This window comes from Berghia stephanieae, chromosome 14, assembly GCF_034508935.2.
Source record: "Berghia stephanieae isolate SIO BIC M18660-M18661 chromosome 14, UCSD_Bste_1.3, whole genome shotgun sequence".
Lineage (NCBI taxonomy): Eukaryota > Metazoa > Mollusca > Gastropoda > Nudibranchia > Aeolidiidae > Berghia > Berghia stephanieae.
In genome coordinates this window covers 26,445,873-26,510,229 of record NC_088373.1, presented here as the reverse complement: position 1 = coordinate 26,510,229, position 64,357 = coordinate 26,445,873, and the positions used below count along the sequence as shown (strand labels likewise).

At 35.4% G+C, this 64,357-nt stretch overlaps 4 protein-coding genes across 5 annotated transcripts in view; 1 reads left to right on the top strand and 3 right to left on the bottom strand.

Moving 5' to 3' along the window:
* Positions 1-4,445: 4,445 nt before the first annotated feature.
* Positions 4,446-14,487, bottom strand: LOC144959657 (uncharacterized). Its single transcript, XM_078892324.1, has 3 exons — positions 14,341-14,487; positions 9,259-9,664; positions 4,446-5,115 (listed from the first exon to the last, which is right to left on the bottom strand). Exons 2-3 carry the CDS (start codon positions 9,640-9,642, stop codon positions 4,834-4,836), a joined length of 666 nt encoding a protein of 221 aa, XP_078748450.1. The 5' UTR covers positions 9,643-9,664; positions 14,341-14,487; the 3' UTR covers positions 4,446-4,833.
* A 7,252-nt stretch (positions 14,488-21,739) lies between these two features.
* LOC144959825 (dnaJ homolog subfamily C member 9-like) lies at positions 21,740-39,414 on the bottom strand. The gene is made up of 5 exons (XM_078892604.1): positions 39,210-39,414; positions 34,054-34,206; positions 32,301-32,417; positions 30,047-30,258; positions 21,740-22,640 (listed from the first exon to the last, which is right to left on the bottom strand). Exons 1-5 carry the CDS (start codon positions 39,301-39,303, stop codon positions 22,434-22,436), a joined length of 783 nt encoding a protein of 260 aa, XP_078748730.1. The 5' UTR covers positions 39,304-39,414; the 3' UTR covers positions 21,740-22,433.
* A 4,709-nt stretch (positions 39,415-44,123) lies between these two features.
* LOC144960119 (leucine-rich repeat-containing protein 58-like) lies at positions 44,124-51,445 on the top strand. Its single transcript, XM_078893095.1, has 4 exons — positions 44,124-44,970; positions 45,561-45,816; positions 46,815-46,962; positions 48,325-51,445. Exons 1-4 carry the CDS (start codon positions 44,483-44,485, stop codon positions 48,510-48,512), a joined length of 1,080 nt encoding a protein of 359 aa, XP_078749221.1. The 5' UTR covers positions 44,124-44,482; the 3' UTR covers positions 48,513-51,445.
* Positions 51,446-62,142: 10,697 nt separating this feature from the next.
* The window catches only part of LOC144960117 (ubiquitin carboxyl-terminal hydrolase 25-like), a 57,140-nt gene continuing 54,925 nt past the window's right edge, over positions 62,143-64,357 (bottom strand). Inside the window, exon 25 of one of the 2 annotated variants that reach the window (XM_078893091.1) lies at positions 62,143-64,179. In XM_078893091.1, coding sequence (XP_078749217.1) covers positions 63,808-64,179 — 372 coding nt within the window. In that variant the 3' untranslated portion in view covers positions 62,143-63,807. The remainder of the gene's footprint in view (positions 64,180-64,357) is intronic. The other variant, XM_078893093.1, reaches the window with a different exon arrangement.

Sequence of the window (64,357 nt, the reverse complement as noted above, 5' to 3'; positions counted from 1 at the left end):
AGGAGGAGGAGGAGGAGGAGGAGGAGAAGAAGAAGAAAAAAGACGAAGAAAAGTATTTTGTTTCTTAATTTTTGAAGTTATCATATTTGTTTGTGTAAATTACATTTTACAACCTCCGTCCACTGGCAGCTTGGAATTCATTTCGATAGTAGGTGTCGACAACTTCAGCCCATAAAAAAAATTAATGAGCTACAGGCCAATCGGTGATTGTTGTCGGGCGCTGATTTTCCAGATTTTTTGCAAATCCATAAAGAACATACCACAATCTAAGGCAAGTCGGATGCTGGGGTTTCTGAAAAGGAACATAAACCAATGACCACGAATCATTAAAGCCCAGGGGTACATATCGCTTATCAGGCCAATAATAGAATATGCCAGCGCTCTGTGGGACACCCACACAAAAAAAAGACATAGGGAATGAGATTAGCGGAAGAGTAGCGTCCCTTGGTTGGACGTCACCTTACAGAGAGAACGTCAAAATGGTTTTGCGCATGCGTCTCTCTTTCGCACAACCAACATGACGTTCTCTCTCTAATAACTTTTCCGCTCGTGGCTTCCAATCAAGGGACGCTACTCTTCCGCTAATCTTATTCCCTAAGGACAAGATTGAAATAATACAAAGAGCAGCTGTAAGACTTGCAACCGGATGCCAATCCAGAGACCTGGGTTGTGTCACGTCCTCCATCCAGTCACTTGAATGGAAACCATTGAAACACCGGCACGGTATCCCGTATTGTTACCTTACAAAAAACCATCAACGACCAAAACTTACCAACCATTATCCCAAACTATATAAAATGCAAATGAAATAGGTACGCTACACGTAGATGCAATACATACACAATCTCACAATACATACAACCATTTACAAGAACAGACACATACAAACACAACTTTTTCCCACGAACTATAAATGACTAGAATATTCTGCCACCGGACATAACGGACTTTGAATGTTTGGAAACTTTCAAAACAGTTTTGAATGCACTACACTAGCTCGTCAAAGTAATTTGTGACTGTTCGCCGTTTTAATTGGACCGTACTGTAACTGAAACTGAACATTTACAGCGAGGGCCCGTGAGGCCCTTTTCAAATACAACCCATTGAAGGTTGAAGATTGAGGAGTCTAGATTTACAGCTGGCCACTAGAGCACCAATGTCTTATCCTCAATTAGTTGACGTTGTACATATGTGACCCATCGTCTCAAAACCGTATTATGTCGGAACGAACCAGATGCTTAACAGCCGAATATTAAATGTTAAACTGGTCAAACATATAAATTGTTGGCATTAGCCACCTTAAAATATGGTACTCATTCTCCTCAATAAAACATACAAGTTCAACACAAGTCTGATATTCCTGGCTATAAATTCAATTTTCAACATCTTAACCAACCCGGCTTAATACCGTTTTGAGGCGAAGGGTCACATATGATGTCTTCTAGCTTTGAGTCCAGCAGTTGCAAGTCTTCCTATCATTGTCCATCGTAATGTCGTTTTCCACAGCAATGTCAGAGGCATGACAGAGGAGTTGGTTGTGTATCGAGCCAATGTATGGCTATGTGATCTTGTGGTATGACACTCTCTTTGGGCACTCTCTTTGGGATTGGAAGGTCCTGGATTCGAGCCTCGCTCGGCGCATAGTTGAGTCCTTGGAAAAGGCTCTTTACTCACATTCTCTCATCGTACTCAGGTGTAAAATGAGCACCTGGCCATTAACAGCGTTGTCTCTGTCCGAAAAAATTATAATATCGTCTTACAGGCGTCATGTCTTGTCCGAAATGTAAAATGTTGCTGTTGGACAGGGACCCATTGCAAAGCGCTTTGAGCACGCTTAGTGGATATTGCGCTATATAAAAAGCTCCTTTTTTCTTTTTTAAAGTCAGAAAAGCTACCACGATTTCCAATGATTGTTCGGACAAGTCTCTCTTTAGAGTTCACCAAAGAGTTTATGTCATTTTGTTGTGATGCATTCCACTCTTTTTAACAACTAGTAAAAACCCCGCAATTTCGCGGGGAAAGAACTATTTTCATTCGATATTGCTTGATTAACTTGGTTACGATTAGATGCACACTTTAATCGATGTGCTTGTCGTCGCTGCCATGCTTTATTCGGCATGATTTTAGTTTATCGGTCAGTAGATATCAATATCAATAAGTCACAAGTCTTTACCACGCTTGACTTGGGAGGCCTTCCGAAAGCGCCTACAAAGGGAAACAACTTAAATAATATTCCCTCAACTAACCCCAAGAAAAAGTAAAACCTAGACTACCTTTAACTAACCCTAATAGGAAAATAAACATCCTAGCATTGTGACTAACCCTAATAGAAAAAAAAAACCCTCGGACTGCTTTGCAGTACCTTTCAATACTTGACAAATTAAAATGGCGGCCGAGAATCAAAACAATGGTCAAATTAGGAAATTTTAGACTTTCACAAATCTATCAAGGTTTGTTCTAGAGTTTTTGAAATGCTTCTATATGATGAAAAATTGAATAAATAAACGCCTGACAAAAGATCTACGGTGAAAATACAAATTGAAAGAATACTGGGGATGTAGGAGCTTTCGGAATGTATCCCCTTTACCTAACGTATGTGAGGTCAAATGAAAATCTGAATCAGATGCGAAAAATATCAAGTTTGTTCGGGCTAGAAGCTAGACAGATACAGTTGACAGTTTGCCGACAACGTTTAATAAATATTTCCCAGGGCGATAATTATCACATCGATGGCATAAAAACGACCGTAATATCAGCAGTAATAGTAGTTGACGTTGTTAATCGGTGAAACTTGTTTAAAATTTGTGTAAATCCGAATACCTTCATGTGATAAAGTGAATAATATCACTAGGAATGCCACGATTTGCTGAAAAATGCCAACACACACACACACACACACACACACACACATACACACATGTATACACCACACACAACACACACAAAAACACACACACACACACACAAACATACACGCAATTAGAACATACTACTACATAACAATACTGATCACCGCAAAATCAAAAACACAACGGAAGTAATAATAATACTTGATGTCATAAAAACGCAAACTGACAACTTTTTACAGTGACGAAATTGGTTGATTTTGAGAGTGTTTTAGTGTCGTCGGTACGTATTTTATTATATCTGTGTGACTCAACGAACTTTCAAACTGATTTTAAATAATAAAAGGAAATCAAGTTATCTGTTTATCTATCTGTAAAAAATACATTTCTAATTTTCAAATCTTTCAGTAGAGTTGTGCGCCGTATCATTTTTTTTTTATTGACTCAAATAAGTACAATGTTCACAATGCTATATTTTTTAAAGAAAGGATGTTCTAAAACTCGTGGTGGATTTTGATTGCGCCATATAAAAAAAGCTCAAAGGCTCAATGTCCAGTCATGATTGGGCTTTATTACTATGAGTTGACCAGTCCGCCATTGATCCATCATAAGCCATTTCGTTGTTGAACTTTGCGATAATAGAATAGGAGACAGGTCTAACATTGAAAAGTTGTACAACCTCAGCTTCTGGGCGTTTAGCATTTTAAAAAATGGCCAGGTAGCTAGGCTCTCTCATTGACGCTCAGTTTTGGCGTGTTTTCAAGAGTAAATGCATTGAAATTAAAGTAATTACAAAATGACTTCACAAAGATAATAATAGTGTTTCTTTGTTTGTTTGTTTTTTTGTTTGTTTTTTTTTTGGGGGGGGGGGGTGGGTTGGGTTGTTTTGTTTTTTGTTTTTTTTTTGTTTTTTTTTTTTTGTGTTAGAACACCGGATAACTTTTGAACAATTACAGACAACATCGCACTGTTCATCAGACTGTTCAGTCATCGCACGGTGGTGCGAAAGGGTCCCGTGTCGAGAATTTAAGAACTTCCTTTTCTATAATATTCTCCAAAATATTCTTATATAATTCCTTCTTTGCGTCATTTCCGAAGTAAAAATATCAAGTTTTATTCCAAAAATATTCGCCACCAACACTGTAATTGACAGATTGCAAAATAACTAAGCATGCATGTGGTTTAATAAATGCTCTTGCATGTACCATAAATAATAATGTGAAATTGAATGTAAGCTTCAATTTAATTACAAAAACAGATCAAATGAACGTTTCGGGTTTCCCCTTTATCAACAAAACAGGATGAATGAAACACCACAGATTTCGTGGTGTTTCAATCATCCTGTTTTGTTAATAAAGGGGAAACCCTAAACGTTCATTTGATCTGTTATTGTAATTAAATTGAAGCTTACCTTCAATTTCGCATTATTATTTATTTCTTCGAGCTTCGAGCAGCAACATTTACATTGCATGTTATATAAAATTCTCGACTATAACATAATATAATAAAACAATAATAATTAAGCGTGTAAACAAGTTAAGTTTTTTTTGTTGTTTTTTTTTTTTTTGCACATTTGTAATATAAATCACAAAGATATAGTTATTTCAAATGCTTTTTATTGGGTATTAACTGCAGGGTTATACATTTCACTTTGTAGTTTACAAAAAATATTATTTCAACAACATAAAAGAACAAAATAGAAGAAACGAAATATTGTGTTAAGAAATCAAAATAGTATATTTATAAGTTTCATCTCCCTATAGGGAATGAGATTAGCGGAAGAGTAGCGTCCCCTGATTGGACGTCACCAATCACGTCACGGAAGCCAAGATAAGAGGCACATGCGCACAACCAACATGACGTTCTCTCTCTAATAACTTTTCCTCCGGTGACGTCACAGTCTATGGGTGACGTCCAATCAAGGGACACTACTCTTCCGCTAATCTCATTCCCTATTCTGTATAGTATTTCTTGCCAAAGTCTCCATCTACTTCCTGAATAGTTTCAGATATTCCACAGCCCTCTTCACGACAGAGTGGGTGGCTTCAGCTCGGTCAAAGCAAGTAGGCATCTGATCGATCAGCAATTCACGGAGTACTATCATAAAAATGTCGTTGACAAATGGAACAACCGTTGCGTCACAAATTTCCTCCACTTTCTCGTCTATGCAATCCATGGCGCCATCAAGTAGAGGACACATCACGGATTCAGGGCTTTGGCCGTTCATCATTGCCTGGAATACAGCACTCTGCGCGTCAGCCATCATTCTCTGTTCAACAATAATGAATAAAGAAATAAAGAAAGAAAGAAAGAAATATATATATATATATATATATATATATATATATATATATATATATATATATATATATATATATATATATATATATATATATATATGTAACTAAGGGCACTCAATGTTGTTGTTTTTTTGCCGATACAATTGTTTCTATGTCCTCCATTTCGTCAGTCGGCAATTATCCGTACAAATATATATATATATATATATATATATATATATATATATATATATATATATATATATATATATATATATATATATATATATATATATATATATATATATATATATATATATATATATATATATATATAATGTAAATTTTCACTCACATTTTGTGCCGAGACGACTCGTTTCTGTGTTTTTCCTTGTATCATCTCACATTCATCAGTCGGCAAATCCTATTCTGTCCTGTCGTAGGAAAACTCAAACTAAGTTTGTGTTTCTGTGTAGTGGTGATTAGTTTTGATGTGTTGTGATGTGCTCTTGTTTATATTATGGTGTGGTGTGTGTGTGTGTATGTGTGTTTGTTGTGTGATAGGTGTGTGTGAATGTGTTGGTGGTGTGTGGAATGTGGTGGGGGAGGGGGGGAAGGGGGGAAGGGGGAGGGGGTGGATAATGGGGTCGGGAGGGGGGGGGGGAAGGGGGGGGGGAGGAAAGGGGGGGGGGGGTTATTTGGCCTTTTGCGTTTTGAGCTTGAATTTGTTAGAGTGTCTGCACATTGTCATCAGTTCAGATCTTTTGTTTAAGGTGCTATTGTTTCTGTGGTTGTGTAGTAAAATCTCCAGTTTCTCTGTCAGGCATAAATTGCATTTTCTAGCACCGCATCTGTAGGGGCTGCTTTGCTTGACGACCTCCCAGGTTATTGTTGGTGTTTTTTGTGTGTTTATTTGTTCCCAATAGTGCATTGCTAATTTGGTGCTTTTTGCTTTGCTTTCATGTGTTATGGAGGCTTTGTGGTTGTTGTATCGTGTTTTGAATGGGGGTTCTGTGCTGCCGATGTATTGTGCTGCGGTGTTGTCAGTGGTTATGGTGGCTTTGTAGACTATGGCGCTTTTTTTGGCAGTTTCCTTTAAGGGGGCAATTGTCTTTCTTTCTGCAGTTACAGTTGTCTTTATTTGTATTGGTGTTGTATGCTTGAGATCAAAAGAAAGTATACACATTTTAAATCGACGTTACTTTTGTATCCGTAGACGTAGGCTGATGAGTTGTTTATCATTAGCATTTCTGTGTACCGATAGTCGATGTTTTTGTTTTTGACCTGAAATTCGCTCACCATTAGCCCCTAACTGTGGACAGGAAGTGTGTAGATTAATTATATTTTTTTTTGTCATCCGTGTCTTCTTGAACTATTTTCAAGGCAGGAAAACACAATACAAAATACCATCCATTAATCTACGCGATGCCACGACTTTGTTTCGAAGCTGGACAGTCTGTGACCAATGTTGCAAAGGTGTTTATTAATATCACAAGAAGAACTGCATAGTGGATCGATTTGAAATGACACAAACGGTAAGGGACCGAAAGCGAACTGACAGGCCACGAGTAACAACAAAAGGTGAGGACCGTTTTATACGCAACCTACATCTACGGGATTGTTTTAGGACGGCGACTGAAACTGAGTTCCCAGGTACACGAATTAGTCGACACACTGTTCGTTGCAGACTTAGAGAGCATGACATTATCGCAAACGCCCGTTGATGCGACAACTTCTTAGAGCACATCACCGGTTGGCCCGTCTTCAGTTGGCCCGTACTCATATGCGCTGGACAATGCATGCGTGGTCATTTGTTCTCTTCTCAGATGAATCACGCTTTATGGTTGGAAGAGACGACGGTAGTTCACGTTGTTACCGAAGATCACACGAGTGATTTCACGAGTCATGTGTCGTGGAATCCCCAAACAGAGGATATGGACAAGTGATGGTGTGGGCTGGAATAAGCAGAGACTATAGGACACCTCTAGTCCAAGTAAATGTATCCCTAACCGGTGCAAGGTACATCTAGCACATTTTACAACCCCATGTTATTCCATTTTTTCATAAACATCCTAATTTTTCTTTCCATCACGACTATGCACCATCCCACCGAGCTATTGTAACAAGGGATTTTATAGCAGCAAATAATGTGAACGTTATCGGCCTGCAATATCCCCCAATCTAAATCCGATATATCATATATAGAACATAATGGCTGCCAAGTCCGTTCATTAGACCCGCCAAATGAACAACAAATGTTTCACGCCATAAGAACAGCTTGAGATAACATTCCTCAACACCAGCTGGCCACATTGACCAATTCCATGCGTAGGAAACGCAATGCTGTGATTGGAGCGAACGAGGGACATACTCGTTACGGATTGAATTAGATTCACCTTCACTTCAAATGAAATGAACGCAAGTAGTTTTATTAAGATGTCATTGTTTGTCAAAATTATAGTGTATTTTTGACTTGTTACTTCCCCTTTTGAAGATCATGTTTTAAAAAGTCTATGTTGCCTACAAGATCAACCATAAACGTTACAAATTCTAACAAAATGAAAGATAAATAATAGTACTATGATTACACATAGGTATTAAATAAACCAGAACAATTTTTCATACCAATTCTGTAGGTAAAACAAGTGTATGCTTTCTTTTGATCACTAGTATATCTAAACTTATATATATATATATATATATATATATATATATATATATATATATATATATATATATATATATATATACATATATATTATAAATTATGAAAACAAAAACCATGAAATGATAGTGCTTAACTTTTTGATAAAAGGAGATATTTACAATTTATATATATATATATATGTTCGCATAGATTTATTACTACCGGGAATGAAGTACAGAGATGGGAATTTTGACAAATCAAAGCGCGGGATTTGTGACACATCCTCAAACCCGCTCAGACAATATTATATATCTGTTTGTTTACAAACAATATAAATGATGGCATCGCCAGTTGTGTGATTAGTTCTCACTAGATTCGTTAGATCACACTATAAACGTTGAATAATACACACAGTTGATAAATTTATTTATTTTTTAATTCCCTTTATTCATCTCCAAGGGGAAATTTGTCTCTTGTGTCTATTCCAAGGGAAGACTGGAATAACCCAGGCGTCAGCCACAGTGCAGCGCCGCAAATTGAGCTAGGGCGAGGTGACTTGCTCAAGGCCACACAGCAAAGCGACGGGTGATAGAACTCGGTACCTTTCGGGTATGAAGCAAAGACCTTACCGCTGAGCCACGCTGCCCCATTCGTTACGATGCAATCAACAATTTCATCATTCTAATTTCTTTCGGACATCACACAATGGGCACGATCTATATTACATTTCCATGTGCTCGAGGTCATTGGTCACATTGCAAAGTGTGCTCAACATGACCCACATAGTGAAAAGTGTTCACAGATTAAGAATAACCGACGTTACAATTGGTCATTTTGCTCAGCATGACTCATGGGTACAACTTTCATAAACAAAGCAGCGTGATTAGATAAATGGAGAAAACTCCAATCGTTGTACAGCAACAAATCATGTGATCGATGACTAGGTTGGACGAAAACATGATTATAGATCGCTCCCATTTAAATAATAGTTGTTGCTATAGTTCTAAATGCTTGGCACTGTGTTGTAGAACTCATTTGGTCGAACAATATTATTTATAGAATGGACGTGTCGCTTTTCTGTTTGGGTAAGAAAATTATATTTTTTATATTGGGTGGGTGCGACGATTCGATAATTGGCTTCAACAGTCATGACGTCACGTAATGACGCATAGTAACTTAGTAACTGGCTCTAAACTATCGGAACAATGGCGGACGCCTTTATGAAATACTTCTCCGACGAGCATAAAAGTGTAAACAGAGGAGAAAAACATTATAAACTTGATCATGTTTTTATACATTCTGATCGCATGACATATTATGAAAAGTTCTAGCCAGCACGAAGAATAAAAAGTACCAATATTCTTTGTTTAGAACCACGCTGCTCGCCGTTGCTGGGCGACGTGACATCAGACTATTGATACCAATTCTGAAAATGGTGGTAAGGAGAAGGGTTAACATAGGCACTTAATTTATACGTTTTTCTGACCTGTGTACATTCCGTAGCTTCAGATTGAAACCGTAGCTGAAAAGAACCGTCATTCACACACGGGGTCTCGGCAATCTGAGTCATAAAGGCTCTCCTGTCCTCCTGACAGATATATTCCAGCACGCTATGCAGTGCCCTTTCCATAGCGGGGTTACCAACGATCACCCCCAGACAGCTTCCAAGGCAGTTGAGAGCCACTGGGACTGCCTGACAAGCTCTATCGATGTCCACGTTCTGCTGAAAGCCAGCCGTTGCATTTTGCAACTGGGTTGCACACATTTGTGCCACGAAATGACACATTTGGCCACGCAATACTGGGTTGGCCTGTGCGCCGGCCAACATGGCCACCATCAGGATGACTGAAGCTTTGAAAGGAACTCCCATCGTTGTGAATTGTGGCTGACTTCTGTTATAAAAGAATTGTGACATTAATTTTTTTTAAAACAACAAAAAACAAACCCAGAGCATTTATATAGAGCAATATCCACTAAACGTGCTCAAAGCGCTTTACAAGGAATCCCTGGCCAACAGCAATATAATCTTAACATGTAGAACGGAACATGACGCCTGTTATGCGATATTATTCATTTTTTTCGCTGTTAACGGCCAGGTAATCATTTTACACCTGAGTACGGTGAGAGAATGTGAGTAAAGAGCCTTTTCCAAGGACTCAACTATGCACCGAGCCAGTTGGACCCCAGGACATTCCGGTCCGAAAGCGAGTGTCATATCACTAGACCACATAGCCGCACAAATAATATAATATAAACGTATTGGTTTGTTGAATGGAATAGACATGTAACATTGGAAACAATGGATTGACGTATTGGTTTGTTGAATGGAATAGACATGTAACATTGGAAACAATGGATTGACGTATTGGTTTGTTGAATGGAATAGACGACATGTAACATTGGAAACAATGGATTGACGTATTGGTTTGTTGAATGGAATAGACGACATGTAACATTGGAAACAATGGATTGACGTATTGGTTTGTTGAATGGAATAGACGACATGTAACATTGGAAACAATGGATTGACGTATTGGTTTGTTGAATGGAATAGACATGTAACATTGGAAACAATGGATTGACGTATTGGTTTGTTGAATGGAATAGACATGTAACATTGGAAACAATGGATTGACGTCAAGACATGGGTTCGAATATCTTTGGAAGTGTGAACTCAGTCATATAGAGGACTGGATACATACATTGTGTAACTGACACTGGCTTCAGAGTGATAGCTTTTAATTTTTTGGCCGAAATAAAAAAAGAGCTTTTATATCGCGCAAATGTGCTCAAAGCGCTTTACAATGGGTCCCTGACCAACAACAACACGTAATATGTAGAACGAAATACTTATGACGCCTGTTACGCGATATTACAAAAAATTTTTCTGACAGAGACAACGCTGTCAACGATCAAGTACTCATTTTACACCTGAGTAAAGAGCCTTTTTCCAAGGACTCAACTATGCGCCGAGCTATGCGAGGCTCGAACCCAGGACCTTCCGATCCGAAAACGAGTGTCATACCACTAGACCACATTATAGCCGCACGAAGTCATATAAATCTGCATCTAGAATCCCGCAACTAAAGTAGTTACGCCCCCTTATGATTCAATGTGCAATGATGTCATTATCTGGAGGACTGATTACACTCTTCCTGGTAGATCGTTTTCATTCGGAGGATAGGAGGAAGATGTAAGGAAGATGTGGCTATGTCGTCTAGTGGTATGACACTCCATTCGGACCGGAAGGTCCTGGGTTCGAACCTCGCTCAGCGCATAGTTGAGTACTTGGAAAAGGCTCTTTACTCACATTCTCTCACCGTACTCAGGTGTAAAATGAGTAGGTACCTGGCCGTCAACAACGTTGTCTCTGTTCGAAAATAATTGTAATATCGCCTAACGGGCGTCATGTCCCGTCCTAAATGTTAAATGTTGCTGTTGGCCAGGGACGCATTGTAAAGCGCTTTGAGCATGTTTAGTGGATATTGCGCTATATTTTTTTTTTAAAAAGCTAATTCGTCATAATCAAACGCCAATCGGCACAGTTTGACACAAGCAACAACAACAACAACAACAACAACAACAACAACAACAACAACAAAAACACCAACAACAACGACAACAACAACAACAGCAACGACAACAACAACAACAGCAACAACAACAACAACAACAACAACAAAAACACCAACATCAACAACAACAACAGCAACAACAACAACAACAACATCAACAACAATAACAACAACAATAACAACAACAACAACAACAACAACACCAACAACAACAACAACAAAATGAAAAAAAGAAAAAGAGAGAACGAATACATTTTAAAAATACAATGCACAGTATACAGACATCGCCGCCAACGATATCAAATGTTACAAAATCAGTATTCATCTTTTAAATATACACACACAAGTTCGGACCCAATTTATCAAATTAATATATAAAGTGTTGCTATTGTATCTTGGTTATATATTTTTACATTTTTGTGCATTTGCATAGATTATATATGTAGGGTATACATTGTCGCCATAGATTCTCAACTTTGTGTTTGTACATTTTTATGTATGCCACGTCTGTAAACGAATTTCCAATTTTTTGGATGAATGAAGTATATATCATTATTATTATTATTATTATTATTATTATTATTATTATTATTATTATTATTATTATTATTATTATTATTATATTATTATTATTATTATTATTATTATTATTATTATTATTATTATTATTATTATTATTATTATTCACATGTCATTCATCATTATCAAACATCAAATAGGACAGTTCTTTGTCAATGTCATTCTTAAAAGAATTGACCGTTTCTGATTTGTTTTTGTTTTTTGTGTGTGTAAAATTTTAGTTTGTTCCAAAAGTTGACAGTTCTAAAAATAAATGATTTTAAAATAGTTAATATTTATTGTAGAGCAACCCCCTATGTATATTGTATATTTATCTCCTCTCGTGGATGAAACATGAGAAAATCTTTTTTTAAAGTCTCCTGCATGGACATTATACTCATTATGAACAATCTTGTATAAATGTACAAGATCTCCTCGCAAGCGCCTATAGATAGTTCGAAGATGACGTCACTCAGGTCTTTGTTATTGTTTTTTTTTTTTTGCCACTGAACTGTATTAACCTGACTATAAACGTTTATCGATACACGGAGGACGAGAGACGCATGCGCACAACCAACATGACGTTCTCTCTCTAATAACTTTTCCGCCGGTGACGTCATAGACTATGGGTGACGTCCAATCAAGGGACGCTACTCTTCCGCTAATTTTATTCCCTATAGTTTGAAGGGTTGCAGGGATCACCCTTTTTAAAAAGTGCTGTAAAAATAATAGGGGAAGCAATTTGATAAGCGACCTCTTTTAATAAATAAGGTATCCGGTATATAAACCATTACATTTTTCCAAAACCTCTTTTTCGGGTATTCTAATATCAGTCAAGAAATTATTTTTCATTTTGTTTACAAATTCCGAAACATTTCCCTTTCTCTTATTAACAAAAACACTAGAGAAAAACGAATTTAGCAATTCTGCTTTTTCTTTGTTATAAGTATTTTTTTCTCCGTAATTTTTATTTATTACATTTTTCCAGATCTTATTTTCAGCTTCCTATTAACATAAGTCCAAACCGTTTTGACATTTGTTTTGCATTCTTTGGCAATTTTACTTTCAAATTTGATTTTGGCTTCTTGTATTGAGCGCTCTGTCGAATTTCTACACAGTACACATTTATTGTATTCACACTGCGATCTGCTTTTTCGAACTTTCTATAACATTTTTGCTTTATATTTATATTTTTCTTCAGCCAGCATTGTCTTTTATTAATTTTATCTACCTTGAATGGGACAATAAAGAGATTCACTGGAAAAAAAAATCATTTTTGAAGAAAGCCCATGCCCTTTGACCAATCAACGGAATTTAATTCTTCCCTAAATGCATCATAATTTCCTTCAATAATTTCTACATTGTTCCGGATCAGTTTTAGTATCTGTATTGAGAACATTGAGAGAGATATGTAGAACATCATGGTTACTAATGTCAAAAGGACATAAATGATGACTGTAATTAATCCTATGCTCAGTATTACATAAAACTAGATCAGAAGATATTAATTTGTTGATTTTGTCCCTATGCTTTTGTAGGATATTTGATCATTTGAGTTAGATAGGCATCCCGTATTGTCCCTACAAAGAGAAATTCAGGGTAAAGATAACAAATAGATATATAGATAAATAAACAGATAGATAGATAGATTGATTGACAGATATATAGATAAATGGATAGATACATACATACATACATATATACATACATATATATATACATATATTACATATACATAAATAAATGCGTAGATAAATAAATGGATGGTTTTGATAGATCGATAAATGAATAGATAGATTAATCTGATTAATAAATGGATAGATAGATAGATAGATAGATAGATAGATAGATAGATAGATAGATAGATAGATAGATAGATAGATAGATAGATAGATAGATAGATAGATAGATAGATAGATAGATAGATAGATAGATAGATAGATAGATAGATAGATAGATAGATAGATAGATAGATAGAAAGAAAGAAAGAAAGAAAGAAGGAGGAAATAAAGATAGATAGATAGATAGATAGATAGATAGATAGATAGATAGATAGATAGATATATAGATAGATAAAAAATTTAAAATTGAGCTTCATATAGCGCAATTATCCACTAAATGTGCTCAAAGCGCTTTACAAGGGGTCCCTGGTCAACAGCAACATTTAACATGTAGGACGGGACATGACGCCTGTTAGGCGATATCATAATTTTTCGGACAAAGACAACGCTGTTAACGGCCAAGTACTCATTTTACACCTAAGTACGGTGAGAGAATGTGAGTACAGAGCCTTTTTCAAGGACTCAACTATGCGCCGAGCGCGAGGCTCGAACTCAGGACCTTCCGATCCGAAAGCGAGTGTCATACCACTAGACCACATAGCCGCATAATGGTCTTTTAGATAGATGTATATAAGTAACAATAACAATACCTACCTTTGTTTTTTGCCTCACGTTGATAGCGACAAAACTCAAACGGATCTGAAATGCGACGAGAGAAGAGTATGAAATAATATAATATATGTTGGAACCGGATGTAAACAGAACAATCATCATAATCATAATCATAGCAGATTTAAATTGTCTGACAATTGCTCCTGGCCTTTCCAATGGTCACCTTTAGAATACCACATATCTACTTCGCACTGACAAAACGGGTTGTTGTATTTTTCTGGATTTTTTAAATGATTGTTTATTATTATTATTATTATTATTATTATTATTATTATTATTATTATTATTATTATTATTATTATTATTATTATTATTATTATTATTATTAATATTTTAAATTAATTTTGCTAGATTTAGACTGGTTATATTTCTTATATTAATGGCCCTTGACATTTTTTTTCTTTCTTATCTGATACTTCTTTCCAGTCTTCTGGTTCAAGAGTTAACGACATGCTGAAGATTTGATCAATTGATCGATATGAGAACTACTGTAAAAACTCTACCAGTTTACTCCGTACTCTGGAAAAATACGTATATCTAAAAAAAATTGGCCAGAAAACTCGTCCTTCAAATATAGATCGATTTAAATAATCCTCATCTTGGAAAAAAAAAAACAAAAAAAAACAAAAAAAAAAAACAAAAAAAAAAACAAAAAAAAAAAAAACCTCTCAAACGTGGGACGTCGCGAACTCTTCCTTAAAATTCTTAGTTTCCGATTTTTTTTTGTTTTTGTTTTTTTTGTTTTTTTTGTCAAGGTGAAGGCCATTTAAATTGATAGTCTATAAGGAGGACACGTTTTCTGGCCACTGAAATCAATAAGCGTTTGTTTTGTTTTGTTTTTTTGTTTGTTTTTTTTTCTGGAGTCCGGCAATTGTCTACTTTTAGTTTAAAAAGGAGTTTTAACAGTGAACAGTGAAGCTTTTTTGAACTTTATATAATGTCAATCTTTTATCTCGCGGACAAATGTGACAACTAAATTATATGAGATGATGCTTACTACGTTGTCTGGTATTTATGATCAAACGTTTTCACACAAATTATGGACGTCAACACAGGTTATTGTGCGTCATTCTAACATTTCTGGATTTTTATTATTATTATTATTATTATTATTATTATTATTATTATTATATTATTATTATTATTATTATTATTATTATTATTATTATTATTATTATTAATATTATTATCATTATTGTTACTATTATTATTATTAATATTATTATCATTATTGTTATTATTATTATTATTATTATTATTATTATTATTATTATTATTATTATTATTATTATTAAAACAGGAAAGGGAAATTATGTTCAGGGAGTCGTGCGTAATTTTAGCAGACTAGTATCTGGTGATACATATCTTATAGTTATCAGCCGGACAAAAAGCACCGACGCAAAAAACTAGTGCAAACAACTCTCTCCTTACCAGCCATTTTCAGGATTTTCCTCAAAACTTCAAACCCAACTAACAAATTTTTTTTTTTATCACTCAAAAACAATAGCAGTAAAGTTCTTCAAATACATAATTTCTTTAGCAAAACATGCTATACAACACACTGTTCATCGTCCTTAAATATTATGATTAACAAAAAATTCGAATAAGAAAAATGTTGGTTGTATCGTAACAGGAGAGGGTTTTACGTTTATAGTCCTGATTTATACTTATCTTACCGGAGTTCCGTCTCCCTACAGATGTTGAACGTCATGGAACGCCATTATTCACGCTCAAGCAGTTTATTTTCTTTTTTTTTCCGGTTGTTGCCTCCACATTTCCTATCAAGGACTTCCTTGGTTTGCCCCGTGCTTTTCTGCCAGCGACTTTTCCCTCAAGCACTGATTTTTGGATGGTGTTGTGTCTCCGAACGCGTCCATTATAGTTCAGTTTTCTCATTTTAACTTCTGCCAACAGTTTTCTGGGCCTTTGGCCTGCATCAATAAGAACCAGAATGTTTGATTTCTTTCTGGTCCATGGTACTCTCAAAATTCTGCAGTACACCCACATCTCAAAGGCATCGATTTTTCTTTCTATCTCCTTCGTTATATCCATGTTTCACAGGCATACAGGAATGTGGACAATACATAACATTTAGCAATACGCGCTTTTGTTTTTGTTGATAGTTTTAAGCTAGTGAGGATTTTTTCTCATTTTCATGAAGTTTGTTTTGGCAATGCTGATCCTTCTTTTGACCTCTGCAATAGGGAATGAGATTAGCGGAAGAATAGCGTCCCTTTATTGGACGTCACCCATAGTCTGTGACGATACTGGCGGAAAAGTTATTAGAGAGAGAACGTCGTGTTGGTTGTGTGCATGCGTCTCTCGTCCTCACTGAATCAGCCAGGACGAGAGAGGCATGCGCACAACCAACATGACGTTCTCTTTCTAATAACTTTTCCGCCGGTGACGTCACAGACTATGGGTGACGTCCAATAAGGGACGCTACTCTTCCGCTAATCTCATTCCCAAAAGATCTGCCATATTTTGTGATGTACTGGTTTGTTTTGTTTTTAAGGGTTTTACGGCGCTTGCAACACATTTAGGTTATTATATCAGTTCAGTAAAAAGGAAGAAAATGGGATAGTAAAAAGTTCTAGAATTACAATTAAAGCACCCAAGAGAAAGTAAGACAATGGGGAACTAGGAAAAATAGGGACCGTTTTTTGTTTTTTTGTTTTTGTTTTTAAGGGTTTTACGGCGCTTGCAACACATTTAGGTTATATCAGCGCCAGTAAAAATGGGATAGTAAAAAGTTCTAGAATTACAATTAAAGCACAAAAGAAAAGGTAAGACAAAGGGGAATTGGTTCAAATAGGGAACAGATGTAGATTCCAAGAGCACACCGTCAAAGTACTTAATTTGAGATCACCTTAAAGTCTCATCCAGACTCAAGCACAGGTTCCAACTAAGAGGAATACACTCAAATGCTTACATTATACATTCAAAATAACAAATATAGTAATACAAAACAGAGAGATGATTTACAAGGAAAAAAAAATATCATCCCCCAAAACAATAACTATACATTTGACTGTTTCCCTCCCAGCCAGAACTTCGGCCAGGGCGAGGACAAAACCAAATAATCTCATTTCAAGACAAAGACAGACACTACTACTACAATCACCTCCAACTCATCATCACTACCACTACTACTACAACAACAACCACCACCCATCATCACTACCACTACAACAGCAACCACCACAACCACCACCATATCAACATCACTACCACCACTACAACTACAACCACCACCAACATCACATCATCATCACTACCACTGCTATTGCTACAGCTGCCATCACCATATCATCATCATTACCACTCACTACGACTACAACCACTACCACTACTTCTACAAGTTGTAGTACAACAACCACCGCATCAACATCATTACTATTTCTACTTACCTGGCCCTACAGAAATATGCGGGACCACGAGGCTGCATATTCGCCTTCCACTGCATACTTTGCCATTTTTTTTGTTTCTTTGCATATTCGCATAAAAGCAAAAACCACAATTGTAATTGTAAACAGCCTCTCGGAATCAATTGGTCTAAGAATTCACCCTGCAAAGTCAAAGGTCTTGAGGATAGGTACGCGTCAAAGGGAGCAGATCAAAGTAAAAGATCAGGAACTCGAAGATATAGACACTTTCTGCTATCTCGGAAGTATAATTGACAAGGATGGAGGCACGGAAGCAGAGGTGAAAGCACGAATAGGAAAGGCACAGGCTGCATTCACATCTTTGAACAGAGTTTGGAGAACTAAAGATATCTCCCTTCGACTAAAGCTAAGACTTTTCAACTCAAACGTGAAGTCTGTCCTACTGTATGGATGTGAAACTTGGAACGCATCACAGGCATGTATAAGGAGTGTACAGATTTTCGTAAACAGGTGCATGCGTAAGCTACTCAGAATAAAATGGATGGATAGAATAACAAATGAAGAAGTATGGAAAAGAACACAGCAGAAACCAGTGGGAGAGGAAATAGGAAGAAGACGATGGAGGTGGATTGGACACACGCTTAGAAAGAATGACTCAACTATAACAAAGAAAGTATTGGGCTGGAACCCTCAGGGCAGAAGATCAAGGGGAAGGCCACAAGGAACATGGAGAAGAATTAAAGAAGCTGATATACAGAGAAGTGGTAAGACCTGGAATGAGATAAAAAAGTTAGCTCAGGATAGAGAAAGATGGAAACCGTTTGTCTGTGGCGTATACCCTGACCCAGGGTGAAAAAGGCAATGATGATGATGATGATATTCGCATAAAATTAAAAACCTAATAAACACACACACACACACACACACACACACACACACACACACATCCCCGTGCTGATAATCACCATCTCCCCCAGCCCGGAAACCATTTCCCCACCATCCAAGTGCCGGCGGCCTTTTCTCTTTGGTCTCGTATCATGGTCTCCCCAGCTCAGACAAAACTCTCTCTTTTGTCTGTGCTCCCCTGGGCATCATGCATAATGCATCTATTACCATAATAGATGATAACTATCTATTATGGAAATATAATAGGTGATTATCATCTATACTATTACTATAATAGATGATAATGAATGACACTGACTCTGCCCCAACCCTACCACATTCTATCGTTCTGAATTTTTTTGTCAGCTGACGCCGACGACAGACCTTTCGTTTTTTAAAGTTCAACTGACCGAATGTCTCAGTAGAAAATAAGAACATTATTTGTTGAGTACGATTTATACTGTATATTATTAATTGAAGCCTGCTGATTTTTATCACTGCGAGTTTGTATTCACAACAAATTAAATCCCCATAATTTGAAGTACAAACACATATTGAAAATATATAATATAGGCTACAAAAATTCACATTTTTACATGATCTATGCACTGAAATACATTTCATGCTGTTGTCATATTATTAAACCATCCATAACTAAAAGAATAAATTTTAACGTTTTTAGGTGAAAATAGATCCCACATTTTCTTGACTATTTGAAGTGCAGTAGGTACTGTCACAGTAAAGATTGTTCAATTATCTTATTAAATTTTTATTTTAGTAAGAAATGAATTCATCTCCCTCCAGTTATATTTAGGTAGGCTTAGAAAAACGTTACCTTCTAATATTAGATCATCTTTCTTTTAATAGCCTTCCCTCGAATTAATTTCTAATTAGTGAATACTTTTCGCTCTACATTCTGTCACGTAGCCACTTATTATAAAAGCTGATAGGTCTAACATTCTACACTCGCTTCTCTCTACAATCTATGCCGGACGGCCAGCCGCTCCATTCCTCATACATTGATATATTTGAAGATTTTTATCTTTTGGTACTTTGTGGATATTTTTATCTCCACCATCAAGACGCCGGAGCTTTTACCTTTGATAGTGCAATCTTCAACACATCAAGGATCAAACCTGAGCCCGCTGTCGGAGGAATATAGAATCCATCCATTTCAACTGCCTGGAAACGTAACCTTACAAACCTGAGCCCGTTATCGGAAGAATATAGAATCCATCCCTTTCAACTGCCTGGAAACGTAACCTTACAAACCTGATATCATATCATCATAAGCTACGTAATACATTCACATTTCTGTGCACACTTTTTAGAAATATCTATTATTCTGTTTTAATTCGTGCTTCCTTACAAAGGAGCATAATATTTCCTGCCAACCAATGTTTTGTTTATTCATCTTAACTACGCCACTACCACATCATCTCATTCATCTGTGGTGTTTCAATCATCCTGTTTTGTTGATAAAGGGGAAACCTGAAACGTTCATTTGATCTGTTTTTGTAATTAAATTGAAGCTTACATTCAACTTCACGTTATTATTTATATATATCATGTAACCTTGCATAACGCTCATGTCATGGCAAATATGAATGTTTTCAATGGAATGCAGGTCAACTAGAGTGGAATGAATGCGCCTCATTGTTGCACGAGAAGCACGTGATTCATTCCACTTCTGCTCAAGGAAATTTTGAATACACGTTCGGACTCCCACCTCAAATAATTTCATAAAAAGCTTTAAATCTGTTGAAAATCAGGGGTCCAGATAACTCAGTTAATAGAGAACTCGCTTCACACGCAAAAAGGATCAATCCCTGGTACGGTCAAGATTCCCATCTCCTCCCCCCCCCCCCCCCCCCCCCCTCCCCCTGTACACCCAGCAGTTTGTTTTGTTTTTTGTTTTTAAGGGTTTTACGGCGCTTGCAACACATTAAGGTCATATCAGCGCCAGTAAAAAGGAAGAAAATGGGATAGTAAAAAGTTCTAGAATTACAATTAAAGCACCAAAGAAATGGTAAAACAAAGGGGAATTGGTTCAAATAGGAAACAGACGTAAATTCCAAGAGCATACTATCAAAGTATTTAGTTTGAGATCACCTAAAAGTCTCATCCAGACAAAAGTACAAGTCTCCACTAAGAGGAATACACTCAAATGTTTACAAATCATATAATATAATATGCAAACAAAACATAACACAATGCATAACAGAGAGATGATTTACAAGGAAAAAAAAATATCATCTCCCAAAGCTATAACTATAACTATACATTCGACTGTTTCCCTCCCAGCCAAGGAACTCTGGCCAGGGTCAGGACAGAACTAAGTAATCTAATTCCAAGACAAAGACAGAAAACAATTGGAAAACGGGTATAGAAGACACAGCATGTACCTCCCTGCCCACTATGGGAGGTCAGGATCCCCACCCAGACACCCAGCAGTGATTGGGTAGCTGATTCTGTTAGATCTGGTGGAAAATACTTTGCGATAGAATAACGTCCTAGTCCTATCCAAATGGGGTAGCAACCAATTGCTCTTGTTCGTTTCACGCCGTCCGTATTTTAATTTTAAGTGTTATATTAATGTTTTCATTGTTTTAGTTCTTGGCTGAAGAAGGGTTTTGAGCAAGAACTGATCTGTGTTTGGTATTTTGTTCTTTTTGAAAGCTGTTCTATTCATTTTTGTTGATTACTTGGACACAAGAAGTGTAATACTACGCCGACCTGCAGGCTTTGGGTGCTAAGCAGTTCTTTTAAAACCCCTTTCCGTTAAACTCAAACCGTTACAGAAACACAGACAGACAAACCAAATCCTTTTTTTAGCTTGGGCGACCGAAGAGTTTCTGGAATTACAGAATTTATGAAGGACAACAGACAAAGCCGAAAGAAGCTGATATACAGAGAAGTGGTAAGACCTGGAATGAGATAAAAAAGTTGGCTCGGGATAGAGAAGGATGGAAACTGTTTGTTTGTGGCCTATACCCTGACCCAGGGTGAAAAAGGCAATGATGATGATGACAGTGTAAAGCCTTATCCATTCATGATTGGCAACTTGAGGTTAAATACAAAAATCAAAACAAAGCCAGGAAATATGTATGTAATTTTTAAATATTGGGTACTGAATTAGAACAATACAATTAGTTTTATTAATGATTCAACAAACTTCTTCACAAAAATACATTCCAAAATACGTTCTTGCTCCCCTCTTCACCTCTTGTTAGCCTCTCTCTCTCTCTCTCTCTCTCTCTCTCTCTCTCTCTCTCTCTCTCTCTCTCTCTCTCTCTCTCTCTCTCTCTCTCTCTCTCTCTCTCTCTCTCTCTCTCTCTCTCTCTCTCTCTCTCTCTCTCTCTCTCTCTCTCTCTCTCTCTCTCTCTCTCATCTCTCTCAGTTACTCAAGTATCACATAGTTATATAAATGACATCAGGAGGGAAAACAATTTCCTGAGTATCAAGGATGTGTTGCCACCAGACCCCACCCACCCTTCTACATCACGTGGTAACTAATGAAAAATGCCTCCAATCCCTCCACAGCCTGCAGCTTTGAGGCAGTGCAGCCAACCCTATCCCATGTAAATGGGTACAAGGATGAGCCAACATATGTTCTATTTATAGTAGTTACGCAGATTCTATTTTTAGTAGTAGTAAATAAAAAGGCTCCAGCCTATCTGGAGACATTGTAAATATAGAGCCAGCCTTACTAGAATATACTTCTTCAATTGAAATTTTATATTGATTTCTAACACAAGTTAAGTTTGCCTCCAATGAAAGGTCTCCCTTGCCTATTTTAAATTTTCATCTTTTACTTTTCTTTCCCCCCTTTTTCTTGTCCACGTCTTTTCCTCCACCACAATATTTTGCCTCCAGCTGGTCAAAGAAGTTGTTGGCCTGTTGTGCTCTTGATGCCTGCCTCTGGGCTATCATCGCCATCAGGTCAGACTCACTCTCTCCCAGCTTCATCTTTTTAGCTTCTTCAGCTGCTTCTTTGGCTTCCTTGTTGGCCTGTGCACATTTTTTTTAAAATGTAATATAAACGGATAGAACTTGTAAGCACCCTAGGAGACATAAGCAGACATTAATATTATAGTCATATTTTTTATTAATGGCGTGTGTTTTTCTTGTTTTTCTCAGCTCAAAAGTTGTAAAAAATTTGTGTCAACCTTCGATTCAATTTGTCTTAACTGAATATAGATTTTGGACCGTGTTGATGCCATATCAAAAAAGTTTTCCTCTTTAAGATATTTTTTTTTAAAAACCACTTTAAAACCGCTGTCATAAAATTCGAGATTTTACACTGTAAAAAATGTAAACAAGTTACGCACCACAAAGTATGAAATGAATTCATTGTTTTTCAAAAGAATCTTGTGTTGATGATACGTAGTTCCGGCTAGTGATTATGAGTTCACGTCATACTTGTTTCCAAATAAAAAAAAAAATTCGCTTTACCTGCTATGAACTGACAGATTATGTAGTTTGCATTCAATTTTGAAATTGTGATTTATTGCTTATTATCTACATCCTGTCGCAATTACCAATATGAAATCTCTAGTTTTAAATTATTTGATATACATCAGCATCGGTGGTGTTGTTGCAGATGTTGTTATTGTTGAACACATGTACATATTTGTGGAAACAATGTATCATAAATTGATGAATTTCTACTTTTGACCAGTTTACATTACATTTATGTAACCCAAACGAATTTTATAAATTTCGCAATCAAAATAATGTTGAAAGTGTGTAATGTTCACTGTCATTTGTATTCATCAGTAATGTGTACTGATAGTTATATGTCTGATAATAAAGGATTGTCATTCGCTCCTTCATAATCAGAAACTAAATGTATATCAATTATGTTTCAATTAACCAAACTTTCCATTTTAACGAATTCCTTCAAAATGGATAAGCGGAAAAGTCATAATTTTGATACTGTAAATCATCTGTGAGTTACGATCCTTACCAGTTATCGATTTTAATATAGCTGATATAAGCAAAATCCTTTCCTATTGTTTTACAATTAATGAAAAAATATTTTTTTCATTAAGACAAATTGATTCAGAGGTTGATACAAACTTTTGCAGCTGTGCATTAAGGGACAGCTGAGAAAAAGAAGAAAAACATGCGCCACTTATTAAAAATCTGACTAGAATAATGATGATGATAATAATATTAATAATAATAATAATAATAATAATAATAATAATAATAATAATAATAATAATAATAACAATAATAATAAAATAATAATAATAATCACAATCATAATAATAATAATAATAATAATAATAATAATAATAATAATAATAATAATAATAATAATAATAATAATAATAATAATAATAATAATAATAAAAATAATAATAAAAATCATAATAATAATAATAATAATAATAATAATAATAATAATAATAATAATAATAATAATAATAATAATAATAATAATAATAATAATAATAATAATAATAATAATAATAATAATATGCCCCATTTTTACTGCTGCATTAACTCTCTCCGTACCGTCTGTTTTTAGGGTTTTCCCCAAAACTCCAAACCAAATCAACACAAAATAGATTTTGTTTCCCCCTCAAAACTGGGTTTTTTTTTTTTTTTGGGGGGGGGGGGGGGGTTTGTTTGTTTTTTATTGACTCTATGAATCCTTGATTTGGCTATGAATTATTATTATTTTTTTTTCACTTAAAATTGATATTTATATTGTAAGTGCCCAGAGCTTGTGTTTTACACGAGAATGAGCGCTATATAAATGTGTATTATTATTACTATTATTATTATTATTATTAATAATAATAATAATAATAATAATAATAATAATAATAATAATAATAATAATAATAATAATAATAATAATAATAACAATAATAATAATAATAATAATAATAATAATAATAATAATAATAATAATAATAATAATAATAATAATAATAATAATAATAATAATAATAATAATAATAATAATAATAATAATAATAAAAATGCATTATATAAACGATCAAAGTATTTGTTGGGTTCTTTGGTTGTAGAACCTGATATAATTAGTGCTGATGGTGCGAAAAAGTGGGAAAAGGGGAACAACTTAAACAATTGCCTATGCCCCATTTTTACTGTTGCATTCACTCTCTCCGTACCGTCTGATTTTAGGGTTTTCCCCAAAACTCCAAACCAAATCAACACAAAATAGATTATTTTCCCCCTCAAAACAAAAGCAGTAAGTTAACGCTATACATAATATGTATTTTTACAACAAAACAAGCTCAAAAGCACACCGTTAAGTTTTTATAACATTACAAAAATAAACAAAAAAAAACATTTATTTAGCGCAATATCCACTAAACATGCTAAATGCGCTTTACAAAGGTTCCCTGACCAACAGCAGCACGTACAGGGTGTCCAGCAAAATTTCAGAGTCAAAATTACGACCTTGAAACAAAATTTACGACCTAGGAAATTAAAAATTTCCTTCTGAAATCAATGGCTTATGCTAATATTACATTTACCTAAGCATCGACTTTCTATAAAAACCCATGTCCAAAAAAACTTAAATATCATTTTTCCACCGAGTTTTAATGTACTTTGAGTGTGTTTGTGATTGTGTGTGTGTGTTTGTGTCTGATTATGAGACAGAGAGGGGAGGGAGGAAGTAAATATAATATTTATAAATATTTTTTCTTTCTCTTTGAATGATATGCCAGTTTCAACATGTAATATGAAAAGTAGTTAAAGAAGTATTAGTAGTTTTAGTAATATTAATAAAGCGGTACAGTAGAACTCGGAAATAGCGAGTTCGACGGGTCCACTCCTGATTACTCGCTATTTCCGAGTTCTCGCTATTCCCGAGTTGCCAGGAAAGGTCACTCGGCCGTACAAAAAGATGGAAAGAAAATGTATGTGTGTGTGTGTGTGTTTGTGCGTGTGTGCCGCGCGTGCGTGCAAATGACTGTGTGTGGATAAATGGGGTGAGGGCGGGGTTGAACACAGCCTTCGTTAACTACGTAATGATGGCCACAGGTTGAAGTTGATCCACCCCTTCCATTTCCATCAAGATTTCGTGTATGTGTCTGTGCGAGTGTTTATATGCACTAGGCATGTTTGATGAGGTAAACAAGCGCATCACTCAATCACTGACCCACTGAAATGATGGTTCCACATTCCAATCTATCGCTGATCGTGTCGTTCGTTAACGAATGCGACTCGCTGACCGATGCTGCGTAGTGAGGCATGTTGACATGTTGACTGCCAGTGCTTACCTCGCGCGTCGCGTGGCACCACATTGGGTGAATAATTGAACCCCACACGCACACAAACACACGTGTTTCGCCTACTATGTACTCTAGACTAGGCTACTATGTAATATTACTCGTAACGAAAAATAAGAAAAGAAAAGAAGCTAGGTAAAAATATTTAAATCGCCCTTGTCTGGTGTTTTGCTTTACTTCGTTCGAAGTCCTAGGCTGGGGCAGGAAATGCTCGTTATTTCCGAGTTGACCTCTTTTTCATACTCGCTACTTGCATGCTAATTTTATTGACTCAAATAAGAGAAAAAAACGGGGATTTAGATTTTACTCGCTATTTCCGAGTACGTTACTTTCATGTTCTACTGTATTAATATTGCTTGTTTGTTTTTAAGGGTTTTACAACGTTTTCAACACATTAAGGTCATATCAGCGCCAGTAAAAAGGAAGAAAATGGAATAGTAAAAAGTTCTAGAGTTACAATTAAAGCACCCAAGAAAACGTAAGACAAAGGGGAATTGGTTCAAATGGGAAACAGATGTAGATTCCAAGAGTAAACAATTGAAGTACTTAGTTTGAGATCACCTAAAAGTCTCATCCAGACACAAGCACAGGTCCCACTAAGAGGAATACACTCAAATGTTTATTAATAATATCTTTAAAATAAAAAATAACAGTACAGGACAGAGAGATGATTTACAAGGAGAAAAAAAACATCTCCCAAAACTATAACTATACATTCAACTGGTTCCCTCCCAGTCAAGGACTCCGGCTAGGGCCAGGACAAAACCAAGTAATCTCATACCAAGACAAAGACAGAAAGCAAATGGAAAACAGATACAGGGGGATAGAAGATACAACAAGTACCTTCCTGCCCACTATGGGAGGTCGGGAACCCCACCTAGTAGTAACATTGGGTAGCTGTTGTGCTGGTGCTGCAGGTAGTGGTGGCGGAGGTAGTTAGTATGAAGTATGTAGTAAGTATAGTAGTATATAGTATAGTAGTATAGATAGTATAGTATAGTATAGTAGTAGTAATAGTAGATATAGTAGTAAGTAGTATAGTAGTATGATAGTAGTAGTAGTAGTAGTAGTATAGTAGTAGTAGTAAGTAGTAGTAGTAGTAGTAGTAGTATAGTAGTATAGTATAGTAGTAGTAGATATAGTAGTAGTAGTAGTAAGTAGTAGTAGTAGTAGTATAGTATGTAGTAGTAGTAGTAGTAGTAGTAGTATAGTAGTAGTAGTAGTAGTAGTAGTAGTAGTAGTAGTAGTATGTAGTAGTAGTAGTAGTAGTAGTAGTAGTAGTAGTAGTAAGTAGTAGTAGTAGTAGTATAGATAGTATAGTAGTAGTAGTAGTATAGTATTTATAGTAGTAGTAGTAGTAGTAGTAGTAGTAGTAGTAGTAGTAGTAGTAGTAGTAGATAGTAGTAGTAGTAGTAGTAGTAGTAGTATAGTAGTAGTAGTAGTAGTAGTAAGTAGTAGTAGTAGTAGTAGTAGTAGTAGTAGTAGTAGTAGTATATAGTAGTAGTAGTAGTAGTAGTAGTATAGTAGTAGTATGTAGTAGTAGTAGTATAGTAGTAGTAGTAGTAGTATAGTAGTAGTAGTAGTAGTAATGTAGTAGTAGTAGTAGTAGTAGTAGTAGTAAGTAGTAGTAGTAGTAGTAGTAGTATGTAGTAGTAGTAGTAGTAGTAGTAGTAGTAGTAGTAGTATAGTAGTATAGTAGTAGTAGTAGTAGTAGTGTAGTAGTAGTAGTAGTAAGTAGTATAGTAGTAGTAGTTAGTAGTAGTAGTAGTAGTAGTAGTAGTAGTAGTAGTAGTAGTAGTAGTAGTAGTAGTAGTAGTAGTAGTAGTAGTAGTAGTAAGTAGTAGTAGTAGTTAGTAGTAGTAGTAGTAGTAGTAGTAGTAGTAGTAGTAGTGTAGTAGTAGTAGTAGTAGTAGTAGTAGTAGTAGTAGTAGTATAGTAGTAGTAGTAGTAGTAGTAGTAGTAGTAGTATAGTAGTAGTAGTAGTAGTAGTAGTAGTAGTAGTAGTAGTAGTAGTAGTAGTAGTAGTAGTAGTAGTAGTAGTATAGTATGTAGTAGTATAGTAGTTAGTAGTAGTAGTAGTAGTAGTTAGTAGTAGTAGTAGTAGTAGTAGTAGTAGTAGTAGTATGTAGTAGTAGTAGTAGTAGTAGTAGTAGTAGTATAGTAGTATAGTAGTATAGTAGTAGTTAGTAGTAGTGAGTAGTAGTAGTTTAGTATAGTAGTTAGTAAGTAGTAGTAGTAGAGTAGTAGTAGTAGTAGTAGTAGTAGTATAGTAGTAGTAGTATGTAGTAGTGGTAGTAGTAGTAGTAGTAGTAGTAGTAGTAGTAGTAGTATAGTAGTAGTAGTAGTAGTAGTAGTAGTATGTGTAGTAGTAGTAGTAGTAGTAGTAGTAGTAGTAGTAGTAGTAGTAGTAGTAGTAGTGTAGTTAGTTAGTAGTATGTAGTGTAGTAGTAGTAGTAGTAGTAGTAGTAGTAGTAGTAGTAGTAGTAGTAGTAGTAGTAGTAGTATCCGAACCAACAATATTACCACAAATTTCATCAGTCCTACCACAACTACAACATATAATATTGCATTTCACTGTCACTTTATGTATATTTAAAAAATAAAATAGGTTTTAATCATAACCTCCTAATTACTTAAGTAAGACTGCAATTCGTTGTATGTTTGGGTTAGTCATCCTACACAATTCAATCTCGGCAGACGTGCTTGGCATTTGGGTGTCAACAAATGACATGGTGCGACCGTTACATGTCTCATATCAATTGTGCCAGTTGAATATATAATATGTCCCTTTCTGGACACTTGACGTAACATGTAGGACGAGACATAATGCCTGTTATGCAATATTGGAATTTTTTCCGACAAAGACAACACTGTTAATGGCAAGGTACTCATTTGACACCTGGTTACAGTGAGAGAATGTGAGTAAAGAGCCTTTCCCAAAGAATCACTAAGTGCTGAGTGGGAATCGTACACAGGACCTTCCAATCCCAAAGTGAGTGTCATACCACAAGACCACATAGCCGCACAAAAGAAATGAGAATAAGGAAAATATTGTTTGTATCGAAAGGAAAGTGACGATTTTCCTATGGTTGGTATGGAGAGGGCTAACCTCCAGCTCTAGGGTAATTGAGATGATAAACTATCTTGATACTCTGGCTTAACTTCTATAGAGTGAGAAACTATAATTTTCACCACACATCAACCCTCTCGAGCCTCGCTGCATAGTTGAGTCCCTAGAAAAGGCTCTTTACTCACATTCTCTCTCTGTATTCAAGTGTAAAATGAGAACCTGGACATTAACTGCGTTGACTCTGTCGAAACAAATTGTAATATTGCCTAACAAGCATGTCTTGTTCTACATGTTACATGTTGCTGTTGGTCAGGGACCCTTGTAAAGTGCTTTGAGTGGATATTGCGCTGTATAAAATCTCATGTGTTTTGTCATTTGTTCTGTTTTTTTTTTTTTTTAAAGATATATAATTTTGTTAAAGAGTTTCTATTTATCGTAGTGGCAATTATTAGAATAAATGAATACATAAACAAGTGCCTCCATGAATCAGATCCAAAATACCTTAATGAACTTATTGAGTTGAAATCCCCAGTTATCTTATGATTTCCCGCAGAAGTGCTCTTGTAATGCATTCCCCAGAACAAATAAAATGCAGGCAAAAGAGCTTTTTCATCATCTGGCTACTCCATTTGGAATAAACTATCTTTTGAAATTAGAAATTCAGAATTCCTGGAGGCATTCAAAAACAATCTAAAGACTTCTTGGCTTGATCTTTTTCTCATGTATTTCTATGTTGATAGTGTTTTAAATATTGAATATGTATCCGTCTGAATCTAATAGCTATGGCAATTGTTCATCTATTTTTGTAAAGCGCCTAGAGCTCATATTGCATGAGATGTTGGCGCTATATAAGTGTACTGCATCATGTTAATATATCAATAATTAAATCAACATATAAATTGAAAAATAATTTATTTTCAGACAATTGGATGGTGTAGCAGTTTGGCATTTTCTTTTAGATCAAAAGTTTATGGGTTCAAATCCCAATGGAACTTTATCATAATTATATTTTTTTAAAACTAAATTTGGGATCGATCAGACAAGCTCTGTCATACAAACACACCCACCTTCTTGGCTCTAGATTTCTTTTTCTTTTCGTTTTCCTTGGAAAAGGTATCAAAATCGGGTAACTCCTCATCTTGTATCAACCTTTGGAGGATCTGTGTGAATCTTGGTTCATCGCCGAGATCACAGCACATCATTTCCTCCATGATTTTGTCCATGTCGCCCTCACACTTGATGTAAATCTGTTTCAAGTCAGACAACTCTTCGGCAGAACCTGGGAGGATAAAAAAAAAAGTAGTCCTTCAGCAGAGCCATGAGGCCCATGGAGCCAGAATTTATTTCATTTTCTATAGCGTGAAACGGACAATAGCAATTGCTTGCTACCGTTGGAGAGGTCACTAGTATCACACAGTACTTTTCACCAGATCAAACAGACACAGCTACCTAATCACTGCCGGGTGGACAGAGGGGTCGAGGGAAAAAACAAACTCGATTCCACCCAGAATTGATCTCTGTCGTTTGCATATGAAGATAGTGGTCTACCGACTGAGCTGGTGGACCCCAAGAACCTGGGAGAATTATTGTAATTAATATTTTCAGGGTTCCCACTCAACACCCATTTCAAAATTCAAGACTGCCAAATTTTTTCAAGACCAATAGTTTCTCCACAACTAAATTTCGGTATCGACTGGACTTTTGTTTCAAATAAAAGAAGTCAATGTATTCATTCGAACTGGCAGAGTGGTTTTTCATTGCCGTTCACACACACCACCAAATCTCAGTATCAATGACATCAGACTTACACACAAAATTATCTAACGATGAAGGCTTTGGCATCACCTGTGCCTGCGTTGAATCAGAAGCATAAGAGCTAGTAGACGGCTTTGCAACAAAGTTAAGTAACGACCCCCTGTCACTCCTAGATATAGCCAATGCTAGTCACTGTGATTGTTCCCTTGCATGTGGGAATTCAAAGCAGACTTTCCCATGGTCTTTATATAAATCGTCTTTTTACACAATAGGGAATGAGATTAGCGGAAGAGTAGCGTCCCTTGATTGGAAGTCACTGGTGGAGAAGTTATTTGTAAACAAACCAACTACAAGCCAAGCGCTCAAATACAAAATTTATTATTCATATATCTGTACAAAAATGCATAACGTTGATTATGATATGCATTTTTGTACAGAAATATGAATAATAAATTTTGTATTTGGAGCGCTTGGCTTGTAGTTGGTTTGTTTACAAATAACTTCTCCACCAGTGACGTCCAATCAAGGGACGCTACTCTTCCACTAATCTTAGTCCCTATATGCAGTATGTTTCAAGATTGCTGCTAGTATTTTTTAACCAGTCTTTGAAAGCCGGATATTTGGTCCAGAACTCCTGGAATGTTCCACCAGGCATGATGATTAGCAGTTAACTTATCATAGCTTAATCAGTGATGACAATAGTAATTTATCAAAAAGGAGGAAAATTTCTCGGTCTCTCAAACACAAGCAAAATGAAAAAAATAACAGGAAATGTTTTGTATTATATGTGATATATTACTATTAGTGTAAATCCCTTCTATCATTAGACAAAAATTTACTTTTTGTAAACATTTCATGAATTGTTCTCTTCACATAACATTTTAAAGGCCTACAATAATATTCAAATAAAAGGCCAGAAAGTGTTGTTATCTTTTGATTCTCACTTAATAAAGCAGGCTACAATATCTTTGTTATGGAAACCTAGTGGTTATGCAGCTTATAAATACAACCAAAGAATCTCTCAAATTTCAAACCATAGTCCAAAGGCAAAAAAAGGAAGAGTAAACTAAGCCAATCATCATTGCTTTATTGTATCTCTGTATAACCAGATTATTTAATGGATGGTTGCGAAAGAAATAGAGAAAGATAAAAAAAAGAAAAGAGAGAGAGAGAGAGAGAGGGAGAGAGAGAGAGAGAGGGAGAGAGAGAGAGAGAGAGAGAGAGAGAGAGAGAGAGAGAGAGAGAGAGAGAGAGAGAGAGAGAGAGAGAGATTACAGAGAGAGAGAGAGAGAAATTAAAAAGGCAATAGGCACCTACATCAGAGGAAAAAAAAAAATCAAGACCCATTTATCCCTCCCCTTCCCCTTCAACCATCAACTAATCAAAGACCACCACTGGTCTTCTGTATCAATTGTGACATCTGGCGCCATTCTGTCTGGCCCGTCACCAAATTTCACAAAACTGAGCACAGGTGTTTATTTATAACACGGCAAAAAAGAAGGCACAAACTCAACGAGGACAAGCATTTTATTTCAAAGGATGTCACTTAAAAATTGGAAACATTACCTTTGTACTTGTCCGCAAATTCCTGAATGTCCTTTGTGGTGATTTTGGGAAACAGAATTCTCCAGTAATCCTCCCAGTCTCTGTCCTGATCCAGGGACAATTCTTCATCCACTTGACCTGGGGAAGTCAGGAAAGAAAAAAAATGCATTTATCGTATTGCATCGTTAAGAGCTTATAGGTTTTTAAAACTTTTAAATGCTTTGTGAAACTTTCATGCAAGGATACAGATTATCAAAGTTATATAAATAACATTAATTGTAAATATTTTATATTGAGTATAAAATATCTAATACACAAATAAGTGTCATAGTCAATATTTTAATAATTATCTCTATTTACATTCACATGACATTTCCAACTTTATACATACAAGAGTTTCAATTAATTAATATACAAAATGCAAATAATATCCAATGTCATGATGCATTATAATTTATTGAATTCAAACATTATGTTTGTAATTCTTCACCAATGACATTCTTAAAAGTAGTTAAGTGTATCGCCGAGCAATTTCTACTAAATCTAACGAACCCAGCTGCTGAATCACTACTTGGTGGACAGTGTGTTGGATGAAATTCTCAATTGCACCTGGCATCAAAATTGGTTTCTTCATGTTAGGCGAGTGTTCTCCCAATCAGCTTTGTGATCCCAAGTAAGCTCGAGAAAAAAATTCAGCATCAAAAACTTGGTACTCCCCCCCCCCCCCCCCCCCCCCCCCATCCTCATCCTACTACTAGGGAGCATGTAAAGTGGATCTCAAAGCGCTTTACAAAGGATCCCAAGCCAACATCAACACTTAACGTGACAAGACATTGTCTTTTAGGCAATACTGTAATTCTTTTTACTGACAATCAGTCATGTACTTATTATGCACCTGAGTGCGGTGAGTAAAGAGCCTTTTTCAAAGCGGCAATTGAACCCAGGACCTTCTGATCCAAAGACGATTGTCAGGGTTGGGACTCCTCAGGGCTAATTTTACAGAAAAATTTGCCACAAGGTGAAACAATTTTAGAGGAGAACTTCGTTAAATGTGCAAAAACTATAGTTAAAGAGAGACAAAAGAGCAGTTCTGAGCTATCTTTCTGATTCCTTTTCTAAGGACTGAAAACAACAAATTATGATATCGCAGAATCGAAAAGTGGGTTTCACATAATTCAAGGGATCTGAAGAAGAATATCACCCTGGAGGATATCAACTGACTCAATATTGTTTTTGAGGTTCAACTTCTAGTTCATTATGCAATATTGCCAACTTTTCAAAAACAAAATTTGAGAAAATTCTCGTATGATGGTGCACTGCTGATGATGAGGCCAACAATTTTTCTGGAATAACAAATTACCAAAATCGAGAAAATCGCTGAAAAATAGAATAAATTGTTGAACTCAGAAATGAAAAATAATTATATCAGAATATATCAATAAAATTTGAAAAGCTGGCAGGTCTGCTAGGAGGTCCCAATAGCTCAGTTAGTAGAGTACTTGCTTTATACACAGAGGGACCAAGATCGATCCCGCGTGCAGTCGAGAGTTTTTTCTGACCCACCTATCCAACCATCATTGATTGGGTAGCTGAGTATATTAGATCTACTATCTTCCTATTCACAGGGTTGCAAGCAATTGCTATTGTCATTTCCATGCTATAGAAAATTGGATAAACTATGAGGCAAATGGCTCTCAGGGACTACAGGCAGGTCTGCTAGTGATCACATGCTTTTCAATTCAACGATACAAACAAAATCAAAACAATTCAAAACCTGTTTCATCATATTCAGCTCTGCGTGCATCATCTGACAAAATGCTGTGTACTTGTGCTAGCACTTGGAACTGCTGTGTGGCCTGACTCTTGTTCTCAGGGTTAGCTCTGTCTGGATGGTAAGCCAATGACTTTCTGTGGTAGCCTTTCTTTACTGAATGAGTAAAAAAAAAAAAATTTAATATATGATTATATCTAGTGAACTCTTAAGATTTGTTTTCTGCACCACTAACAATTTTGAGTCATAGGATCTCAAATTATGCTTCGGAACATAAGGGTGAAGAGGGGCAGAAGATTGAACAACATGAAAACAAGCAAGAGCAATTTTGTACTCAATTCTGGCTTTCACAAGTAGCCTATAGAGAGTAATTAGCATAAGGTAGAGGCTAGGGAGACCAAGATTTTGGTCTCCCTAGCCAAAATCGACCAATTTGGCTAGGGAGGCCAAGATTTGAGTTTATGGAACTGTTTCTTTATGTTAAAGAGGCGAGTTTTTTCTTCTATTATTCATTGCTTGCCTGAATGTTTTTGTTGTTCTTTCATTTTTAAAATGCATAAAACCGCGGGGCCAGATATGGTGGGAGAATTATGTAAAAACGGAAAAAATCATGACGCTATTTTAATACGAAATGGAAATCAAAGATACGTACAAGCAACAAGAACAAAACCTTGAGATAATTACTGTCAAGTTTGATTTTTATTAGATAACAATGCATGCTGAGCCCTCTTTAGACACGGAGAGAAAATAATAGGTGGCGTTTTTATACACCTCCGTTGAGATGTACAAAAACGCACCGTTTTTATACACCTCTATTGGAGGTATACAAAAACGCACTGTTTTTATGCACCTCCGTTGGCAGTGATGGTAAATTAATGAAAATGTTGCTGCATACGTCCATGAGGTTTAAATAGTTTTAGATTGTAGTTTAGCACGTTGCTTAGTGATTACCGATGTACAATGATAATAAAGTAATGAATAATAACAATAATTTAAAAAATCAAAAGTAAAAAGACACATTGCACACAAATACTGATCTCAAATAAATAATTTTAGAAAATTAAACTCGAAGCTTTTTAAAAACATGATAAAAAGTTTTTGAAAAAAAATAAAAAACAGAAAGAAAAAAAAGCAAACAAAAACAAAGTAAATCAAAAAAAAAAAATTGTCAACAATGGGAATCGAACCCAATACTTTCAAGGTTGGAGTCTGACAGCTTGTCCACTGCGCTACGGAGCCACCTGACTGTTCATCACATTTAATAAGGTCTTTCTAAAACATTATTTTACCTTCAATGCAACTTCTATTTTCTGGTTTTATATTTCGATTTTTTAAATTATTACTCTTTTTATATAAATTTATATTAAAAAAAAAAAATTGTGTGGGCGACCGGCCGATAACTTGCATCTCTTTTCTGACATTTGTTGGCGAGATTATACCCCCCCCCCCCCCCCCAAATTTTTAAAGCAAAAACAGCAACAAAGACAAACAAGAAGCAATAGATAGATAAATAGAAGTAAAAACTTGCCTCTTCAACATAAAGAAACAGTTCTTTAAATACATTTTTACGCCGGGAGACCAAAATCTTGGTCTCCCTAGCCAAATTGGCCGATTTTGGCTACGGAGACCAAAATCTTGGTCTCCCTAGACACTTCCTAGCATAATAATAATAAATGGCATAGCTATAGAAGTGTGCGCTTGGCTAAGAAACTCACAACATTGCCATCCAGAAATATAATGGACCAACACACAAACTAGGTGTAACCTTGAACGTTTATCTCGTTAATACAATTTAATGAGAAATACTCATAAACTCATAAACATGGATGGCAAAAAAACAATAACAAAGACCTGAGTGACATCAACTTCGTTCTATCACAAGGTATTACCAAATCAATTTTGGATGGGATGGTTCGCAGTTTTCTCAAATCCCAAATAAAAATTTAAAATACAGCTTACCTATCAACATAGATAGAACAAAATTGACGTCGATCAGTTCTTTGTTATTGTTTTTAGTTTTAGCCAGCTTTTTCATGACTAGATAGTTCTCATTAATTGTATCAAGACTATACTAGCCTACATAGATAGATAGAAATAGTCTAGTATTTACTAGCTAATAGTAGATAGATTATATAGACTATAATTATAATACTATACTTCTATAACGTCTAGATCTAATTCTAATAGTATTTTTAATTTTAATAGAGAACGAAGAGACTAATAACAAAGCGACACGACCTATAATACAACATTATATAACGCTCCAGTATTTTGGTAAAATTTGAGTCACTTTATTAAAAGAAAACATCTGTGTCTGTATGTCTTTTGGGGGGGGGGGGGGGGGGCTGTCGTTATTGCGGCTGTCATTATTCCCAGACGCCTGTCTGGGGATAATGAAAATTCGTTATCCCCAGACGCATGTAGCAAGTGGGCAGAAAGATTTTATGCAAAATGCCAAACTAGGCGTGAAAAATACCAAATATTCTGGAAAAAATACTAGTGGTTGTGTCCCAAAACAGTTAATATATCAAGTGATATTGAACACAAGATGAAAGTAAATAGTGATCAAATGTCAAATCCAGCTCTTTTTAAAAAAATTATTTTAAAGCAAATGGATCAATGAAATTTCTTTTGTTACTTTGATCTGAAAACGTCAAACTGACAATTCGACTTTTTATTTTCAACCAGGAAGAAAGTTGTTAATTATCAAATCTGTTCATAGTCCACCAACCATTTAAATTTTCACTACCTACCTACCTGTTAACTTTATTGATCATCTCTTGTTTCTATAATTTGCTCATTTTGGCCACAATTTTGGGGATGACCGGGAATTATTTTTTATTTCGCGGACAAATTCCTAGGCCATGGTGTTGTTCGTCCCAAAGCCCAAAACCGACACCTGTTATTTTCCTGTCTTCTTCGCACAAGACAATACAATTTAGTATCACAGGTCCGCAAAACTAGATCCAACAATATTTTTATTCGAATCAGAGATGAAAATAACTACCAAAACAAGGAAGCAAAAAGTGTGGAAATATGTTTAGCTCGTATATGAATTTAAGATATTCGATAGCGGTGTGGATAGACAGCTCGGTGGGTTAGGCCACCTTTTATTTTAATCCTTTTAGCTGCAGATTCGAACCAGTCGCGACCACCCCCCCCCCCCCCCCCCCCCCCCCCCTCCACACACACTTTTTTTTTTATTTTTTTTTTTATTTTTTTTTTTTTTTTTTTTTTAAACTTTTTTTATCTTTCTTCCCAATTGATGTTCATTGTTTTCACTCTTGTTCCAAATTCCGAGCAAGAGTTTTTTTAATCAGTTGAATTTTTTATTTCTCCGATAATATTATTTCATTATTTAATTTGCTCTAGATCTATTATTGTTTTTCTTTTGTTTTGGTCAAATGATAATATTAATAATAATAATAATATTTAATAATAATAATAATAATAATAATAATAATAATAATAATAATAATAATAATAATAATAATAATAATAATAATAATAATAATAATATTAATAATAATAATAATAATACTAATAATAATAATAATAATAATAATAATAATAATAATAATTATTATTATTATTATTATTATTATTTTAATAATAATTATAATTATTATAATAATAATAAATAATAATAATAATAATAATAATAATAAATAATAATAATAATAATAATAATAATAATAATTGTAATAATTGTTATTATTATTACTATTACCATCATAATCATTATTATATTATTATCAATAATAATACTATTTTTATTATTAATACTCTTATTATCATACTATTACTATTATTATTATTATTATTATTATTATTATTATTATTATTATTATTATTATTATTATTATTATTATTATGATTATTATTATTATTATTATTATTATTATTATTATTATTATTATTATTATTATTATTATTATTATTATTTATTATTATGATAATTGTTATTATATCATTATTATTATTATTATTATTATTATTATTATTATTATTATTATTATTATTATTATTATTATTATTATTATTATTGTTGTTGTTAACACTATTCCCTGCTCCGATGGAAATCTCTCTTTTTCTTTTTTTTATATTTTGACCTAAACCTTAGAGTTTTTTTGTTTGCTTAACCTTTATGTAAATGTTCCGTTTCTGAGCATGAATTTCTTAAATTGTTTTTATTTTTAAAACAATTATTGTTTTTTTTTTCTCCTCTATCTGACCATTTGGTCGCTCTCTGAATATTTCTGTTTGTTTGCTTTTTAATTATTTATTCTTTTTAGACACTATTTGAGATCGGAGTGGGGACGAATATATTTGCTAGAAACTAGAAAAAAAAACAAGAAAGAGAGAGAATGAGAGCGAGAGAGAGAGAGAGAGAGAGAGAGAGAGAGAGAGAGAGAGAGAGAGAGAGAGAGAGAGAGAGAGAGAGAGAGAGAGAGTGAGTTTAATAAAAAATAAAAAATTTAAAAAAGAGGTGGGGGGAGGATGGGTGGCACATTTATCCCTTTCAACGTTCTGTAAAAAGAAGACGGAATTAAAAAAAAATTTTTTTTTAAAGTGACGTTACCAGGATTCGAACCCACAACGTCGATTCTGGTCAAACTTCCAGGGCAGACGACTAAACCATTCGGCGCATATTGTGTATATGTAGTAACAACTGATTTTAATGTTGGTTAATTTTATGTTTTTATAGATATTTGATTAACTTTCCTTATTTCTATGTGCATTTGGAAACATTCCATATTCTGGCATGGGGATATAATTGTTTAAAAGAGTGGAGTTTCAAATATGCGTCTGGGGATAATGAAAATTCGTTATCCCCAGACAGGTGTCTGGGGATAACGAAATTTTATTATCCCAAGACAGGTGTCTGGGGATAATCACAGCGCGTTATTGAATTGCCAGACATGTCTGCCTATACAGACGTAAAGAAAAACTGAAACGATTGTTGATAGATATTGACATTGAATTGACACCCGAGTTGAATCTTGCCTTAATTGAATAGAGTCTTCTTGCATTTTTATATAATAAACGGGCGACGCCGTTTAAATGTAAAAATAGCCCCGATAACCATCTTTACATCTGTTGTAAATTGTCAAAAAAAAAGCCAATTCATCAATCATCAAATTTATCTTTGAACTCACATTCATTCTTTTTCGCATCTTTCTTAACACCCAGAATTTCATAAAGATTATCAGTTTTGAAGTGTTCAACACATCTTTCCAATAATCCAGACATCTTTCCTTTTTTTAAATGATAATAAAATCGGGGTCCTTTTTACGATTTGTCAGTCGTCGTCTGTCTGTAACGATCTCTAGATATAACTGTTGTTTTTGTGGGTTTGTTTTGATCGGTGGCGGGACGACTGAGTTTACCTCCAATAGGTAAGAGCGAGCAGATAATGGGAGATACGTCATCCGGCAGTTTGACTTCACCTGGGATTGTTCTTGTTCCCTTTATGTGTGAAGCGAGTGCTCTCTCTCTCTCTCTCTCTCTCTCTCTCTCTCTCTCTCTCTCTCTCTCTCTCAACCAACTGAGTAATTGAAACCCCCTGGTTGTCTAAATAAAGAAGACCCCAACAAACGCTTTTAATATCCTTTATTTATTGCCATAAAAAGATATGTTCCGATTGTTAAAGATGATACCTGACTGGCTCACATTACATTTACACCAATCCGATTTTTCGTTTATTGGATTTAGACCGATGTAACTAGACATACGTCAGAATACCACAACTCACAATACCGCTATAAAACTGATTTAATATGATTATCAACTATTTATGGTAGTATCTAGTGCTTACTTTTTTTAAAATTGTTTTTTATTTTTATTTATTATTATTTTTTTTTTATTGTTTTTTTTTTAACCACAATGATCATGGTTTTAAGATGCGACAAGCCCTTGTTTTATTTTTTGTATCGTCTGATCATTTCCTCTGCGAACGGGTTGTCCAACATACAAGCTTTGATCAAAGGGAGGTAATCATGTTAATTTTAGTCGTAGAAATGAGTTCCTGAGTAATACTTGTTGGGTTCACTCAGCACACGTCGGTTTTAGTATCATATTATTATGTATTATCAAACTGAGCTAGAATTTGAAAATAGAAAAATGTTTAATAAATCAAAATTGTCATATTATTTTTTTTAAATAAAAATTAAACGACTTAGTCTAGATTTGAGGATACAGGACTATTTACTTTAAATATAATGCCTTATCCTTCAGAGCCATAGAGCCCGAGTGTATCCCGGTTTTTATAGCGTGAAACGGCCAATAGCAATTGCTTGTTACCCTTTGGATAGGGCGATAGTCTATCGCCAAATGTAACAGACCCAGCTACCCAATCTCTGCTGGGTGGACAGGGAGTCATAAAAATTCTCGACGGCACCCGGGATCGATCTTGGTCCCTTTCCGTGTGAACGTTTATAGTCCGGTTAAAACAGTTTAGTGAGAATTACTCATGAATAGACCCAGCTACCCAATCATTGACAGAGGGGTTAGAAAAAAGTATCGACTGCACCTGGGATCGATCTCTGTCCCTTTGATTGCGAAGTGACGCTTGATCGGACTCTGTCCTTCAGAGAACACGTGAGGAAGACCAAGGCAAAAGTGTCCACGCGTAATGCCCTCCTTGGAAAGCTGGCAAACATGAACGGGGAACTGACCCTAAAACTCTAAGGACCACAGCATTGGCCCTCAGCTACTCAACTGCGGAGTACTGCTCAGCTGTATGGGCCCGATCATGCCATGCCTCCAAGCTAGACCCCGAGCTCAACAACGCCTGCCGGATCATAACGGGCCAGCTGAGAGCAACACCATTACCACTGGTCTACCGTGCAGCAGGAATAGCCCCACCACACATCCGGAGGGAAACTCATGCCCAAATACAAAAATACAAACAGGAAATGGACCAGAGACACCCCCTTCATGACCACAATTGCCCCAAAAGCAGGCTCAAATCAAGGAAAAGCTTCCTCACAGTAGAGAGCCTTCACCCAGACCACTCAGCAATCTTCCGCCTGGACAAATGGGTAGAATGGGACAAGACAGCAAACGATGCCCTCCAGCCCCCAACAGAAAAGCTCCCAGCAGGCACAGACCTCAAGAGAAAAGAATGGGTGGCGTTGAACAGAGCTAGAGCAAAGGTGGGAAACACCGCCACCAACCTCTTTAAATGGAAAATCTCACCGGGCACTGAATGCCCATGCGGTCACCCCAGACAGACCATGGACCACATCCTGTCTGAATGCTCGCTGGGACCTCACTGCACCAATGCTGACCTGAGGGAATGCAACCAGACTGCCCGGGACTGGCTGACTCACTGGCGCGACAAGATATGATGATGATTGCGAAGCGAGTGCTCTACCAACTGAGCTATTGGGGCCCCGTTTCTTGTTTAGATCACCATAGTAAGAGTGTGCAATTATATATATATATATATATATATATATATATATATATATATATATATACATATATTGGAGATGATATATAGCGCTTTACATGGGGTCCCGAGCCAACAGCAACACTTAACATTTAGGACGGGACATGACGCCTGTTAGGCTATATTACAGTTTTTTTTTTTTCTGACGGAGACAACGTTGTTAACGGCCAGGTACTCATTTTACACATGAGTACGGTGAGAAAATATGAGTAAAGAGCCTTTTTTCAAGAACTCAACTATGCGCAGAGCGAGACTCGAACTCAGGACCTTCCGATTCGAAAGCGAGTGTCATACCACAAGACCACATAGCTGCACATGAATCATCCGTCTTGGACACAGACCGACACATGAATCATCCGACTTGGACACAGACCGACACATGAATCATCCGTGCGCGTCGACACAGACTAAACGTTCCTGCTTGCATTACGTACCGAAATGCATGCATTGAGATTGGCATGGTCAAGTCGTGTCAATGGGGAACAAAAGTGTGATGTCAAAAAACAGGTTCCTATCTCAATGGAAGTTTAACTCACTCAACCCTAACACCGGCTATATCCGTCTGTTTACCCCATGCCTATTTATTGCATTTTCTTAGACAAATTATAGGCGTGATATCAAAGCTATTGTTTTTAATTTTTACATGTTAATGATTGTTGAATAAAAACAAATCAATATACATGTTCATTTTTAATACATTTTTTTTCTCTCCTATTTTGAAGAGTAGCAAAAATCTCTAGGATTGAGTGAGTTAAAACTATTCTTCCCGAGGGTTGAATACATAACTTGTGTAAATTATGATCTTCTGGTTTCAGAGTGATGGCATCCTATTTTCTAGTCTAAATCAATGCTTGTCGTCAATAAAGATCATCCAGTCTCGCTCTTTTACGTCCCGTGATCCTTAGAACCTGCCTATAGGTAGTATTTTGCTACTAAACTCGTAATGCCACCTTATTATTCAATATGTAACCTATTCATTATTAGTCCTCCGAAGGACTGGTTACATACACGTTTCCAAAGATTTTGGAACCGAACCGAGATAGTAGAAGATGCGACGTCACTTTTCTTCCCTATTCGATTGAAAGATAATGCGTACAGCACAACTTGTTGTTTGAGGCGATCTATTCGCTTAATGTGGCAAGTCTTGAAGAATTTGTATCTTGAATGCAGTTGAGATTATGATATGGGAAATGACGAAACTGGATTATCATCTAAGATGTGATGTCACATCGCCCTCTCTTCCGGTTCAAAACTCTATGAAAGTGTATATGTTATGTTTCATATTGAATAAGATAAGATACGATAATATATACTTTATTGATCCTGAATGGAAAATGGAATCAATCATAAAGTGGCATAACTATTTTGTTGCGGGGACGTAAAGGAGCGAGGATGGATGATCTCTATTGTCGACCAGCATTTGTTTTGGCAAAAAAAAAAAAAAAAATGCCATCTCTCTGAAGCAAAAAGATCTTCGCGCAATGTATAATTAATGTATACAGTTTTCCGGACGACTAGTTCCACACTTCCAAGGAAATTGAGAGCAGTATTTATTATAATTTGATGATGGGGGCGAGGGGAAAACATCTTGACCTTTTCTTTGCTGACGAGGATTCGGGGACAGGTTATTTTTTTAGCCGGTCCGACTGCTCCAACGCCAACGTCCAACAACCAGTTGCACAAATCAGTTGCTTTTTTTTTTACCTGAAGATCAAAGACTAGGGTCAAGAAGTAACGAGTAACGAGATATATGTGTTACGACCATTTACGTAATAGATGATAATGGTTACGACCAATCAGATTCATGGCTTTCGTTCCTATCCTTGACCTTGTGTGACACGAGCAGTGACGTCAAAGAATTCACAACTGTGCGTGCGAACAATTCCCCCAGTTTGGTCGTTTACTCTCCAAATTTGATATTTCTGATTCTACAACTTTTGCTGAACAGTAATAATCGAGTGAAAAGTCAAGAAAATAAACTTAAAATTCTATCTATTTGAGAAAATTAAATTTAATTTACAATAAAATTTCAGCTTGATCATTTCATTATCCCATTAAATCAAGAATAGCATAAATTTAGTTGTAATTTTATAATGCTCCTGGTCCTTAACAAACTAAGGTCAATTCATCAAATGTGTGTCAAAGTGTGTCGCGATTAATGCAGGGTTGCCAGTTTGGCATTTTAAATGCCAGATTCCAAAAATCTGGCATTTTTGAAAACCGTTTGGCATTAGAAAAATCATTTGGCATTTGGCATTTTCATTTGGCATTTTCTTTTCTTGTATATTATACTTCAAATGACACCTTTTCTTAATTATTTCTAAACGCGTAAAAACAAACATCTTCACATTTCTTTTTCATTCTTAAAATCCAACCGTGGTGTAGTGGTTTAGCACTCCACTTAGTAGTCAGTAGGTAAATAATTACCCCAACAGGAAATTTAGTATAATTCAAAAAAAAAAAAAAATAAAAGAAAAAGAAAAGAAAACGCTCAAGCCACCAGGATATGATAGTAAATTGTCTATCAAAAGTGAGTAGTTTTCTTAGTGGGGGTGGGAGTCAACAGACTTTGGCATTTTTTTGAGTGTTTTGGCATTTTTTGAGTCTTCCCCTGGCATTTTGTTGAAAAATAATCTGGCAACCCTGGATTAATGTGTGTGTGGTCAACATTATGCAATTTCGTCAAATTCACTGTTATTACATTATGTGTCAGTTCTGTGGCTAAGTGGTCAGTCACGAATCAATATGTCAATTGGTGAATGTAATTCGCTTAGTCATTAGACTTTAGGTACGCCGTTCTCGGCAAAAATTACTTTCTAGTCTACACACTACTCTACAGTCTACACTACAACGTAACTGTTGTATTGTTCATTGTTATTGTTATTATTTGTTATCTTTTAACTTTTACAATTTTTCATGACTCATTCATAATTTATATTGGTGAGGCATCGGTCATTTTACTCGAACTTGACAAATATGGCATCTAACTACGAAGATTCTCTGTATTCATCTTCATCGTCCTCCGAATCGGAATATTCAAGCGAACATCTGGAAGATCTTTCTTATGCAGGATTGCACACAATACCTGACTGTGTATGTCAAAGAGCATCAACCATTCATTCCCTCCAGTTGGACAACAACGAAATCTCTAGTCTTCATACCAATATATCACTATTCAAGAAACTCATAACCCTCGACATTTCTTCGAATGGAATGTCATTTATATGTGATGAGATTTGTAGTTTACCAAAATTGAGAACACTCATAGCAAAAAATAACAAATTAAATGTGAGTTCATTCCCTAAAGAATTTGGCTCCCTTCAATCTTTGGAGGTTCTAAATGTTAGTGGCAATCTTCTTGACTCGTTTCCAACTCAATTTACCAGGCTTGAAAAGCTTCGTGTTCTACACATTGGTGGCAACAGAATGAATGAACTTCCTACATCTCTCAAACAGTTAACAAAGTAAGTATTTATGTTTGTGTGTGTGTGTGTGTTTTAAAATGATAATATTCAAGTTGTTCAACCATGGACACGAAGGTATAGGCTTGATTTAATATTGTTATAATGGACAATATTTTGTGTTGTATCTTGTATTTCCATGACAACAATGAGCCCATAACAATTTTGGCTAATCAGACCTGTAGATATGTACAAGTCGGTTTTAGACAGTGATTTTAAAAATGATACAAGATTCTAAATATGTAGATTTGTAAGAATCATTTCCGCATAAGTGCTATTTAGCTGTTAAGTAAACACTTCATTTTGTTTACATTTCAAGATCCTTTTTCTTGTGGACAGCCCTGCCAAATATTTATCTGCCGTCTGCCTTGATTTTAAGTGATGTATTCGTGTTTTTATTGTTTTTGTTATCGGCTGAAAAAAGGGTTTTGAGCCCGCTACATTCCGTGTTTAGTATTTTATTCTTTATCGAAGCAATTATAACATTCATTTTTGTTCATTACTTTTTACAATCCAGTTTATTATCAATTTTGTCGGCTTATTTGTCAATCCTGTCTATTATTTTTCATCAATTTTCTATCTTTACCCAACAGGCTGAAGATGTTATATTTAGGGGGTAACCAGTTGACAGAGGTGCCCGCCGAATTGGGATGTATGTCTGAATTGGAGTCCTTGGTGCTGTGCGACAACAAACTAGTCAGTCTTCCTCCAACCCTCATTCATCTGGGTAAATTAAGAAGCCTCAGCTTACACAACAACTGCTTATCTACATTACCAACAGAGATTGTTGCCCTCAACCTTGTTGAGTTGAGTTTACGTAACAATCCTTTAGTCAACCGATTTGTTCAAGTAAGTTAAAATTGTCAACAGTTCAGTTGATGATGATGAAAAAATAAACTATAGTCACATGCATTGAATCCTCTCTATAGTATTGACAACTTTGTTCAGGGACCTCTAGTTGAAGGGAACATAACCACGCCCCTCGGGACAGTCGTAGGAAAGTAAACAATAGCAATTAGTGCTAAACAAGCACAGATGTCCGTTCAATTAATGGGACCTGTACAATGATTGTGATGATAAGTCTATCAAGTCAAAATTTATGATTCAAGTGTTGAATAAAATTTGAAGTCAATTTCTCTTATCTAGTTAGACAAAACATTTTATGACTGTAAAACAATTTCACAGAGCTTTTTATTGGGGCAAGGAGAGATATTTTCTGCCTGTAATATCTTTTATATTTCTCTCACTTATCGTAGAATTCTTTCCCAATGTAAATCCCCTTGTAAATCATCTCTCTGTTAAGCACTGTTATATTTTTAATTTTTAATATCAATGTCATGATTTGTAAACATTGAGTGTGTGTTCCTTTCAGTGAGGACACATGCTTAAGTTTGGATGAGACTTTAAGGTGATCTCAAACTAAGTACACTGATATTGTACTCTTGGAATCTACTTCTGTTCCTTTTTTGAACCATTCCCCTTTGTCTTAAATTTCCTCGCATACTTTGAATTGTTAAATCTAGAATTTTTGACTTCCATATTTTCTTCCTTTTTCCTATGAAATGACCTAAATGCGTCACAAGCACTTTAAAACCCTTTAAAAATATTAACCTCTGACAGGGAACCACTTTTTCTCCTTTAGAAAACAAAAAAAATTGAATTTGATAAATTTGGGTCTGTTTTTACCACAAAAAATAGTATAAGTTTGTGATGTATAGAAACCAGACACAATTGATGGTATGTAGTCCATATGTAGGCCATTAAGGTGGTGATAAGTGAATTGTTGGAATTGTACCTACCTAAATTTTACTTTTGCTTCATATTTTTAAAAAAATATTCATTGACAGGATCTAGTCTACAATCCCCCATCCCTCCTAGAGCTTGCTGGTCGCTGTATCAAAGTGGAAAAGTTGACCTACACGAATGACGACTTGCCCATCAATCTGATTCAATACTTAGCTTCAGCTCTCAGCTGTGTTAACCCTAAATGTAAAGGTAAGTAAATGCCAATGGATGGACAGTATTTTCTAGAATTGTCACTTGCCCCTAACATCATCATCATCATCATTATCATCTCCACTACATATATAAGTATAAGTGTTCCTCATCTCCCATGGTGGGCAGGCGGTGACTTGCTATGTCTTCTATCCCCCATATCTGTTTTCCATTTCCATGTTGCTCAATCATCTCTGTCTTTGTTCTGGACTGAGATTACTCAGGGGTTTTCCTGTCCTGGCAGTTTTCTTATCTGGGAAAGAGACAGCCAATTGAATTGCATGGTACCTTTTTTGAGAGATGATATTTTTTTTCTCCTTGTAAATCATCTCTGTTACTGTTATGCTTTATTATTATTGTTATTATTTTTTTTTAAAATACTGTATATTATTGTATATTGTATTTGTAAACATTTGAGTTTATCCTTCCTAGTGGGCTACTTCACTTGTGCCTGGATTTAACTTTTAGGTGTCAGAATAGGCACATTGATGTATTTATTGTAGAATCTTTTGTTCCCTATTCACACCAGTCCCCCCCCCCCCCCCCCCCCCCCCCCCCCGGCGGGTGGTTGGATGGGAGCATCACCCTTGAATCATATACCTATGATGTTCGCATGGGTGTACGATCCGATAGTGATGTCGTTTCTTCTTCTCTTTACTAGCCTATCCTGCTTCTTTGGTTTGTGATTGTATTTTTGACAGGGGATTTTTTTTTTTCTGTAAATCTTCTGCCTGTTTGTTCTTGGTTATTTATAATTTAGCTTATGATATCTTTAGGTTATGATTTTGATTTACATTTGTACTATTTTTGTTAGATTGCTTGTTTTTTTGTTTCAGCAGTCTCTCATATAACCCTAATTGTGTTGGAAGAGACCTAAAGCAACAAACAAACAAACAAACACCAGTCCCCTTTGTCTTCATTTTTCTTAAGTCCTTTTTACTTCATATTATCTACAACTTTCGTCTATCATCTTAATTTTTACTGGCGCTGAAATGGCCTAATAATGTTGCAAGCGGCTTCAAACCCCTAATAATAAACAAACGAATGTTTCCCACCTATCATCATTAGGCCTAAATGACCTAAATGTGTCGCAAGCACCGTAAAACCCCTTAAAAACAAACAAACCATCATCATTGTTATAATCATTTTTATCATCATCATCATCATCGTCATCATCATCATCATCATCATCATCATCCTTGTTATCATCTATATTATTGTCATAATCATCATCATCATCATAATTTTTATCATCTTTATTATCATATTCATCATCATCATCATCATCATCATCATCATCATTTCCACTACTTATTCATAACAATATATAAATAATCTTTGAAATATCTCCCTCACCCACAGGTGTTTACTTTACGTCCCGATTCGAGCATGTCAAGTTTGTTGATTTCTGCGGCAAATACCGTCTTCCCTTACTCCAATATCTGTGTTCACCAAAGTGTTCTTCCACTTCCTTGAGCTGTGACAGTTGTGACAGCGAGTCCGAGGAGGACGTCGCCAGAGAGAGAATGAGCAGAGTTTTGTTGGGCTAACCATTTTGACAATCATGACAATCACAGCCTTCGAATTATATTTTATTTCTTATTAGAATTGTCTGGATCTCTGTATTCTTTTGTGTCAGTTAAGGCACAAGACCGAGGGGCTAGAGAGAGCTCATTCGACCACAGGTTCGGATGAAAAAAATTTGTTTACCGTCAACTGGGGTGATTTTGCCTCTCGCAAGATTGCCGATTGTTGGTATATCTAAGGGATTCAGTATTTTTTTAAAAACCTCAGTAAATTTCCCAATCACCTGTTGAATGGAAAAAAAATGTAAGTATGTAAGCAGTGTTCAGAAGTTGGTGTTGGCATAATATGTGTTTGTGTAAAAGCTCTGTAAATGTTTTCCTAAATTGGCGATTCTGCTCTAAAATTGAATAGATTAGATTATATTTAGTTATGTGACTAAAAAAAAATCAAGCCATCTAATAAGGGAAATAACTGCAACAAGCCTGAGAACACTCAAAATGCTCTAAATCTGTCAAAATAGAGTCACCCCTAGAGGAAAAGTCCTCCCAGTTAACGGAATATCTGATGAGTTTACATTGGATCTTGTGGAGATATTGAAGAATTAGCAAAGAAAATGAAAAATCTTCCATCCGTTTCATTTATTTATTTATTTTTTTTTTAAATTATGTTTTTCCTTTTTTTTTTGTTTAACAAATGATTTTGACACAGTTGCAAACGTTTCTGTTTGAAGCTGGAAAAAATGGAAAACTTTAATAAAAAATGTCAAACTTGTGGCCCATTGCATCGAAACAGTATTATGTCAGGACGAAGTTTCATATAAGTGGGAATAAATTCAATTTCCAGCACCGCTAGTTCATTCCTGACATGAAACTGCTTCGAGGCGGTGATTCATGATGAGAGGCACTTACTGTGTCCTCTTGGATGGGGTTCCTGACCTCCCATAGTGGGCAGCGAACACTGTGTCTTCCTAACCTCCCATAGTGGGCAGCGAGACACTCACTGTGTCTTCTTGGATGGGGTTCCTGACCTCCCATAGTGAGCAGGGAGGCACTTACTGTGTCTTCTATCCTCCTTATATAATCTGTTTTCCAACATACTTTCTGTCTTTGTCTTGGAATGGAATTACTCGGTTTTGACCTAGCCCTCGCCAGAACCCTCGCCTGGGAGGGGAATAGTCAAATGTATAACTATAGTTTTGGGAGATGATTTTATTTTTCCTTGTTAATTATCTCTCTGTTATTTACGTTACATTTTCTTCTTGTTTTAAATATATTACAATGGTTTGTAAACATTTGAGTGTATAGCTTTTAGTGGGGGCCTGTGCTTTTGTTTGGATGAGACTTTCAGTGTTCTCAAACTAAGGGCACTGATAGTTTGCTCTTGGCATCTACATCTGTTCCCTATTTGAACCCTTCTCCTTTGTCTAACTTTTTCTCTTGTGCTTTCAATTATAAATCTTTAACTTTTTTGACTCTCCCATTTTCGTTCTTTTTTTTCCTTTTTTTTTTTTACTGGCGTTTAAATTACCTAAATGTGTTGCAGGGCTGTAAAGCCCTTTTAGGATAAACCAAAACACAACCCTATATCTAAGATATTTGTGTCCATCCTAAGCCCAACAAGAATCATAAAAAAACCATGCATTTTAATGTTTTCTATATACTTTGTTCTATTGTTTAGTCTCTACTACAACGACAACGCATTTATTATAAACACATTATAATTGTGTGTTAAAATGAATTATTAATTCTTTTTCCTTATTATTATAATATAATATTCCTTAATATTATACTGGTGAATTTGTCATGATCTAAATGTGGTCCACTGGTTATGACACTCGCCTTCAGTATGCGGAAGGTCCAGGGTGTGTTTCCCACTCTGAGCAGTTCGTATTTATACTTGGGTGTAAAATGAGTACCTGGCCATTAAAATTGTAATATCGCCTAACAGGCACCCTGTCTCGTCCTCCTTGTTAAGCGCTGCTGTTGGCTAGGGATGCCTTTTAAAGCACTGTGAGCACATATAGTAAATATTGCGCTACACGAATGCTTTATTTATTGATTAAAATGAGTTTTGTATTTTACAGACACCGTGTATTATTTTTCCCCCTGACAGTGTATATGCCACAGCATTATAAATTTGGATCACCCTGTAATGATGTAATATTATTTGCCCTATAATAAATTGTTAATGCACCTACTATGTCATTCTTCATAGAATACATTTTATTTTCTTTTGATTTCGGTCACATAATTATTTACCTTATTTCAAATATGGATGGATTTAGTGACCCCCCTCCCCCCTAGATCCATTAGATCTGGTGGAAAGTACCTTGCGATAGGCTGTTGTTCATTTCACGCTATAGAAACCAGGGTAAACTCCGGCTCCATGGACTACTAGGATCAATGGATCATTCAAAGGGTTTCTGGGCAGGGAGGCACTTACTGTGTCTTCTAATCCTCATATCAGTATCGGGATTCCTACAGCAATTCCATTGTGGAATTCAAGGAGTTTCCAGTATCGGGATTCCTACAGCAATTCCATTGTGGAATTCAAGGAGTTTCCAGTATCGGGATTCCTACAACAATTCCATTGTGGAATTCAAGGAGTTTCCAGTATCGGGATTCCTACAGCAATTCCATTGTGGAATTCAAGGAGTTTCCAGTATCGGGATTCCTACAGCAATTCCATTGTGGAATTCAAGGAGTTTCCAGTATCGGGATTCCTACAGCAATTCCATTGTGGAATTCAAGGAGCAATGTGAATTATTTTAAATTGTAGGATTCAAACAAAGATTAATTTCCTTCGATAGTTAGTTTCTCCACTAGGAGAGGCAACTCAACTCCTTGACTGGTGCTTCCTCAGAGGTGTATTAAGGTCCTCAAATTTACTTTTCTTCAACTTATCTGAAGATATCAATAATGCATTTGATTGAACAATAAACTTCGTGGTATTCAAATACTCTGCCGTATTTTGCTATTTTTTGTTTTTTTGTTGTCAAGATCTGAAATCTCATTCATTGGTTTGGTCTCATTCACAGGTTTGGCTTTCTTCACTTTCAACACCTCTTGCTCCCCAAATTTCTCCCCCCTGGGTGGGGTTCCTGACCTCCCATAGTGGGCAGGGAGATACATACTCTGTCTTCTATCCCCTTATATCTGTTTTCCAACTTGCTTTCTGTCTATATCTTGGAATGAGATTACTTAGTTTTGTCCTGGCCCTGGCCAGAGTCTTGTCTGGGAGGGAAACAGTCAAATGCATAGTTATTGTTTTGGGAGATGATATTTTTTTTCCTTGTAATGTAAGCATTTGAGTGTATTCCTCTTTGTTGGATTTTGTGCTTGTGTCCGGATGAGACTTATCGGTGATCTCAAACTAAGTACATTGGTGGTATGCTCTTGGAATCTACATTTGATCCCTATGTGTTCCCAGTTCCCTGGGTGGGGATCCTGACCTCCCATAGCGGGCAGGGAGGTACATACTGTGTCTTCTATCCCCTTATATCTTATCCAACGAGCTTTCTGTCTTTGTCTTGGAATGAGATTACTTGTTTTTTTCCGGGCCCTCGTCGTCGGAGTCCTGACTGAGAGGGAAACAGTCAAATGCATAGTTGTTTTGGGAGATGATATTTTTTTCCTTGTAAATCATCTCTCTGTTATGTATTATTATATTTGTTATTTTTAATGTATAATGTAAGCATTTGAGTGTATTCCTCTTTGTTGGATTTTGTGCTTGTGTCCGGATGAGACATAGGTGATCTCAAACTAAGTACATTGGTGGTATGCTCTTGGAATCTACATCTGATCCCTATTTGTTCCCATTCCCCTTTGTCTTACTTTCTCTTGGGTGCTTTAATTGTAATTCTAGAACTTTTTACTATCCCATTTTCATCCTTTTTACTGGCGCTGATATGACGTAAATGTGTTGCAAGCGCTGTAAAACCCTTAAAAACATACATTCCCAGTTCCCCTTTGTCTTACTTTCTCTTGGGTGCTTTAATTGTAATATTATCCCATTTTCTTCCTTTTGACTGGCACTGATATAACCTAAATGTGTTGCAAGCGCCATAAAACCCTTAAAAACAAACAAAACCTCTCTCCCTCTTCCTCCTACTCAAAGAATTGGCTGTAGGCAGCCGTCGACGAACTAATTGAGAAGAGCAGAGCTGGCGAAAGAATAATCATCTCTTCCCCTACAGTCTCTCCATTTCAGCCTCATTTCCCTTATTCACAGAGTCACTATTGCCCACCTCCCATTGTTTCAAGTTGACCAGAGACACCAACTTAAAATTTGGCTCACGTACATTTCAGAAACAATTCTGAACAATTTCAATGCTTAAACGGGAATTTCTGCATGCAAAATATAATCTATTGAGATCTATAACCATCCCAAAATCCTTTTTTTTTCCAAATCAAGTAGGTAAATTTCCAAAACCCAATTCATAATGATAAAATATTAAAATGATGACGGTGGCTATTGTAGTGGTGGTAGTAATGGTATATATTATGGTTATGGTGGTTGCAGAAGTGGTGGTAGTGATGACATTTGTAGTAATGGTAATGATTATGATATGGTAGTTTTAGTTGTAGCAGAGGTGGTAGTATTATTGGTGTGTCGGAGGCGGTTGTAGTATTAGTGGCAAGGATGGTGTGGTAGTGATTGTTGTATTAATGGTGATAGTGTTGATTATGATATAGAAGTGCTTTGGAAATGATGCTCATGATGATGATGGGTGGTGGTGGTCGTAGCAGTGGTAGTATGATGTGATGTCAATGATATAGTGCTGGGTGATGCAGTAAAGGTTGTAGTGATGATGAAGATGTGGTGGAGGTGATTGTAGTGTAGTAGTGGTGGTGCTTCATGAAATAATGGTGTGGCGGTGGTGGTTGAAGTAGTAGTGGTGGCAGTGATGCTGATGATGATAAGGTGTGTGCTTGTGGGTGAAGAGAGAGATTGATGGTTGATGTGAAATGGATTTGATCCACTGTATTGATTAAGGTCTGTCTGGCAGAGGGACAGAAAGTGTATTTTTGTGTGCCTGTGTGAGAGAGAGAGAGAGAGAGAGAGAGAGAGAGACTGCTCAAAGTGAATGTTGTGATAGTTATAAGAGAGATTAAAGTGAAAAACTTTGTTTTGTTTTATTTGTTAATCATAAATATTAAGCTAATGTATGTTTAATTTTGGCAATTGCATTAAAAATTTTAATTGAATTGAATTGTGTGTCGCCGCGCGCATAAGGGTGCGTTTCAAGACAGAAAGATAGATTTGTTTTTGAAGGGTTTACGGCGCGTGCAACACATTAAGGTCATATCAGCGCCAGTAGAAACGAAGTTGGGATAGAAAAAGTTCAAGAATAGCAATTAAAGCATCCAAGAAAAGGTAAGACAAAGGGGAATTGATTAATTGATTCAAATCGGAAACTGTGTACTTAAGTTTGAAATCACCTAAAAGTCTCATCCAGACACAAGCACAGGTCCCCACTAAGAGGAATACACTCAAATGTTTACACATTATTATATAACACAAAAAATTAATACAGTGCATAACAGAGACGATTTTCATGACAAAATATATTATATCATCTCCCAAAATTATACATTTGACTGTTTCCCTCCCCAGGGCCAGGACAAAACCAAGTAATCTCATTCCAAGACAAAGACAGAAAGCAAGTTGAAAAACATATTGGGGGATAGAAGACACTATGGACCTCCCTGTCCACTGTGGGAGGTCAGGAACCCTATACATGGTTGGCTACGACGGTAAATGAATGTTGAGATAGAGCACTCACCCCCCCACACAAACACAAACAGCTTATAACATGTCAAGTATACAGTAATCTCCCAACATATCAATAAAGTTCCTTTTTTTCATCCTCAAACGGACATTTGTCTTTGGGAAAACTGAAACTGAAATAACCCAGGTGTCCGCTGCAGCGCAGGGCCGCAAATTGAGCTAGGGGGAGGTGGCTTGCTGAAGGCCACATAAAGCGATGGATTTTCGAACTAGGTATCTTATGGGTGCATTTCAAAGTCCACACTAACTGCTGGGCCACACTGCCCCCTCTCCCCTTAGGCATGGTTTCCTCGAACGTTTTTTGCAAGTCCCCGAGTACTACTGAGTAGGCCGAGGAAACTGTGCTGGAGTGTATAAAAGCTCAAAGCTCAAGTCAAGAAGATACAGCAAGTGACGTGCCCATCACGGGAGATCAAAAGATCCCACCCAAGAATTTGACTTTAATAAGGTTGAATTTATACAGATTCCACTGGAATCAAACCATACAACAATCTCAATCAGCTATGTGGTCTTGTGGTATGACACTCGCTTTCGGATCGGAAGGTCCTGGGTTAAAGCCTCGCTTGGCGTATAGTTGAGTCCTTGGAGAAGGCTCTTTACTCACATTCTCTCACCGTACTCAGGTGTAAAATGAGTACCTGGCCTTAACAGCGTTGTCTTTGTCCGAAAAATTGTAACATCGCCTAACAGGCGTCATGTCTCGTCCTACATGTTAAATGTTGCTGTTGGCCAGGGACCCATTGTAAAGCGATTTGAGCACGTTTAGTCGATATATCGCTATATAAAAGCTCAATTTTTTTTTCAATCATAACGTACACAACATAAAATCAAACCATACAACAATCTCAATCAATGCAGCATGATGGAGTATATCTTTATTCCATAGAATAATAATTTCAAACAAAGTATTTAATTTAAATTCCAAAATTTCTACACTTTGTACATAAAGAGAAAGATGGATGACATTTTTTTTCTTTTTCATCCAACAAACAAAATTGGATAATAATAATAAGAAAAAAAAATATGTTGACGAAGACTGACAATGATTTAAAACAAAATGCACACACGGTCATTGTACTAAATTTGTTTTGTCTGTTTGTTTTCAAGGATTTTACAGCTCTTGTAACACATTTAAGTCATTTTACATTTTTTTTTTTAAAAAAGGGTTTTATGGCGCTTGCAACACATTTATTGTTTGTTTTTGTTTTTAAGGGTTTTACGGCGCTTGCAACACATTTAGGTCATATCAGCTCCAATAAAAAGGAAGGAAATGGGATAGTCAAAAGTTCTGGAATTACAATAAAAGCACCCCAAGAAAAAGTAAGACAAAGGGGAATTGATTCAAATAGGAAACAGATGTAGATTCCAAGAGCACACTATCAGTGTACTTAGTTTGAAATCACCTAAAAGTCTCATCCTGACACAAGGACAGGTTCCCACTCAGAGGAATACACTCATATGCTTACATATCATATATAATACGTAAACAAAACATATTATAGTGCATAGCAGAGAGATGGAAAATAACATTATCTCCCAAAATTAACTATACATTTGACTGTTTCCCTCTCAGCAAAGGTATGTTTTGTTTTTGTTTTTAAGGGTTTTACGGCGCTTGCAACACATTTAGGTTATATCAGTGCCAGTAAAAAGGAAGAAAATGGGATAGTAAAAAGTTCTAGAATTAGAATTAAAGCACCCAAGAAAAAGTAAGACATAGGGGAACTGAGAACAAATAGGGATCAGATGTAAATTCCAAGAGCGTACCACCAATGTACTTTGTTTGAGATCACCTATAACTATAAGTCTCATCCGGACACAAGCACAAAATCCAACAAAGAGGAATACACTCAAATGCTTACATTATACATTCAAAATAAATATAATACAAAACAAAGAGATGATTTACAAGGAAAAAAATATCATCTCCCAAAATAATAACTATGCATTTGACTGTTTCCCTCCCAGCTAGGACTCTGGCCAGGGCCAGGACAAAACCAAGTAATCTCATTCCAAGACAAAGACAGAAAGCTAGTTGGAAAACATATAGGGGGATAGAAGACACAGTAAGTACCTCCCTGCCCACTAGGGGAGGTCAGGAACCCCACCCAGAGATACAGGGGGATAGAAGACACAGTAAGTACCTCCCTGCCCACTATGGGAGGTCAGGAACCCCACCCAGAGACCAAGAATACAAAGACACAACGAAAGGACAACTGAACAAGATAGAAAATACCTAGAAAACCAAACATCAGCAGCAGTGCAACTCTGCTAAAAAAGTAAAAGGGGCTGTTCCTTGCTCAAAGGTAAAAAAATAAATAAATTAAACTCGATGTCAGGAGGGTTCAAACCGACGTGCACTTATTTGCAGGTCTGATAACCTAAATTCCTTATGGGCTCATATGGAAATCTCAAAAAAAAAAAAAAATGACACAAAATATTGTCCTTTAAACTAGGCCCATAGATAGGTTTGGATGTCAGACCTGCCTATACGTACATGTCGCTCAAACCCGAGTCTTCCAGGTGTTTGTCAATTCTGATATTACTCTTTCAACTTCTGGAAAAATTCCAAATATGGTCACATTTCCAACAACTAAAACAAAACTTTATCAAGATTTGATCTGATCCACGTGTCAAACTGACATTCCTGCCATGTCCTTACACTCACACTCACAGGAAGAAGAAAAACAACCTTTAAATAAAACAAAACAACTTGGTGTGTGTTCGATCTAACACACACCAGGAAGGAGAATGACTTCGTATAATGTAGTAAAAAAAAAGTTTGTGTGAGTTCAAATTCATACCAAGAAAAATGTTTTAAAAATTTTAATGTCGAAAAATTACTTTTTTCATGTCGGAAAAAAAAAAGTTTTTTTTTTTTTTAAACATACAATCAACAAACAAAATAATGAGATTTAACATAATCACAAACTACAAACAGTGTGTTCAATGGTGCTTGCGACAACAACACTGTAAGGTCACACCCACAGCACCTATTATGCAAACAGGAAAGCTAATCACAACATGGTAAATGAGAATATTATATATATATATATATATATAGAAAAATAAATTAACTCTCTCGACTTCACCCTCATTGAAAATCGAACAACTTTGTTCCGATTTTCCATGCAAATGAACTCGAGAGAGTTAATTCAATGACAATAATCTATTTTCTAATGAATAAATAAATATTAAAAAATAAATAATTTTTTTTTAAAAGCAAAAGATTATTTTCAGCTTTAAACCCTTATAAAAAACAAACAAAAAAAACAAACAAACAAAACGGAAAATAAAACCAAAAGAAAGCCTGATATCAAATCAATCCACAGGAAAGTATCACAAGTCAGCTCAATGCAATCAGTATTAACAAATCCCAACAAAGTCGTTTCTTCATCGTATAAATAATACATAATACCTTATTAAACATATCTATATGATAATAATAATAATAATATATATGTACAACAACAATAACAGAATAATAATTATTATTATCATTATCATTCATAAATAATAATAATAATAATAATAATAATAATAATAATAATAATAATAATAATAATAATTATAATAATAATAATAATAATAATATATTCAACAACAATAACAGAATAATAACAATAATTACATTATTAGAATTAATAATAATAATAACAATAATAATAATAATAAATAATAATAATAACGACAACAATGATAATAATAATAATAATAATAATAATAATAATAATAATATACAAAACAACAATAACAGAATAATAACAATAATTACATTATTAGTATTAATAATAATAATAATAATAATAATAATAATAATAATAATAATAAATAATTATAACGACAACAACAATAAAGATAATAATGATAATAATAATAATAATAATATAATAATATATTAATATAATATAATAACAAATTGCCATATTTATGGACAATAAAGATCTATTATTATTATTATTATTATTAATAATAATAATAATAATAATAATAATAGCAAGAGATTGGTGATATAACAAAGATCTTGGGGACGGGTGTATAAGTCAAAGGGTTAAAATATATAAATATATATATACAATTTAAACAATGAAAAAAACCCCAAAAACAAACGGTTTGTTCATAAGTTGTTTTTTTTTTTAATCACATGCTACGATTATATCAAAGATAACATCAGCTTTCTGAAGGGATGAGAGCACCTACCCTAAAGAGAACAACCCCCTCCCTCCCCCACTCCCCTAATTCTCAATTCTATTATTATTATAATTGTCTCTTATAATTATCAACAATTCAGGCAAGACACGCGAATTCCTAAACTGGCCCTTACAAACCACGTCAAATTTGACACCATTAAAAAAAAAAATATATATAAATATGTACTTGTATCTATCTATCTATCTATCTATCTATCTATCTATCTATCTATCTATATATATATATTGATAGATAGTTCGAAGATGACGTCACTCAGGTCTTTGTTATTGTTTTTTGCCATCCGCGTTTATGACTAATGCTCACTGAACTGTATTAACCCGACTATAAACGTTCATGGATACACACAGTTTTGTGTGTTGGTCCGTTATACGTCCGGATGGCAATGTTATGAGCTTCTTAGCCAAGCGCATACTATCTATCTATCTATCTATCTATCTATCTATATATATATATATATATATATATATATATATATATATATATATATATATATATATATATATATATATATATAACTTAAACCCCATTTTAACTCAATTGAACTACTTTGTTTTATTTACAATGAAGGTTTGTTGAGGGGGGTCAAGGTTGTTGAGAGGGCTAAGGCCAAAAGGCCAAAAGCCAAAAGAGGCCTTTTCCAGTTCATAGCTCTATATTTTCTTTGATTTGTCTACAAGAAATAAGAGCATCCTTTTGACTCAATTTTAATTTTCTAATGGGGACAATATGGATTGATTTATATTTCAACACTTTTTTTTGTGAGTGATCAAATGCATAATCATGTCCACTGATTAATAATAATAATAATAATAATAATAATAATAATAATAATAATAATAATAATAATAATAATAATAATAATAATAATAATAATAATAATAATAATAATAATAATAAAATTCCCTTTATTCATCCCTCAGGGGAAATTGTTCTTCAGGATCATTCCAAGGGAAGACTGGAATATCCCAGGTGTCAGCTGCAGTGCAGCGCCAGAAAGTAAGCTAAGGCTAGGTGACTTGCTCATGGCCACACAGCTCAGTGGGGAATCAAACTCTGTACCTTTCAGGTATGAAGCAAAGACCGTACTGCTGAGCCAAGCTGTCCCTAATTGAATCAAAAGAAAGAAAATAAGCCCCCTCCCCCCAAAAAACACCCACTCTGCCCAGAAATTTATGGTACACAAGGGTACAGTTCCTCAATATGGAAAACAGCATATGAAATCGAATGTTGAAAACAGACATAAATAAAGATGGAGAGTGACAAAATAAAAACTGTAAATACACTTCTTTAAAATGACAGTTGCTTGTTTTTTTGTTTTTAATTTTTAAGCCTTAAAAACTTATAAGCGCAAGAAAAAGTCTGAAACCATTTCCAATAAATTCATCAGTGATGATACTCGGAAAAAGTCAAAAAGGAGGAAAAGTCTCGGAAAAACGAAAAACTCACCTAGAACATTCTTGCACCACAGGAATGTAGGCAGCATGACTTCTTTTGAGTACAATTTCAAAACGCCCGGAGTCCAGTAAAAGGAGGAAATTTTATATATATATATATATTTTTTTTTTTAAAAAGGAGGTATTTTTTAAAGATTTATTATATTTTAAAAAAAAGTAAAAGGAGGAAATGAAGGAAATATCCGCGGATCGAGGATCTGAGGAGGAAAACCGAGGAAAGGAAAGAAAACCGCGGATTTCCGCGGATCCGCGGAAAAGTATCATCACTGATTCATAAAGCCTGAAACTTATTTTGAAAAGTGACCAACTGAGGGGGGTGATCCAGAAGCAGGAAAGAAATCAAAATCCCATTTAAAAAAAGTCAGAAATCTTGAAAACGCCACCCTCTCATCTCTCATTCATCTTTAGTGTTTCATTCATTGTGTTTAGTTGACAAAGAGGAACCCAAAATATGAACATTATCATTATCTGTCTTCGTTAAAAACAAAACAAAAAAAAAACAACAAAAACAATTTAGTAGAAACAAAACAGGAACAAAATCACACCCCCCCCCCCCTTTAAAAATGAAACAAACATAAAAAATAAACCCTAACAAAAACAAACAAATTTCACACCATACAAAGGAAGATGCAATAGAATAATAAAATATCTTACGAGACACAACCGTTGGATTTCATCGTCCATACTTACACACAAATAAACTAGACTTACCACCTACATGTGCAACCATCCAATATTTTTCAAATGTGACATATGTTGAATTTATGGAGACTTCTTATTAAGCTAGTAAGAGAAAAGAAAAACCTTGTAATTGCTGTGACAATCATTTGTCCGGCTACTAAGGTTCCCGTCTAAGTGGAGATGACATTCAACAACCTTCAAACCGTGCCAACATTTTATGAATTCAGACTAGCCAACCAAACTCAACCATTTGAAAAGATTTATAAGATTTTTCAAAATATTTTTGCTCATTTTTTCACATTTCCCCCCCCCCCCCCCCCCCCCCCCCCCCCCCCCAAAAAATCATTTTTTAACACGTCCAACCATCCAAAATTTCAAAGTTTTACATAAACTAAAATTTATGGAGGTTTATCAAACTATCAGAGGGTAGCAAAACCCTGCAATTCCTGCGACAATCATCTGTCAATCTACTCCGATTCTCATCTAGGAGGAGACGATATTTAATGACCTTGAACTATTCCACATATATCATTTTTTCCCTTTTTTGTGACAAACTGTAGACTGTCTGCATTTATATTTTAGTCACCATTCCCATATCATCATATTTTGGACTTCACAGCATATTAAAATACGAGAAATCATACTGGTTGGCAAATCTGTGAATTTTCATCCCCTTTTTACTACAAAATCAAATTTTTGCACTCATATTTTGGTCAACATTCCCATAACTATCATATTTTGGACATAAAAAATGTTGCTTTGTTTTTATATTTGTTTTCGTAGTGTTTTTATGCACCTCCGTTGACGGTGTATCTTAACGGATCGTTTTTATACACCTTCGTCACGCATGCGCATTCCACCCAATTTCATTAGCGATATTGTGTTTCTTCATTTGGACATGGCGAAAGTTATATTGTGACATCTGTAGGATGTCTTTGATAATAAATTTATATAAAAATATTAATAATTTAAAAAATCGAAATATAAAACCAGAAAATAGAAGTTGCATTGAAGGTAAAATAATGTTTTAGAAAGACCTTATTAAATGTGATGACCAGTCAGGTGGCTCCGTAGCGCAGTGGACAAGCTGTCAGACTCCAACCTTGAAAGTACTGGGTTCGATTCCCAATGTTGACTTTTTTTTTTTTTTTGATTTAATTTGTTTTTGTTTGCTTCATTTTCTTTCTTTTTTTTTTATCAAAAACTTTTTATCATGTTTTTAAAAAACTTCGATTATAATTTTCTAAAATTATTTATTTATTTGAGATCAGTATTTGGGTGCCATGTTTCTTTTTACTTTTGATTTTTAAATTATTGTTATTATTCTTTAATTTATTATCATTGTACATCGGTAATCACTAAGCAGCGTACTAAACTACAATCTACAACTATATAAACCCCATGGACGTATGCAGCAACAACTTTACCATCACCGCCAACGGAGGTGCATAAAAACGGTGCGTTTTTGTACACCTCCAATGGAGGTGTATAAAAACTGTGCGTTTTTGTACACCTCTAAGGGTTTTACGGCACTTGCAACACATTTAGGTGATAATAGCGCCAATAAAAAGGAAGAAAATGGGATAGTTTTAAGTTCTAGAATTACAATTAAAGCACTCAAGAGAAAGTAAGACAAATGGGAACTGGGAACAAATAGGGATCAGATGTAGATTCCAAGAGCATACCACCAATGTACTTAGTTTGAGATCACCTATAAGTCTCATCCGGATACAAGCACAAAATCCAACAAAGAGGAACACACTCAAATGCTTACATTACACATTCATAATAACAAATAAAACAATTCATAACAGAGAGATAATATACAATTTAAAAAAATATCATCTCCCAAAACTATATATTTGACTGTTTCCCTCTCAGCCAAGGACTCCCAGTCAGGGCCAGGATGAAACCTAGTAATCCCAGCCCAAAACAAAGACAGAAAGCAAGTTGGAAAACAGACATAAGGGTATAGAAGACAAAGTAAGTGATCTCCCTTCCCACTATGTCACTATGGGAGGTCTAAATAACAATGTGAAATTGAATGTAAGCTTCAATTTAATATACGAAAAATAAACATACATTAAATTGAAGCTTACATTCAATTTCACATTGTCAATTATTTCTTCCGAGCTTCGAGCAGCAACATTTACATGTGGGAGGTCTGGAAACCCATTCAGAATTTGTGTTAAAAGTTGAATCCTCACATTAAAAACAATATGTCCACATGGTTTTTTTAACAACCGTAATTGCTAACTTTTTTTAAAAATTGAAAACAATAATCTTCTTAAATATAACAAATCTATCCAGAAGTCAAATCCCATAAAACTGAAATTTCACTCATAAAATTAAAACTTTTTAAACAACGTCCTCTAGTGAGAGCTAACTCATTTTCCAACGCAGTCAACCATATTTCAACTGAACCATTTCAACAGCTGTCAAGCACTTTACATATATATGTGTGTGTGACTCATCACCTCAAAACAGAATTATATCCCCACAGTTTAGCAGTTGCCGGAAAATGACTTGGAAATGGAAATGCTCAAAAATATGAATTTAGATACTTTTTTTTTTTATTTGCTTGTTAAATAGCAATACTCTTACAATAATCTCTTCAGTAAAGCAAATAAAATTAACCGGTTAACTGTCGTACGCTGGAAATACTCATATTTTAAAATTTGGCCAGAAAACTCGGGTTTATAAACATTCTGGTCAATCCACAACAATTACTCTTGGCTATAAAAACACATCCTTCAACATCTCGGATTCATCTTCAGCCTAAACACCAACAATGGCTGTGACACTCAACAACTCTCTCCCACCCTCGAATACAAATACTCAGAATTGAGTCGACTTCCAGTAACATTCCGATTCAAATTCCGAATTAAAACCGACTTGAGAAGGTGGCTCAACCATTTGCATATTTTGTGGGGGGAAAAACAAACAAACAAACTGTTTACCAAAAATATACAATATCATACAGGTTGGTTAAAAAGTCTATCGATCCTTTAACCAAAACGGATCATTTTACACCTTAATAAACTATCTTCTTTCCACTCACCAATCCAACTCTCCTTTGACCTTCACCTTTTTCATGTGATCCTTTAACCAAAACGGATCATTTTACATCTTAATAAACTATTTTCATTAACTAAAACAGTTTGTTTTACACCTTAATCAACTATCTTCTCTCCACCCACCGATCCAGCTCTCCTTTGACCTTCACCTTTTTCATGACTTGGATGTAGCGGTCGTACAAGTCTCGATTCAGCTCGTTCATTCGGACAGGCTCCGGGTCCTCCTGGACCACGCCGGAGATTTCAAACATCTTGGACAGGAAATCCTGAAGGCGCTCGATTTTCTCACCGTCCAAATCTTTCTCCAAGAACTGGCACCATTTCTCCCGAATCTCCTCCGCTGCCTTGACATCCTCTTCGATGTTGGAGGAGAGAACGTAGGAGAGAGCGGGGAGGATTTGCTGACTCATGATGGTGAGCGCGTCTGTCATGTCCGATTCACTTTCAAACATCTTCATGGTGGTCTCATTCAGTCTCTGTCAACAAAAATAAAATAAACATTAATAAAAACTGTTATAAGATAATATACGGAGGGAAAATTTCAGGCCATAAGATAATATCAAAGGCAAGACTGTCATTTCAAAATCAAAGGGAATCAGAGGCAAAAAATTATACAGAGCTGCCAACCCATAATGCTAGAAAATTGGAAAAGAT

Excerpts from the sequence above, each read along its gene's own strand:
- LOC144959657 (XM_078892324.1), bottom strand. The coding sequence starts at position 9,642 with ATGGGAGTTCCTTTCAAAGCTTCAGTCATCCTGATGGTGGCCATGTTG. Across the intron at positions 5,116-9,258 it reads AAGCTACGGAATGTACACAG|AGAATGATGGCTGACGCGCA; the intron begins GTCAGAAAAACG and ends ATTGTTGAACAG.
- LOC144959825 (XM_078892604.1), bottom strand. The coding sequence starts at position 39,303 with ATGTCTGGATTATTGGAAAGATGTGTTGAACACTTCAAAACTGATAAT. Across the intron at positions 34,207-39,209 it reads AGATGCGAAAAAGAATGAAT|TAAAGAAAGGCTACCACAGA; the intron begins GTGAGTTCAAAG and ends TTACTCATTCAG. Across the intron at positions 30,259-32,300 it reads ATTTGCGGACAAGTACAAAG|GTTCTGCCGAAGAGTTGTCT; the intron begins GTAATGTTTCCA and ends TTATCCTCCCAG.
- LOC144960119 (XM_078893095.1), top strand. The coding sequence starts at position 44,483 with ATGGCATCTAACTACGAAGATTCTCTGTATTCATCTTCATCGTCCTCC. Across the intron at positions 45,817-46,814 it reads TAGTCAACCGATTTGTTCAA|GATCTAGTCTACAATCCCCC; the intron begins GTAAGTTAAAAT and ends ATTCATTGACAG. Across the intron at positions 46,963-48,324 it reads TGTTAACCCTAAATGTAAAG|GTGTTTACTTTACGTCCCGA; the intron begins GTAAGTAAATGC and ends CCTCACCCACAG.